This window comes from Choloepus didactylus, chromosome 25, assembly GCF_015220235.1.
Source record: "Choloepus didactylus isolate mChoDid1 chromosome 25, mChoDid1.pri, whole genome shotgun sequence".
NCBI classification, from domain to species: domain Eukaryota; kingdom Metazoa; phylum Chordata; class Mammalia; order Pilosa; family Megalonychidae; genus Choloepus; species Choloepus didactylus.
Genome location: NC_051331.1, coordinates 7,075,984 through 7,148,072, shown reverse-complemented (window position 1 = coordinate 7,148,072; position 72,089 = coordinate 7,075,984). Strand labels below are relative to the sequence as shown.

General features: G+C 40.0%; 3 protein-coding genes and 1 pseudogene across 3 annotated transcripts in view; 3 read left to right on the top strand and 1 right to left on the bottom strand.

Moving 5' to 3' along the window:
• LOC119520523 (zinc finger protein 555-like) overlaps nt 1-3,792 on the top strand; it is an 8,340-nt gene extending 4,548 nt beyond the window's left edge. The window contains exon 4 of the mRNA XM_037818440.1: nt 1-3,792. This exon is cut by the window's left edge and continues 1,350 nt beyond it. The gene's annotated coding sequence lies outside the window, so the exon portion shown is untranslated.
• A 12,918-nt stretch (nt 3,793-16,710) lies between these two features.
• Nucleotides 16,711-17,458, bottom strand: LOC119520528 (annotated as a pseudogene).
• A 2,317-nt stretch (nt 17,459-19,775) lies between these two features.
• Nucleotides 19,776-49,370, top strand: LOC119520352 (zinc finger protein 57-like). The gene is made up of 7 exons (XM_037818149.1): nt 19,776-19,783; nt 20,598-20,656; nt 26,688-26,886; nt 26,929-27,139; nt 45,011-45,137; nt 45,557-45,740; nt 46,124-49,370. The coding sequence occupies exons 1-7, from the start codon at nt 19,776-19,778 to the stop codon at nt 47,499-47,501; spliced, it is 2,166 nt and encodes a 721-aa protein (XP_037674077.1). The 3' UTR covers nt 47,502-49,370.
• A 17,189-nt stretch (nt 49,371-66,559) lies between these two features.
• Nucleotides 66,560-68,559, top strand: LOC119520526 (40S ribosomal protein S26-like). The gene is made up of 2 exons (XM_037818443.1): nt 66,560-67,783; nt 68,391-68,559. Exon 1 carries the CDS (start codon nt 67,188-67,190, stop codon nt 67,533-67,535), a length of 348 nt encoding a protein of 115 aa, XP_037674371.1. The 5' UTR covers nt 66,560-67,187; the 3' UTR covers nt 67,536-67,783; nt 68,391-68,559.
• The last annotated feature ends 3,530 nt before the right edge of the window (nt 68,560-72,089 follow it).

Below are 72,089 nucleotides of genomic sequence, written 5' to 3'. Positions count from 1 at the left end.
AAGAGGATGTCACCAGTTATATATATTCTACCATTTTCCTTGCTAAGAAGCCATTGGCATGTATTTGCAAATAGGTAAAGTTTATCAAAGAGTATATTCTTATGTGAATTATTTTCATCTGTTCTTTGCTCTTTGTCCTTGCTTCTGACTAGGATTTTGACAGCAGATTTTCAATTAGGGTGTGAGACCTGTAGTTTGAAAATAAAAATTGGAGATGGCTCTTCTGAATTGTGTTGTTTAACACACTATGAGTAACATTTGGTAGTATGTATTAAAGAATTCAGTTCCTTTATGTTTCCATTATTGAATTCACCACTGTTCTAACTTGCATAAGATTCAGAAGGCAGAAGTAAAAAAAACTGTTACAGATGTTTGGAGCTGTTATATAGGAGCAAGACAGCTATATAAGTACATTGTGGACACAAGCTTCCAGCTCATTTTCCTGACTTTTCTGCCCATCAAGAACCCTCTTTTCCCTGCCCATCAAGAACAGCCTCAAAACCAACACCAACTACTTGACTTCCATTTTCTCAGAGATGTAATCTTCCACAAAAATTTCCACTTGCTTCACATGAATGAGGTATTTGAAGTTTGTATTTTCCTGCATATACCCTAATGTGTCCAGCAGGCCACTGATTCCAACTGTCATGGTTGGGAAAATTAGTTTCGGACACCCCTCTACTTAGATTGTATTTGTATGAGGTCTAATTTATATGGAAAGCACCATGTTCTTTTAATACTGCTAATGACTGTGTTCTTAACCTTAAAAAGAAAAGAGATGCTCTGACTGCTCTGACCCAGTCCTTTTATTTGCAAATAACCACCATTGTCATATCAGGCAGATTGTTGGCAGTTCCCACCACTCAGTAGAATGCAATCTCTCTGTTTATGTTCAGTTGTTATTTTGACCATGTGTTTTTTTAAAAGCAATGCCCATTTTTTTGTAAAATAAAAGCTTCTGTATGTGTTTCTCAGAAATATCATATCTATTAGTGGTGTTTTCAATAAGTTCAAAACTAACAAATGTTCTTGTCTTTAATTTTCATTTGCTGAGGATACGTAAAAATGTCCCATTGTGGTTATGGATTGTCAGTTCAACTTTGTAATTTTGCAAATATAAGGATTACTCTCTGAGTCATTACCAAGCACTTAATTGTTCTGACTTTTTTCTTTCAGGTAAATTTTATATAGTTAGAATTTTTGTTTAAAATTGCTTCTTCATCCTTGATAGGAAAAACTTACATCATGGTTTTGTCAGTGCCCTCTAGACAAAGATGGCCCCGCTCACACATGTAGTCAAACAGAACTGGGTATTTGAATAGTTGGAATCAGGATGAACTAAGTCATAAAGGACTGTGTGATGTATTTGTAGAGGATGGCGATAATGCCTATTACAAAAATTGTGCTTGTGTTAGGCCATTTGGTTGAGGATTCAGGAAGACAAAAGTTGGCTCTGTATTGGATACCCTGAGGAGGCGAGTGTGATTCTATGATTGATTATCATATTCTTTCTAATTTACAAGGCAGAAAGAATGCTGTGCAGCCAAAAATAATTAGGACCAGTCATATTAGCAAGAATGGGAGAAGTTTGTTTATTTTTGTCATTTGGACCGTGTCTTGCTTTAGCATTTTTATTGTAGAGAGAGGATCATAGAGGGCTCCTGTTTTTGTCTTGATGTATCATGATCACTGAGTAGCTTTAGGTGATGATGGTGTGAGAATTGTTTCTCCTGAACAAAGATGAGTTGAACTAGTGGGGAGTGCCAGGCCACCTCGCAGTTATCTGATGCTACCGTTGCTTTTGTCACTTATTATCTAAACAACAAAATGTTTGGATACTCTTTTCTATAGTGTAACTCAGTTAAAATATATGTAATCATTTACTCCTTAGTAAACCCAGGAGAATAAATATTTTTAATATCTCCTTTTTTGTTAGTGCAAACTTTTATATTTACGTAATCTGCCAGAGAGCACAAACCTATCAAGGGAAAATAAAGGATCACTATTCAAGCTTTTCTAGCTCAAATATCATATTCTTTAGGTTCTGGATATAGAAGCATCAAACGAATAAGTTCTTGCAGTCCTGTTTATGTTTGGGTGGGAAAAAGAGGCAATATTAACAAATGGTAATGCTTTTCATTTTAAGAAGCAAATGACGGCTTTGAAGGAAAGTAAACTGACAAGTGGGCTAATAGGGAATGCTGGGTATGCGTTGAATCTTTTTGCAGAGTAGCAGCATCAGTGAATGAAGATGTCATCACAAGTTCATTTATACTTCCACTGTCTTGTATGTCTCATATAAATACTTCTGGAACTGCACAGGCATGTTTGTAAACAGTGTATGGTGATGTAGAGCATGTAGCATTTATGGAGCTAACAGTAGTGATAACCCCATCAAACTGAAGGCATAGTCATGGTGGAGCTTCAGTTTTGCCATGGTTAAAAGTTTTAGGGCATGATAATGTGATCATGAGTTTGGGCATGGGTAGCTGGCAGTTAATACTTCCCATTGCTTTGGACCCCGGGGTGTGGGTGTTTAACATCCTTACGGAAAAATTTTAAATCGCCTTTTTGCAGTTTAAATTGTCAGTATGATTTTGCAGCCATACAAACTGAGTTAGAGAATTTCTTTACCTCAGAAAAGCATAGAGTTCCTGACACCTTGAGAATGGTTATGATCACCTGCATTCCTATGAGCAGAGTGACATATATGCAATTCTACACTAATTTGTCACTTGAAGTCCTGCAAGGGGTTATGGATGTTTTGAGAGCACATACTGGGAAATGATTAAGGAGAGCTACAGAAGATATTTTGAAAAACACCCCAATTGAGTTAAAAAGGAGGTACATTTCACATCTGCAAATAGAAAAAAAGTTAATGACTTTTATAAAAAGGAAGCAATGGATACAGTTTGTTTTAATGATCCACAAATCTCCAAAAAAGCTTTTTTAAAAATTCACAGGTATCATTTCCATAGGCTTAGACTCCCAGCACGAGATACAGAAGAGCAATAAAACAAAGTTTTGCCTTTCATTAAAGAGCAAATGAAATCCAATCTGTGTCCATTTTTTCAAGGCTAATGTATTTTTATGGCACTGTACACCCTCTTTTGGAAGAATACAATAAATAAGCAAATCAAACTCAAAACTGATGGGAAATTTTGCTATAGTGAAGAAATGGGGAGGACTATATGTGGGTGTGTGTGACAGCTCTGAGAACAAAGGAGAACAGTAAAATAACCATTTCATAGCAGAGTGACAACATGGTAAAGTTAGTGGATCAGGGTATTGGGGGAGGGGGGTCAGGGAATGCTGGAGTTCTGTGTACGGGGTATGTATTGTTTTGCAACTTTTCCTATAACTTTGAATTTATTTCAAAATAAAATTAAAAACAAACAGACAACAACAAAAAATAACCATTTCACATAATGTAGGAAACTTGATACCTAATTTGATTAACAGGCATACTCAGATACTTCAGGCTCGGTTTCAGACACTGCAATAAAGTGAGTGACACAAATGTGTTTTGTTTCCCAGTGCATGTAAAAGTTATGTCTGTGCTATACTGTAGTCTATTAAGTTGCAGCGGCAGTGTCTAAAAAAACAATGTACATACCTTAATTTAAAAATATTGCTTAAAAAATGCTAACCATCATCTGAGTCTTTAGCAAGTCATAATCTTTCTGGTGGAGGGTCTTGCCTCAATTTTGATGGCTGCTGACTGGTACAGGGTTGTGGTTGTTGAAAGTTGGATGGCTGTGGCAATTTCTGCAAATAAAACAATCAAGTTTGCTTTCTTTTGTGAAATATTACTTTGTAGCATGTGATGCTATTTAATAGTATTTTGCCTACAGTAGAACTACTTTCAGAATTAGAGTTCAATCTTCTCAAACCCTGCTGCTGCTTTATCAACTAAGTCTATGTAATATTCTGAATCCTTTGTTGTGGTTTCAGGAGTATTTACAGCATCTTCACCAGGAGAAGATTCCTTCTCAAGAAACCACTTTCTTTGTTCATCCATAAAAATTAACACCTTATCCATTAAAGTTTTATCATGAGATTGCATAATTCAGTCATATTTTCAGGCTCCACTTCTAATTCTAGTTCTTTTACTATTTCCACATCTGCAGTTACTCCATCCACTGAAATCTTAAACCCCTCAAAGTCATCCATGAGGGTTGGTATCAACTTCTTCCAGACTCCTATTAATGTTGATATTTGACCTCCTCCCATGAGTCATTAATGTTCTTAATGGCATCTAGAATGGTGAATCCTTTCTAAAAGGTTTTCAATTTATTTTGCCCGGATCCATGGAATCTGAGCAGAGGAATCACTTTTATCAATCACAGCTGTAGCCTTACAAAATGTATTTCTCAATAACACTTGAAAGTTGAAATTACTCCTTGAGTTATGGACTGCAGAATGGATGTTGTGTTAGCAGGCTTGAAAACAACATTCATCTCGCACATCTCCCTCAGAGCTTTTGGGTGGCCAGATGCATTGTCAATGAGTAGTAATATTTGGGAAGGATTCTGAGCAGCAGGTCTCAACAGTGGGCTTAAAGTATTCAGTAAAACATGTTGTATCAACTTCTTCCAAGTTGATACTGCATCCAGGCTTTGTTCCATTTGTAGAGCATAAGCAGGTAGACAGCATAATTTTTAGGGGTCCTAGGATTTTCAGAGTGGTAAATGAGCATTGGCTTCAACTGTTAGTCACCAGCTACACTAGACACTAACAAGAGATTCAACCTGTCGTTTGAAGCTTTGAAGCCAGGCACTGACTTCTCTCTAGCGATGAACATCCTAGATGGCATCTTTTCTCCAGTATAAGGCTGTTTGATCTACAATGAAAATCTATTATTTAGTGTAGCCACCTTCTTCAAGTATCTTAGCTAGATTTTCTGGATAACTTGTATCTTCTACATCAGCACTTGATGTAGCAGCACGTCTCTTGCTGCTTCACTTTGCACTTTTGTGTTAAGGAGATGGCTTCATTCCTTAAACCTCATGGAAAAAGCCTCTGCTATCTTCAGGCTTCTTCTGCAGCTTCATCTTAGAGCCTTTATAGAATTGAGAGTTGGGGCCTTGCTGTGGATTAGGCTTTGACTTAAGGGAATACCGTGCTGGTTTGATACTCTATCCAGGCCACTAAAACTTGTTCAATATCAGTGGTAAGGCTATTTCATCTTCTCATCATTCATGTTTTTCACAGGAGTAGCATTTTAATTTCCTTTAAAAACTTTTCCTTTACACTCACAACTTGGCTGACTGCAAGAGGCCTAGCTTTTGGCCTGTGTTAGCTGGTGACATGCTTTCCTCACTAAGCTTCGTCATTTCTAGCTTTTGACTTAAAGTGAGATATGTGACTCTTCTTTTCACTTGGGCACTTAGAGGCTGTTGTAGAGTTATTAACTGACCTAACTTCAGTATTGTGTCTTGGAATATGGAAGCCTGAGGAGACAGAAGAGAATAGCTGGTAGATGGAGTAGTCAGAACCCCCACATTTATCAATTAAGTTCACTGTTTTATATAGGTGTGGTTTGTGGTACCCCAAAACAATTACAACAGTGACATCAAAGATCACAGATCACCCACCATAACATAGCAGTAATGAAAATGTTTGAAATAGAAAAATGTGACAGACATGATGTGGATCCATGCTATTGGGAAAATAGATTTGCTAATGCAGGGTTGATACAAACCTTCAGTTTGTGAAAACCACAATATCTGCCGAGTGCAGTAAAGTGCAATAAAACGAGTTAAAATGAGGTGTGCTGTTTTGATCGGAAACCTTTCAGTTCATGCAAATACATTCAAGGATGTGAAAATGCACGCTGGAGCAAAACCCTGTGAATGTCAATGTGGAAAAAACCCTCAGTTCAAAGACATGGAAGGACTCACAGTGGAGTCACTATTACGGGAAAGCCTTCCCTTGCTTTAGAAGACTTTTGAGAATGCACACTGGAGAGAAGACCAATGAATGTACTCCCAGTTCATATTGGAGTCATGAGGACTCACTGGAGAGAGGTCTATATATGTAAGTGTTGTTGGAAACTGTTTCGTTGGCACACGTCCCTTCAAGTTCATGTTAAAACTCACACAGAAGAAAATGTATAAATGAGGAAAACGGAAGCAAACTTCCAGTTGGCCTGCATTTAGTAAAGAAAAAGCCTATCAGTGTATACAATGTGGAAAAACTCTTCAAGTGGTTCTTATACTTACAAAGACATTTGAGGATGCACAGTGGATAGAAACGCTATCAGCATGGAAAATGTTGTAAAGCCTTCATCCATTGCCCAACCTTGCATGGATAGAGGATCGTGGTAGTTGATGCATATTTTCCCCCAAAATTCACATCGTGGCAGAAACAGTTGTTCTGTCAATAAGAGTACAGTGAAAACTTGAGCTTTTCTCATACCCGTTACACACTCATATACACACACATATGTACATGTATATATTCCACTGTTTTGTCTTATTGAGAAAAGCAACATTGTTTTTCACCAGAAGAACCTTACGCCATTGCTCATCCTATTGTGATCGCCATGCATTTCCAAATGGGCAAAGTTTAGCAGAGTACATTCTGTGAATTGTGATTTTGAAAATCTTTTCCCCTTTGCCTTTTGTCCTTGATTCTGTCTAGGATTTGTACATCAGAGTTTGAATGAAGTGAGATTTGTGGTATGAAAAAGCCTGTAATTGGAGATGGCTCTCAGTGATGTTATTGTGCCAAGAGTAATGTTCCAAGGGACATTTTCCAAAATTCAATTCCTTTGTTTCCATGCTGAGTTACACCGTTAATGTGCATAAGTTTTATGGGCAGAAGTAAAAAGGCTGTTACTGAAGTTTTGGATCAGCTTTAGAGTGAGCTACAAGAGATGCATAGGCACTTTGTTGATTCCAGCTCCCTGCTCTTCTTCCTGGTTCTTGACTGCCTGTCAAGAGCATCCCTAACCCAACACCAACTGCTTGACTTCCATTTTCTCAGAGTAGTTATCTTCCAAGACACCTCCAGATGCTCCACATCAATAATACATAAACTTGGATTTTCCTGCATACACTAAGTGTCCACTGGGCCACTGATTGACAGTCATGGTTGGGAATATTCTCTGAGTCTCTGCCCACCGCCCCCAGCTTGGATTGTGTTTGTTTGAAGTCTAATGTGTATAGACATTATCATGCTCTGTTAATACTGCTAGTGGGTGTGTGTTCCTGATTCCACCATGACAGCTACAGTGGCATAGCTGGGAAAAAAAAAAGTTGGGAATTCATTCCTCATCTGCTTTGGGGGGTGACTGCTCTGCTCAGTCCCTCCGTGTGGGCATAACCACCTTTGTCATATCAGGCAGACTGTGTGCAGTTCCAGTCACTAGAATGTAATTCCTCAATATGTGTTCAATCATGTTTAATCACACGTGATTAAAAACAATGTACTTGGTGAAACAAGAGCTTCTGTAGATGCTTTTTAGCAATATCCTCTTAATGGTGTTTTCACAAAAGTTCAATACTAATAAGTGTTCTTGTCTTGATTTTTAATTTACTGAGAATATGCTAAAATATCCTATTACCATTAAGGATCGTTGGAATGTGTGAATTTAAGCATTATACATGCTGAGTCAACATAACCAGATACAGACTGGTTCTGACTTTTCTTTCAGGTAAGTTAATTTTTATACAGTTAGTTTTTGTCTTAAAAATAACATCTTATTCATTCTTTTTTAAGCAGTTTTAAGTTGAGATATCTTCGCATATCATACAACCCATCCAAGGTGTACTGTCAGTGGCCTTTAGAATATTCACAGTGCTGTGCATTCATCACCACAATTAATTCCAGAACGTTTTCATTACTCCAAAAAGAAAAACTCCATACCCCTTAGCAGTCACCTCTCAATCCCTCTATCCCCCAGCCCTACATAGCCACCAATCCTATTCTGTCTCTATAGATTTATTTATATTTAAATAATACTATGATATTACTATGGTCCATACATTGCATTAGGTGTATATTTCCCACATACCACTCTCAACACCTTAAATAGTGATGTACGTTTGTTATGGTTCATGAAAAAACTTTCTTATATTTGTACTATTCACCACAGACGTCATCCACTACAGGCTTCACTATGTTATACAGTCCTACATTTTATCTTCTAGCTTTCCTTCTGGGAGCATACGTAACCTAAAACTAACCCACATTCACATACACAATTCAATGCTGTTAACTATACTCACAGTAATGTGCTACCATCACCTCTAATTTCCAATCAACTTAAATAGAATTTCAACACAGATTAAGCTCAGCTCCCCATTCTATCCTCTAGTAACCTATATTCTAGAGTCTAGGCCCATGGATTTACATAATATAATTAGTTCATATTAGTGAGATCATATGGTGTTTGTCTTTTTGTATCTGACTTATTTCACAAACATAATGTCCTCAAGGTTCATGTTCTTGCATGCTTCAGGACTTCATTCCTCCTTATTGCTGGAAATATTCCATCGTATGATTATGCCACATCTTGCTTATCTTCTTTTCATGGACACTTGGGTTGCTTCCACCTTTTGGCAATTATGAATCATTCTGCAATGAACATCGGTTTGCAAATGTCTGTTTGCATCCCTGCTTTCAGATCTTCTGGGTATATACTGAGTAGTGGTATTGCCAGGTCATAGGGAAACACTATACTTACCTTTCGGAGGAATCGCCAAAATGTCTTCTGGACCATTTTCCATTCCCACTGGCAGTGAATGAGTTTCTTCTTTCTCCACATCCTCTCCAAAACTTGTAGTTTCCAATCTGTTTAATAGTGGCCAGTCTAGTAGGTGTGAAATATGTCTCATTGTGGTTTTGATTTGCATTTCCCTAATAGCTAGGGAAAATGAGCATCTTTTCATGTGCTTTTTAGCCATTAGTATTTCCTCTTTGGAAAAATGTCTGTTCATGTCCTTTGCCCATTTTTAATTGGGTTGTTTGTCTTTTTATTGTTGAGTTGTAGGATTTCTTTATATATTCTGGATGTCAAACCCTTGTCAGATATGTGGTTTCCAGATATTTTCCCCATTGAGTCAGCTGCCATTTCACCCTTTTGTACAAAGTCCTTTGAAGCAGAGAAGTATTCAATTTTGAGGAGGTCCCATTTTTGAGAAGGTCTGTTTTTTCTTTTCATTGCTTGTGCTTCAGATATAAAGTCTAGGACACCACCTCCTATCACTAGATCTTGAAGATGCTTCCCTATATTTTCTTCTAGGAGTTCTATGCTACTGGCTCTTGTATTTAGGTCTTTGTTTCATTTGAGTTAATTTTTGTATAGGGAGTGAGATGGGGTCCTCTTTCATTCTTTTGGACATGGATATCTTCCCCCTACACACCCGCCATTTATTGAAGACGGTTCTGTCCAAGATGAGTGGATGTGACAGCCTTGTCAATAATCAATTGACCATAGACCTGAGGGTCTATTTCCGAACTTTTAATTTGATTCCACTGATCAATATGTCTATGCCAGTACCATGCTGTTTTGACCACTGTGGCTTCATAAGATGCTTTGAAGTCAGGAAGCATGATTTCTCCCACTCCATTCTTCTTTTTCAAGATGTTTTTGGCTAATCAAGACCCCTTTCCCTTCCAAATAAATTTGATAATTAGCAATTCCACTTCAGCAAAGTAAGCTATTGGAATTTTGATTGGTATTGCATTTGAATCTGTATATTAATTTAGGCTTATTTGACATCTTAATGACATTTTGCATTCCAATCTATAAACATGGGATGTCTTTCCATTTGTTAGGTCTTCTTTGATTTCAGCAATGTTTTGTAGTTTTCTGTTTATAGGTCCTTTACATCCTTTGTTAAATTTTATTCCTAGATATTTGATTCTTTTAGTTGCTTTTGAGAATGGAATTTTTTCTCAGTCATCTTGGATAGTTCATTACTAGTGTATAGAAACACTACTGATTTTTTTAATTCATATTTATTGAGATATATTCACATACCATGCAGTCATACAAAACAAAGCGTACATTCAATTGTTTACAGTATCATTATAGAGTTGTGCATTCATCACCAAAATTAATTTTTGACATTTTCATTACCACACACACAAAAATAATAAGAATAAAAATTAAAGTGAAAAAGAACAACTAAAGTAAAAAAGAACACTGGGTGCCTTTTTTTTTCTTCCTGCATTTTTCTACTCATCCATCCATAAACTAGACAAAGGGGAGTGTGGTCTATATGGCTTTCCCAGTCACATTGTTACCCCTCATAAGCTACATTTTTATACAATCGTCTTCAAGATTCATGGGTTCTGGGTTGTAGTTTGATAGTTTCAGGTATTTACTGCTAGCTATTCCAATTCATTAGAACCTAAAAAGGGTTATCTATATTGTGCTTAAGAGTGCCCACCAGAGTGACCTCTCGGCTCCTTTTGGAATCTCTCAGCCACTGAAGTTTATTTCATTTCCTTTCATATCCCCCTTTTGGTCAAGATGTTCTCCATCCCACAATGCTAGATCTAGATTCCTCTCTGGGAGTCATATTCTACATTGCTAGGGAGATTTACTCCCATGGGTGTCAGATTCCAGTAGGGGGGAGGACAGAGATTTCACCTGCCAAGTTGGCTTAGCTAGAGAGAGAGGCCACATCTGAGCAACAAAGAGGCATTTGGGAGGAGGCTCTTAGGCACAATTATAGGGAGGCCTAGCCTCTCCTTTTCAGCAACAGTCTTCCCAAGGGCAAATCCTGTGGTAGAGGGCTCAACCCATCAAAGCACCAGTCCCCCTTGTCTGTGAGCACATCAGCAACCATCAAGGTGGGGAAGCCCAACACCCCTGCATTCTCCACCAGCTCCTCAAGGGGGCTCTGCATATTTTTTTCATTGTTTTTTTTTTTTTTAATTTAACTCCTTTTTTAAAAAAATCAACTATATCAAAAAAATAAAAAAAAAAATACGATAAAAGAACATTTCAAACAAACCATAACAAGAGAGTCCAACATGTTCCTACTCTACCCCAAGAAAATAATCAAATATAGCAACATTTTTGTGAACTTGTTGCTACCATACCCATCAGAAATTAACAAACCATAGTCATTCCTGGGCATTCCCAGAATGTTAAACTTACCCACGAGAGCTTATCTGTTCTTACTGGGTTATCATTCCCCCTTCATTAATAGCTCTCTATTGCTAGTTCCCCTACATTTTACTTTATAAACCATTTATTTTAGAGTGTGTTGTTTAACCTCCAGGTGTTTGTGAATTTTCTAAGTCTCTGATGGTTATTGACTTCTAATTGTATTCCACTGTGGTCAGAGAATATGCTTTGAATAATTTCAATTTTTTAAAATTTATTGAGGCTTGTTTTATGTCCCAGCATATGGTGTATTCTGGAGAAAGTTCCATGATCACTAGAGAAGAATGTGTATCCTGGTGATTTGGGATGTAGTGCTCTATATATGTCTGTTAAATCCAATTCATTTATCAGATTGTTTAGGTTTTCAGTTTCCTTATTGGTCTTCTGTCTGGTTGATCTATCTATAGGAGAGAGTGATGTGTTGAAGTCTCCCACAATTATTGTGGAAACATCAATTGCTTCCTTTAGTTTTGCCAGGGTTTGTCTCATGTATTTTGTGGTACCATGATTGGGTGCATAAACATTTATGATTGTTATTTCTTCTTGTTGAATTGCCCCTTTTATTAGTATGTAGTGGCCTTCTTTGTCTCTCAAAACATCCCTGCATTTAAAGTCTATTTTATCTGAGATTAATATTGCTACTCCTGCTTTCTTTTGGCTGTAGCTTGCATGAAATATTTTTTCCATTCTTTTACTTCCAATTTCTTTGTGTCCCTGTGTCTAAGATGAGTCTCTTGTATGTAACATATTGATGGTTCATTTTTTTATCCATTTTTTTATCCATTCTGCCAATCTATATCTTTTCATTGGGGAGTTTAATCCATTTACATTCAATGTTGTTACTGTGGAGGCATTTCTTGAATTAGCCAGTCTATCCTTTGATTTATGTTTGTCAGATATGTTTTTTCCCCTCTCTCTCTTATTGTCCTTTAATGAACCAATATTGAATCTCTTTAGTACTGAACCTTTCTCCATCTCTCTCTCTCCTTTCTTTGTTTCTCTGTCGGTAGGGCTCCCTTTAGTATCTGAAGTAGGGCAGGTCTTTATTAGCAAAATCTCTCAGCATTTGTTTGTCTGTGAAAAATTTAAGCTCTCCCTCAAATTTGAAAGAGAGTTTTGCTGGATAAAGTATTCTTGATTGGAAATTTTTCTCTCTCAGAATTTTAAATATGTCATGCCACTGCCTTCTCGCCTCCATGGTGGCCGCTGAGTAGTCACAACTTAGTCTTATGTTGTTTCCTTTGTATGTAATGAATTGCTTTTCTCTTGCTGTTTTCAGAACTTGCTCCTCTTCAGTATTTGAGAGTCTGATCAGAATTTGTCTTGGAGTGGGTTTATTTGGATTTATTCTATTTGGAGTTTGCTGGGCATTTATGCTTTGTGTATTTATATTGTGTAGAAGGTTGGGGAAGTTTTCCCCAACAATTTCTTTGAATACACAGTCTAGACCTTTACCCTTCTCTTCCCCTTCTGGGACACCAATGAGTCTTTTTTTAATTATTATTTTGAAATAAATTCAAACTCACAGGAACAGTTGCAAAAACAATGCAAACCCCATACATAGAAGACCAACATACCCCGACCCCCCCTCCTCCGGTACCCCAATCCACCAACTTTAACTTCCTGTCACACCAGCATTTCTTTCTTTCCCTTCCTCCCTCCCTCCCTCCCTCCCTATCATCCATCATCTGTTGCTCTGTCTTCTGAACATATGAGAGGAAGCTGCACACATCCTTGAACAAATGATATAATTCACATATACATTTCCCATGAACAAGAACATTCTTTGATGTAATCACATGAAGCGCAGCTAAGAAGTTCAAGAAATTCAACATTGTTACAAAGCTTACATTCTATGTTTCCTTTTTTTTTTTCTTATGTCCTAACTGTGTCCCTTTGAGCCTCCTCTCCTCCATCCTCAGATCCCATCCAGGATCATCCTTGGCATTTAATTGTCATTATCTATTTAGACTGTCTTTTTTTTTTTTTTTTTTTTCAATTGTGGAAACATATATACAGCCTAAATCTTCCCATTCTAACCCCTCCCAAGCATTCCATTAGTGGGATTAATCACATTCAGAATGTGCAATGCCATCACCTTCCCACCATCCATTACTAGAAATTTCCCTTCACCCCAAACAGAAACCCTACACTCATTTCTTAGCTCCCCGTTGCCCCTTCCCCCACTTTTCATAACCCATACTCTACTTTTCATCTCTATGATCATATTCTCTGATACTTTCTTTGTGTTTACTGTGGGACTTAACATCCTAAATCTATAACAATCTTGTTTTTCTTTGATACCAATTTAACTTCAGTAGGACATGTAAACTATGTTCCTATACTCCTCCATTCCCCAACCTTTATGTAGTTCTTGTCAGAAATTACCTATTTTACATTGAGTCCAAAACCACTGATTTATCATTACAGTTTATGTATTTTAGATCCTGTAGGAAGTAAATAGTGGAATTACAAATCAAGAATACAGTAGTATTCGTATTTATATTTACTATGTGCTCTTTACTGGAAATCTTTACTTCTTCATGTGGTTTCAGTTAATTGTTTAGTGTCCCTTCCTTTCAGCCTGTTCAACTCCCTTTAGTGTTTCTTATAGGACTGATCTCCTGGTGATGAAGTCACTCAGATTTTTATTATCTGGGAATGTTTTCATCTCCCCCTCATTTTTAACCTCCAGGTGTTTGTGAATTTTCTGAGTCACTGATGGATATGGACTTCTATTTGTATTCCATTGTAGTCAGAGAATGTGCTTTGAATAAATTCAATTTTTTTAAAATTTATTGAGGCTTGTTTTATGTCCCAGCTTATGGTCTATTCTGGAGAAAATTCTGTGATCACTAGAGAAGAATGTGTGTCCTGGTGATTTGAGATGTAATGTTCTATGTATATCTTGTTAAATTTCTCTATATCTCACTCTCCTTTCTTTCCTTCTCTGTTGGTAGGTCTCCCTTTAGTATCTGAAGTAGGGCAGGTCTTTTATTAGCAAAATCTCTCAGCATATATTTGTCTGTGAAAAATTTAAGCTCTCCCTCAAATTTGAAGGAGAGTTTTGCTGGACAAAGTATTCTTGGTTGGAAATTTTTCTCTCTCAAGATTTTAAATATGTCATGCTACTGCCTTCTCACCTCCATGGTGGCCGCTGAGTAGTCACTACTTAGTCTTATGTTGTTTCCTTTGTATGTGGTGAATTGTTTCTCTTTTGCTGCTTTCAGAACTTGCTCCTTCTCTTCCATATTTGTCAGTCTGATCAGAATATGTCTTGGAGTGGGTTTATTTGGATTTATTCTATTTAGAGTTCACTAGGCATTTAAGCTTTATGTATTTCTATTGTGTAGAAGGTTTGGGAAGTTTTCCCCAACAATTTCTTTGAATACTCTTTCTAGACCTTTACCCTTCTCTTCCCCTTCTGGGAGACCAGTGAGTCTTAAATTTGGACATTTTATTTTATCTATCATATCCCTGAGATCCATTTTGATTTTTTCAATTTTTTTCCCCATTCTTTCTTTTGTTCTTTCATTTTCCATTCTGTGGTCCTCAAGGACACTGAGTCATTGTTCAACTTCCTCTAATCTTGTACTATAGTATCCAGAATCTTTTTAATTTGGCCAACAGTTTCTTTTATTTCCATAAGATCATCTGTGTTTTTATTTACTCTTGCAATTTCTTCTTTTTGCTTTTCTAGGGTCTTCTTCATGTCGTTTATATCCTGTGCCATGCTCTCATTGTTTTTCTTTAGTTCTTTGATTAATTGCGCCAAGTACTGTGTCTCTTCTGATCTTTTGATTTGGATGTTTGGGTTTGGGTTCTCCATATTGTCTGGTTTCATCATATGCTTCAAATTTTTCTGTTGTTTTTGGCTTCTTGGCATTTGCTTTACTTGATAGGGTTCTTTCAGGATATGAAAAATCCCCGTCTCTAATGTGTCAGGTCTACAGCTTGGTGGCGTACACTTTCTTTAGCCAGCAGATGGTGTCCGTGTCACCTATTCCCCTCAAGTCAGTTCTCCCCAACTTTGTCTTTGTGGTGTATGGGGATCTGATTCTTGTGGGGTTCAATTGGTGCACCAACTTTGGGTGTGTTGTTGGTGCTGTCCGCCCTGAATGTGGGGCATGTGTCTGGGTGGTTAGGGAGGCAGGGCAGCTTTAATAATCAGACCTCCCATGTGTTCCCGGAGATTTAAGGCTGTTGCAAGAGTCTAAGCCTTCATTTCAGTCTCACCACAGATTATCTCTGCTGCTGACCCATAAGTCCTTGGTATTGGCATAGGGTCCCTGGGATTTCTGAGCAGGTCTCACTTCTCAGCTGTGCTCTTCCAGGACCTCTGCTGAGGGAAGGCTGTGCCAGGTCACATGTGCATGCCAGCCCACCAGGGAAGCCCTGGGCCACTGGAACGTGTAGGGGCGATCTCAGCCTGCTGTAAAGATGGTTGAATGGGGCATGTTAATTTCCCCCTTTTCGCACAGCTCCGCCTTCCCAGCTCCAGGACAATTAGCTGTGGGTGCACTAAAGGCCACTGTGCACGGCTGATATTGTGGCATGTGCAGTGCTGTGGGAGACACTCCCTGTCACACTGGGATTCTTGGCGCAGCTCTGGGCTATGGCTCCGGCCCCAGGCAGGAGCGTCCCCAGCCTGCCAGGAAGATGGCTGCAAGGGGCATGCTTTCTCCTTTGGCTCCCCTCTGTCCCCCTGGCCCTGAGACAATCAGCAGCGGGTGTGGGAAGGGCTGTCCTCTAGCCAGACACCAAGGCATTGGCACAGCCAGCTCTTTCTGCACTTAACTGCGTGGTTCTCGCTGCCATATCCACAGCAGCTTCTGGGTTTTTTTTTTTATTTTTTTTTAAATGCCAACCCATGGTTTCCCCACACCACAGCGCAGCCGTGGGACTTTCAGCTGGCTTACTCACTCGTTTCAGAATGCGGACTCCCGGTTTCGCCAAATGCACAGTCCCTGTGGATTTAGCAGACCTTGTCCGACTGATGCATCACTGGAACTGGTGTTCTGGGTCACTTTCTGGCTTTTATCTAGTATTTTTCATGGAAGTGTTTTTTTGCCCTGTCTCACCTAGCTGCCATCTTTGGTTCTGTGCTAACACATTTGTCTTTTTATCAGTGGTAATTATTATTATTATCATGCCCTTTTTAGGCACAAAAGGGGAAACAGTGCATCTAGATTTATGCACAGTTAAGAATCAACTGTAAATATTCAGACTGTTGCATTTAAAAATTACAGATTAAAAGTGACTCTCAAAAGAAAATCAATTTTTTTCAAAAATGAAATATAGTTTATAGAAAACTGGAGTGATGGTTAATTCAAATACAAAAATTCATATACAAAAAATCCTACTTTCTTATTCCAAACTATGAAGTTCACACAGTTGATTCTACCACACAACTTTCTATACTATAATTATACCACCAGAGTAAAATACTAATAAAACACTTCAATTAACAAACTGAGGTCCACTTCTTGACAACTGCATTAAAACTGCAGCATTTAAGGAGGGTTGAGAAATACCATTCCTAAGCATGGTTTCCTTCTTCCTGTTCTTGTGTCCCACAGTTATTACTGGGTCATCCGTTGCCCATTTGGAACATCACTGAAAGTTAGTTCTCCACTTAATTGTGTGCTGTCAGCTGTTAGCCCATTTGAAGAGAAACTGCAAGGTTCACTGTTGCAGGGATTTTCACCATAAGCACTATCATATGCTGCTTCATAACCCAAATCATATTTTTCTTCCTTAACAGCCATCTTCATTGCATCCTCTTGGGCAAGCTATAAGTCAAATGTATATTGCACCTCCTGAATGTCTGAGTTTCTTTCAGTGCCTTTCAGTTGATCCCAGGAGTCCTTCAGCTTAATGTAATAATGAACTTTGTCCTGGGCTCTAGGAAACTGAGCCCACCTTGCACTGGATGATGGCATAACACAGCAGAGAGTGTCTATATCTGGGATCTTATGGGGTTGAAGCCCAAATTCTAGGTTCTTAACATTTACTCCAAAAACTTCTTTACTAAAAATTTCATAAATACATTTTCCATTAAACACTGCTATCCGTGGCTGATATTTCTGTAATTTCTGCACCAGAATACATCCTCCTTCATGAAATTCTTTACTGGAAAGATCCTTGCTGCCTGGCATTGTCCTTTCCACCATGTTGGTAATCCAATACCATACTTCCCAGGTAAAGTGTGGTCATCCGTATGATTCAATTGGACCTCACTCAGCCCTGACATAAACAAACACTTCAGAAATGGTTTCCAGGTCCAGAGTGATGATGCCTTTTGTAAGCAGCCATCAGTCCTGGGTTTATGCCAATAATCACAATGTCCAGATGGAAGGTCCAAATATCCGCACCACCACCCCGCCCCATTCTGCGCAGTGCTTGCTTCTCTCCTTTAATATATGGAAGATCATTTTTTTAAGTCTTTATCTGGCATATACACAGTTTGATCTTCTTCATCAGTGTTTTCTGGATTTTTATCCACTTTCCTTGGATGGCCTATCATTGCCTATTTCTTTGTCTTGTAACCTTTTGTTATGCACTGTACGTTTTAATATTTAAAAATGTTAACTCTTAGAATTAGTCTCTGAGCTGTCTATTTCATGAGTTTGCATCCTCTAATGATATGACAGAGATTTTCTTGAGTACCAGGAGCTAACAAAATCAAACCAATGCAGAAAAGCTCTTCTCACTGTTTTTGCAAATTGCCTGTCCACTGGCCCGTGTTCTTCAGATTTCAGCCTTCCTATCAAGAAGGTCAAGTTAGGGGGAATGCAAAGCGCTAGAGGCCTCCTTGTCTTCTCTGAACCTGTGTCTTGACCTGGGCTGATGCTTGCTAACAGCCTTAGGAGTTTCCTCCCCTACTCCCCATGAGACAGACCTCCCTCTCTCACTTGCTCCAGCACAGGACTTACAGCAGGTATGCCTTTTTCCCTAGGTCCCTGGGCCAGTTTGAATGTATTGTGTCCCCCAAAACACCATTATCTTTGATGCAGTCTTGTGTGGGCAGACGTATTAGTGTTAATTAGATTGTAATTCTTTCGAGTTTTTCCATGGAGATGTGACCCACCCAACTGTAGATGATAACTCTGATTGGATGATTTCCATGGAGGTGTGGCCCCACCCATTCAGCGTGGGCCTTGACTAGTTTACTAGAGCACTATATAAGCTCAGACAGAAGGAGTGGGCTTGCTACAGCCAAGAGAGACACTTTGAAGAATGCACAGGAGCTGAGACAGACATTTTGAAGATGGCCATTGGAAGCTGATGCAGACATTTTGGAGAATGCCATTTTGAAATGCATCCTGGGAGCAAGCAGATGCCAGCCACGTGCCTTCTCAGCTAACAGAGGTTTTCCAGACACCATTGGCCATCCTCCAGTGAAGGTACCTGATTGCTGATGTGTTACTTTGGACCTTTATGGCCTTAAGACTGTAACTGTGTAACCAAATAACCCCACTTTTATAAAAGCCAATCCATTTCTGGTGTTTTGCATTCTGGCAGCATTCGCAAACAGGAACGGTCCCCCAACTCAATTGTTTCTTAATCTTGTTTTCACTGTCCCAAGCTGCTTTTGCCTGGAGGGTAAATTCTTGGAGCATGGGCAAGCCAAAGAGGAGTTTCTTAGGATAGTCTTTCCCAGTCAGAAGCCAGCCAGGAGCCTGTAAAGGGAATGCTGCTTGACTCTGCACTGTCTTGGGGAGTGGGTGAGGAAGAGACCACAAGGGTGTCAGGAGCTTCTCCTATGGCTCTTTGAAGCTCTTTGGAACTTGCCCCCAAAATGCAGTCCATTCACTTTTCAGTCATTTTGAGAAAGGATGTTATCTTTAAGACTCATCTTCTGCTTTTGCCTGTGGCAGGTTGGAATAGTGTCCTCCCTCAGAGCTGAGCTCTCAGCTGTCTGAAGTAGCTCAGCAAAAGCACTGATCTGTGATTGGAATACACACCCTCAGATTTGGGGGAATTAGATCTTCATAGCCTACCCTGCACTGACAAGCTATACCAGGAGATGAAGTTTTGGATGTAACTGCTTTCTGTTGCCAGGCTGGGGGATGGGTGATGGTAGCCACTGCATGGAAACTGAAATTCACCAGTATTTACCACAATTTACCAGCCTCTTCCTCCTGCTTTTCTCTGCACAGTGTTCTACTAGACCCCAAGTTTCAAAATAGTTGATCCAGAAAGCTCCTGCCAGTTTAATAGTTGTTCTGGTGGAGGGACTGATTCCTGAAGTTTCCTACTCCACCATTCTCACACAATCCTCTCCCTCATAGTGCTTTTAAAGGTTCATTGATGTGGTGTTGACAGTTTTTGCTAGTCGTTCAAAGATTCTGTGGGAAAACAGTACTCTGGAACATCTTACACCACAATCTTGATTGATTGGATGACCCCTAATTTTAAAGGGAATAAGATTCTACAGTGTTAGAGGCCAATTTGTAGCATTTAATTGTCAGAGAACAAGACTTTGGGGATATTATAAGACCTGGATTCTGCACTGGCTTTGCTACCTGGAGACTCAAACCATCAAGGTGCCCTTCCATTCAGAGTGGTGCTAATGAAGGTCAAGAAAGAGAAGAAATCCTGCTCCCAGACCATTTCAGAGTCTGTGCAATAAGACACTTCTGTCATGTCGAGGTTTGTTCCTCGGGCCCAGGATGCATGGTGGAAGTGTACAGTACTTATTAACTGGCAGAATACCTATTCTGGCATCTTAACACGTTTATTGAGACACATTTTGTCAGGAAGATGCCAAGTGGATGATTCTAGAACTATTCAACAAATGAACATAATAGATTGAAAGTAAACATGGAATTTATTCAAGAAGGACTTTGACAGATTGTTGCTACCATCAAAGACCTAAGAGAAGAAGGGGCATTTTCTCCCACCTTCCTCTTCAGCTGGTATGTTTGGTTGTTGTACAAGCTATGGAGAGTGAGATTAGAATATGGCAAACTTAGTGTGGGTTGTTAATCATGGCTGTATTCCAAATGTGTTGTCTTCACTGGTATAGTTGAACAAGGCTATTGGCATCTAGTAGGCAGCTCTTCCTTCAGCAAATCCTGTTTGCTCATCTGTTAGTAGAGATGATCAGAAGAAACTGATCCTCATTTGGGAGACACTACGTGTACTTTGATTGTCTTGTCTTAGAGTTAGGTCAACAATATTTACCTTTGACTACAGATACATGCATGTCAGATTGTGGGATATAAATGTTGTGAAAGCTTAAGGGCTAATAAGTTAGTGAGTTTCTCGAGTTTCAGAGGTCTGAGAACAAGAAGAGATATTCCGTGTGATATATACTGCTCACTAAAAGAAAAAGGAACCAAAGTTGGTGAGAATGTTTAGATTATGGAGGCTGCATGTACCTCACCCATGTATTGTATGTCTCGATGCCAGTAATCATTTGCTCCAGGCCACTTCAATTTGACTGTTTCTTACACCAATTTAGCTGTCAGCAAGATGCTTTTGTGGTGAAGGGCAAGTTCTGGGACTACGAGCCAGATACAAGTATCCTGGTTCAGTACTTCAGTCTGCCAACTGATAGACTGAGCACAGCCTGGCTCTACACAGCACCAGGAAGGGTTGGGGTAGCGTCCTGCAAGAGGGCCACGAGCGCTTTCTAACATTTTTAAGTTCAATTTTCTTGATTCAGAGCTTGCCCCAGTACTGCAACCCTTTAACTATTTAACTCTTCCTGCTTACTAGTTGTTCAAATTCTTTGGGGCAATACACGGGAAGCAGCGTAGCCTGCCTCCTGGTTGACCAGAAGTCTGCCTTTCTTCTTTGAGCCTATGTGAATATCCTGTGTCTCATTAAACTAGGCATGATTTTTGCTAGAATCCATTTTTGTGATATTTCTGAAGTGATGATTTTCTAATGCCCTCATCTTTTCCATGTATTATGTTGCAGTCTATTATGAGAAGTTTTACTTATTCTTTCTCCCTACCTCCCTACCTCCTATTTCCTCCCCTTTCTCCCCTTCCTTCTTTCTCCCATTCAATCATTATTTGTTCATCATTTCCTGGATTGATTGAGGAACTGTTGCTTTCAGTATTGACTTTTTTTATTTAGAGCAGTTACGGTTTTACAGAAAAATATGCAGAAAGTAGTTTCCATATTCCCTCCTCTCACTCATTTTACATTTTCATGCTCAAATTTTTACACATGTCCACTGGAGCCCTTTCAAAATGTCTTCTGTGTACTGCTGGTATGTCGGTCATTTTTGGAATGTTTCTTACCTTCCAACACAAGATCATATTCCAGGTTCACCTCATAACTTCCTTGGCACAGCCCTGGAATGAGCCATTTCTCCAAAAATCCTTGGTTCCTTTTAGTGTATTCACATCTGTGATCAAGCTGTGCTTGTTGCTACAAAGTTGTCTTTGTTTCTAATCCTTCTCAGCAAACAGAACTTTGAAACTTATGTATATGTGTATAAGAAAAACACGCATCTATGCCTACATTTATCTATCTAGCAATAAATAAAAAACTGGGAGCTCATACTGAAACCTCCAACTGTAGGCTTCATTCTAGTCTTCCTGTTTTCCATATTTGGAACTTCCTTTTACAGCATTGAAAAATCTATGAGAATGAGATTAAGTTTAACTTTCACACAGGAGAGGTGTGCCTGGCAGGGTGGGGCAGTTAAGGAATTGGCCAAAGGTTAAAAAGACAAACTGTAGTCCACGGTCAGTCCCCCTGTTTATCCGCCCACTATCTACTATCCTTGCAAGGTGGAGACTCCTGGAAGAGGTTCCCAAAATAGCTTCATAACTTGTTACCAAACTAGGCCAGACTGGCTCTAAGGAGGCCTGGGCTTAACCATTATAGTCAAGGATGGAGATTGGTCCAACCCTTCCAAATGTTGCAAATTCACTCGGGAGACTTTTTTCAAATGTTCCCAGTTTGGGCGGGCTGCATGTTTCAAATTTGCACGGGCTAGTTAGGCTTGTGGAATAGAATGTAACCTCTGGAGTATCAGCCACTGGAGAAACAGGGGAGGGACTTGCGGTTAGGTGTAGGGAATAAATACTGCTGGGTCTATTGTTCTATGTGCCAACCCCCACATTTGGTTGGGCGCCCGTTTTTGCAAGATCATCAATAAATTCTTTTCTTCTCCACAATCGGGTGAGCATTTATTCCTTTAGGAATAGTGCTTATTTCTCACACTACCACTTTTTATCCACTGTATATTTACTTCTTGGCTCTGTACTAGACCCACAGAAAATATGTTCATCCTCTGTAATATGTACCATTTGGGAAAATTCTCCTATACGAGAGTTCAGTAAAGTGTATGAGAGCCATAATCCAAAGAATGAGAAGGGAAAAAATGAAAGTATTTTATGGTATGAACTGGTATAGAATTAGTTGTAAGTAGTATGTGATACATTCTCTCTATATATTGGAAATTGAAAGGATCTAGTAAAAAATAGAAAGCAGTAGAAACAATAAAGCCAATAGCAAAGATAAAATGGAATAAAAAATAGTCAATTAATTCAACAGCAGGCAGAGAAGTGGGAAAAGGGGTGGGGGGAGAAACATTAAACAACTGGGAAGATGTTCGATTTACATCAAAACATACCCAAAGCTCCATTAACTGTAAAAATCTAAAATTCTATGTTCAATAAAACCACAAATGGACCAACATTAAAGATAAAGACATAGGCATCTGACAACTAAAAGAATGAAAAAGAAATATCCTCCAAACCCCAATAATAAAGAGCTGGAATGACTATTTTGGAATCAGATAAAATAGATGTTTGGGTCCTGCCCAGTTATTGCAGAGCTTGAACAGGGGCCACAGTGAGACCAAAAAACACACCAGGCACAGAAGTGGACGTGGGTTTATTGGGACTCACAAACAGAAGTTTTCCAGTATAGCCAGCCAGACATTTAGCACTCTGCAAAGAGAACAGAAGTGCATGAGGCAATATATGATTTCAGAAGAAAGACATTCCATATAGTCTCAGGAATCAGGTCTCTAGTATAATAATTAAAGGGGCCTAAGACCTGATGTTTTACTAAGATTAGTGCTTAAGACTAAGATACAATCAGTGCTGCTTTTTTTTTTACATCCATAATTACATTCTCCCCTCTCTGGGGAGATTGTTTACTTTCTTGACCTTTGTCCTTGGCTAAAGCAGGTTTGTTAATGGGCTTTTAGGAGGGGGCCCAGGTATGGGGTCACCAAGTAGACTTCAGAAGAAGGAATATTATAATGGAAAAAGAACAACAATCCATGGTGATAAAGGGGTTAATTCATCAATAGATAGAACAGTCTGGAATCTGTATACAACTGACAACAGAACTGCAGAGTATGTGAAGCATAAACTGATTAACCAAACGGAGAAATAGAGCAACAATTATTGTTGAAGACTGCCACACATATGCCTGAGTAATTGATAGGACAAGTGGCAAAAAGTCAGTATTGTTCTAGAAGTCCTGCACAACACAATCAACCGACTTAACCTAATTGACACTTGTAGAACATTCTAATCATCCAGAGCAGAATATACGTTCTTTCCAGTTATACCTGGAACATTCCAAAGATTGACCATATTCTGAGCAATAAACTAAATGTAAACAAAATTGAAACAATTGAGATCACATATAGTTTGCTCTCTGAATACAATGGAATTAAACTAGAAATCAATAACAAAGAAAAAATATAATACTTTGAATTAAATAAGATATGTTTTAATATTCTGTAGGTCAAAGCCATCAAAAGGGTGTTTAGAAAACGTTTGAAATTAAATGACAATGAAAACTTAACATTAAAATTGGTGGGATTCGCCTAAAGCAGTGCTTATTACTAAGTGGGGTTTATCACAATAATGCAAATTTGGTTAAAAATGTGAAATTAATACATGTAAATCACTACGTGAAAATACTAAAGAAGAAAAACTGTATGATCATTTCAGTGGTTGGAGAAAAAGCATTTGACAAAACTGAACATCCATTCATTATAAAACCTCTCAGAAACTAGGTGTGCTGGTTTGAATCTATTATGTCCCCCACAAAAGTCATGTTCTTTAATGCAGTCTTGTAGGAGCAGACTTAACTAGTCTTTTGATTAGGGTGGAACCTTTTGACTGAGTCTTTCCATGGAGATGTGATTCACTCAACTGCGGATGAAACCTTTGATTGAATTATTTCCATGGAGACGTGGACCCTGCCCATTCACAGTTCACTGGGGTAATTAAGAGCACTCCGGAACCAACAAGGCACTGACACTTGGAGATGCAGACAGAAGGACGTTTGGAGATGTTAAGCTAAGAAGGAAGCCCAGAGTTTGCTCCAGAGAAGCTAAGGAGAGACCCCCAGATGCTTAGAGAGAAATGCCCTGGGAGAACAAGCAAGGATGCACAGGAGCTGAGAGAGAGAAGCTAAAAGAGACAGAAGCCCAGAGACATTTTGGAGAAAGCCATTTTGAAACCAGAACCCAGGAGCAAAGGACCAGCAGATGCCAGCCACGTGCCTTCCCAGCTGACAGAGGTGTTCTGGATGCCATTGGCCTTTCTTCAGTGAAGGTATCCTCTTGTTGATGCCTTAGTTTGGACACTTTTATGGCCTTAAAACTGTAAATTTGTAACCTAATAAATCCCTTTTATAAAAGCCAATGCATTTCTGGTATTTTGCATAATGGCAGCATCAGCAAACCGGAATCCCAGGTATAAAAGGGAACTTCTTCAACCTGATAAAAGGGCATCCAGAGAAACCCTAGATCTAATTTCACAATTAAGGTAAACCCTTGAATGCTCTCCCTGAGAGATCTGGCATAAGGCTCCATCCTCTTCTATTTCCAATTAACATTGTTCTGGAGCTACTATCTAATGTCATGAGGTAAGAAAGAAAAAAAGGCATAAAGATTTGAACGGAATAAACCAAAACCATCTTTCTTCAGGGAACAGATCATAATGTGTTTATAAACTCCCAAGGAATTTACAAAAAAGCTACTAGAAATCAATGAGTTAAGCAATATTGTAAAATATGTGATCAATACTCAAAAACCTTCTGTTTTGGTTTGCTAGAGCTGCCAAAATGCAATATACCAGAAATAGACTGGCTTTTAACAATAGGGATTTCTTAGCTTACAAATTGCAATTATACAGCTGTGAAAATGTCCAAATTAAGGCATCAACAGGAGAATACCCTCTCTGAAGAAAGGCTGTTGGCATCTGGGACACCACTGACACGCGGGAAGTCACATGGCTGACATCTGCTGGTCCTGAGCTCCCTGGTTTTGTTGCTTTCAGCTTCTGGCTTCAGGGGCTTTTTCTCTCTCTTTGTTTCTGTTGGTTTCATCTCTCTTATCTTCTCATAAAGGACTCCGGTAAAAGAATTGAGACCCACCTTGAATGGGCTGGGTCACATCTCAACTGACATAACCTAACCAAAAGTTCCCACCCATGATAGGTTTGCCCCCACAGGAATGGATTTAAAAGAACATGGGCTTTTTTGGGTTACATGACAACCAGCACACCTTCTTTCAAAGAAAAAGCAACAGGCAATTGGTGATTCACATTGCAAAAGGATACCATTTAAAATAGCATCAAAGCATGAGAAAGGGATAAATAAAACCCCAGATGAGAAGACACCCCTTTGTAAAATGGGAACTTGATGTCAGCTACCAGAACATTTCCTCATCTGATCCTATATGTGTGTCCCCTTTCCACCACGGCAGAGCTCCCTCCTATTTTTTGAGTGGGATGCTGCCCAGTTCACGAATCACTCCAAAAACCTGTGTGATCCTAAATTTAAATTTGTTGAAAACTTTTTTCTTTTCTTATCTGTGTACATTGAGAACATCAGTGATGGTAAGAGAAAGACACCTTTGACTGATCTGCTGGAGAAAGGGTTTATGAGTTATTTGGTTAGGTCAGAACCTTAAACTGACTCTAAGTGAGAGATTCATCACAGGGGCAAATTAAGGCCCCAAAAGAGGGAGCGTTTGCCTGCCTGAGGAGGGCAGTACGCTGTGGGGCCATATCTCAGCAGGGAGTGTGTCTAAGATTCTGGTTTCCTTGTGAACCCCGGGTGATGCAGGCTGCTTCTCTGAGCTGATCAAATGCTTGTCTTTCTTCCCTTTTGATTCCTTTATAGAATATTGCTGCCATACAACTCCAGTTCCTTTTTCATGTATTTAATAATGGTCTTTCCTTGTCTGAGTGTGTAAAGAAAATATGAGGAGATGCAGAGAGATGATCCTGCAGCCTTATCCGGAACAGCTGAGCCCTGGAGGACATCAGGCCCTCGTGGGCCACTGTGGCCGGGCCTGGGCGCCCTGCGGCTCTGTGACCGGGGGATGGCTCCATTGGAATCTGAGTCTGGAATTCCCTGCGCCCACCTGAGACCCCGTGTCTGTGGCCCCGAGAAAGAAGTAGGAAGGTTCCCCTGAGCTGCTAGAAGATGCCAGCGTCTTCACCGGTAGGCGTGGAGGCAGTTCTGCTAAATGCAATCGGCCCGGGGTGCAAGCAAGGCTCCAGGACTGGGAGGTGCGGGAGAAGCCGGGAGGCCTCAACGCCTGCCTGTCACTCAGTCCTCAAGGGGTGGGGCCAGAGGCGCCGTCCAATCAGGGGCGCCGGGGGCGGGGCGCCGCGCCGCCGATCCCCGAGGGCGCTTCGGCAACTCCCGGGCGCGCTCGGCGTTGGTCCCCGTCCCCCGACCCCGCGGGCCGCCCCGGCCGCTCTGCCCAGCCGCGTCGCGCTGTCCCCTGCACGGGCCGCCGAGCGGCGATGGTGAGTGCGCGGGGCCGGGGGTCCCGGGCCTGGGGTGGGGAGCGCGGGAACCGGCTGTGGGCGCGCGAGCCCGGGTCCCCTCCGCGCCCCAGGCCGGGGTCTCGGGCCCCGCTCGGCCTGCAGCCCCCGCCGCCCGCAGGGTGGGGCCGGGACCCCCCGCGTCTCCCGGGGCCCTGGGGTGAGCACCGGAGGCTCAGGGACCCCTCGGAGAGTGGGGTCCGCGATCGGGAGGGGCTCCCAGGGCCCGCGGAGGGTGAGCTCGGCGGGGTGGTGGGCGGGGGTCCCCAGCCCCCCTTCTCCCCAGGCTCTCCCCGAGACTCCCAGCTGCAGGGGGAGCCGGGCCTCAGCCTTGTTCCCGCGCTACCGTGCAGGCAGCTGCAGTGTTTGCACCGCCTGTCAGTTTTCCAGGGTGCAGTAGATGGCTCCTCTCAAAGGATTTACTGTTCTTCCTGACGATTTTTGCGTGAGCGGAAAGCAGACAATAACCACTTGCCACCCCCTTGGTGTAAAATCCTGGGGCCACTCCTTCCTGCACCTTCCCCGGGCACGGGCGTCTTTAGGGGAGCCGTGTGGGGTTGGGGCCCCGCTTTGGGCGCAGCACTGCTGGCGCTGCCCTTTCAGCCCACGCCCCGGTCTTTTCCTGGTCCTGTTTCCAGGACGCCCAGCGCTGCCATCCTTCTTGGAGACTCTAGTGAATTCCAGCCCCGGGGGCATCTCTCCACCAGGTGACAGCCTGGGGGTGGGGGTGGGAATCTGGGGGCGCCGCCGGCTGCTCTGGGCTCGGCTATACCCTTTGTCTAAAAACATAACCCGTTGATGCCCTCTGGGGGTTTTCTTGCCCAAACCCAGTTTTCCTTCCTTAGAGACTCGTTGTTGGTTTCCTCCTCTGATCTATAGGAAGCTGGTATTGGGGGGTGGGTGGTGGGTGGGATGGAAATAGTTTCCATTCCACTGGGTTCTCACACTAGTGGAGGGAGGAAGAAGTAACCGAAAAGGCAAGGAAAAAAAAACCAAGCAGTGAGGCGGTGTAAAATCCTGCAAAGCCAAATGCACTTCAGACCCAGGGCGGGGGCGCCGTCGGTGTAGACCAGGAGGGGTGTCAGGGAGCGGGTCTCTGGGCATGTGGGGGAAGGCCTCCCGCGGGGGGATGGATGGAGAGGACAGAGTGGGACATGTTCAGCGCCCCCACACCCGTGGCTTGTCACCGGGGCAGGATTTATTCACTGAATGAGCCTCAGTTTTTCAGAAAATGCCAAATATATTTAACTAGTAGCGGTTGAAAGCAAGGCAAAATATTTCCAGAGATGCCGAAGAGAGGTGAATTCCAGAAAAAGAGATATCCCGGTATCATATTGCACCTGTTAAAAATTCTTTACCTTTTTCTTTCCACGCAGTTTCTCAGGTATGCGCTTTTCTCTTGGGTGAAAAGATATGGAATTCCAGGGAAGCTGTGGGGGAAAGGAATCTCAGGGAAAAAAAAGAAAAGCCTTCTATTATGCCTTACAGAAAAAAAAGAAAACAATTCCACCCCCCACCCCCTAAAATAAGTGTGGTGAATAAATTGGGGAATTTCAAAAGATTTCTGAAAATATTACTTCTTTTTCATTGCAGAGCGGTGAATTTGCATATGGGTAATTCTGTTTACTGTTATCTGGACTTTGGAGATTAATTACTATGTGATGAGATTTGCAATGCCTAGAGTTGTTCAGTTGCTGGTTTGCAAAAACAATGTATTGCCCTGAAATAATAATTGACAGCTTTAAATGCTGGAAGGAATAGATACTGTGTTGTTTTTCTTGTTGAACAATAAAAAGTGCCTTGCAGTTTTCTCCCCTCCTTTATGCATAAACAGTGGGTTGATTGATTTTGCTAGATCCTTCAAATGCCGGGTTTGTCTCATTTAAAACTCAGTGGTGACCAGAGCGGTGACAAACCTTGACTGGGGAGCAGAGACCCGAGGCCCCACTCCAAGCTGAGGCCAATCTTGAGGCTGCAAAGGGAGATAAATAAAGACCAGGGGCTTCTCCCTGGGAAGGCCCCCTCTGCAGGGGTCCCAGCCTGCCCCTCCCACCCCCCAGCCTTCCTTCTGAAAGAAGCTGGAGATGATACGCAGATGGGATTGGAATGATATCCTTTTTGAGGTTGTCCTTGTAGTTTCCTTGTGGCTGTTTCTAGACGAGAAGGGTTGCATTTTGCTCCCAGTAATGGTACACACTTAGAGAAAGCTTCCTTTGGGTTTGTGAATTTAAGAGTTCTTTGGGATCAGGATCTTCAATCGATCCCAGCTGAAAAGTTTCCTCACTGCAGGATTGGAGCCTGGAGGAGGGGGTGTTTCCACACTGCCAGGGGAGAGGAGGGTGGGGAGCTCCCCGAATTAAGTCCTGGGGCTGCTCTGGTCCCCCACGTTCCATCCCCAGGAGTCCCACTCCAGGGTTGTCATCTCAGGGGTGAGAGTCTGGATCCTACACTGGGGCGTGTGTTTCACCTGCAGAAGGTGGGTTTGCTTCGTCACCTCTGGGTGAAGCAGGTGGCTTATCTGAGCTGATTCAAATGTACTCTTTTTTCCTTTCTGAAATATTGCTGAAATATGTAACTGTTGCTTCCCTAAGGGTAATTATATTGCCCTTGTGAGAAACAAGCACTATTCCTAAAAAGCAATAAACGCTCACCCGATGGTGGAGAAGAAAAGAATTTATTCACAATTTTGCAAGAACGGGCACCCAACCAAAATGTGGGGGGGTTGGCACGCAGAACAATAGACCCAGCAGTATTTATTCCCTACACCTTAGCACAAGTCCCTCCCCTGTTTCTCCATTGGCTGGATACTTCAGAGGTTACATTCTATTGGACAAGCCTAACTAGCCCTGGCAAATTTGAAACATGCAGCCCACCCAAATTGGAAACATTTGCAAAAAAAAGACTCCTGTACAAACTTGGAACATTCAAAACAAGTCTCCACCTCTCTTTCCTTTGTTCTTGAACTGCACAGCCAGTCTGAGCTAGTTTGGTAACAACTTATGAAGCTGTTTAAGGAACATCTACCCCCTCCCCACCAGTCTCCACCTTGCAAAGACAGTGGGCAGATAAACAGGAGGACCGGCCACCGATTATAGTTTGGCTTCTTGACCCTCTGCCATTCCCCTGAGCTGCCCCCACCCTGTGTGAAAGCTAAACTTAATCTAATTCTCACAACCTGAGTGTGTGAGACTTTTATTTTCTTGGTGAAGATCTAGGTGGACTGAAACATAAGATGTGAGGAACACAAGAGCATTCTGTAATCAGGGAAATTTTTGTTCCTTTTTGTTGAGAGAACTTCAAGATATGAATTCGGTTTATTTAAGTTCTCAGGTCCATTTTTCATTTTTCTAGATCCGTTTGTGTACTTGTGCATGCCCAAGAAAATTTGTTACTTAAAAGGCTGTACTATTTGGAAGACCCTTGAATTTCCATTTTTAACTACGAGATGAAAATCCTTGAATATCCTAATACATTTAACAGAATATGCCCACAACCCTGATGCTTCAAATATGCTAGCCATTTATGAATATATTCTGATGTCTCAGAAAGACAGGAAATACAAACTGTGATGCCACTTGTCATTTTAGTTACAAAAATATAGGAAAAATCTTTCTTTTATGCTTTGCATTTTCATAAATGTTAGACATAGTTTCGGTAACCATTCTAATTTTTGTTGTTATTGTTGTTGAATTTTATTTTGAAATAAATTCAAACTTACAGGAACAGTTGCAAAAACAATACCAACCCCATACACAGAACTCCAGCATACCCTGAGCCCCCTCCTCTGATACCCCAGATCCACCAACTTTAACATCCTGTCACTCTACCATATCTTTCTTTCCCTCCCTCCCTATCTGTCATCCATCATCCATCATCTATTGCTCTGTCTTCTGAACCTGTGAGAGTAAGCTGCACACATCCTTGAACAAACCATATAATTCACATATACAATTCCCATGAACAACATTCTTTTATGCAATCACGTTAAGCACAGCTAAAAAGTTTAAGAAATTCAACATTGATACAAAGCTTACATTCTATATTTCATTTTTTTCTTATGTCCCAACTGTGTCCCTTTGAGCCTCCTCTCCTCCATCCTCAGATCCCATCCAGGATCATCCTTGGCATTTAATTGTCCTTATCTATTTAGACTGTCTTTTTTTTTTTTTTTTCAATTGTGGAAACATACACAGCCTAAATCTTCCCCTTCCAGCCCCTCCCTAGCATTCCATTAGTGGGATTAATCACATTTAGAATGTTGTAATGCTATCACCTTCCCACCATCATTACTAGACACTTCCCCTCACCCCAAACAGAAACCCTACACTCGTTTCTTATTAACTCCCCACTGCCCTTTCTCACACTTCTCATAACCCATACTCTACTTTTCATCTCTATGACCATATTCTCTGATACTTTCTTTGTGTTTACCATGGGGCTTAAATTTAACATCTTAAATCTATAACAATCTTGTTTTCTTTGATACCAACTTAACTTCAATAGGACACGTAAACTATGTTCCTGTACTCCTCCATTCCCCCACCATTATGTAGTTCTTGTCAAAAATTACATATTTTACACTGAGTCCAAAACCACTGCTTTATCATTACACTTTGTCTTTTACATCCTGTAGGAGGTAAATAGTGGAGTTACAAATCAAAAATACAGTAGTATTCGTATTTATATTTACCATGTGATCTTTACTGGAAATCTTTATTTCTTCATGTGGTTTCAGTCAGTTGTTTAGTGTCCCTTCCTTTCAGCCTGCACAATTTCCTTTAGCATTTCTTATAGGACTGATATACTGGTGATGAAGTCCATCAGCTTTTGATTATCTGGGAATGTTTTCATCTCCCCCTCATTTTTAACCTCCAGGTGTTTCTGAATTTTCTGAGTCACTGATGGTATTGACTTCTATTTGTATTCCATTGTGGTCGGAGAATATGCTTTGAATAAATTCATTTTTTTTTTAATTTATTGAGGCTTGTTTTATGTCCCAGCATATGGTCTATTCTGGAGAAAGTTCCGTGATCACTAGAGAAGAATGTGTATCCTTGTGATTTGGGATGTGATGTTCTATATATGTATGTTAAATCCAATTCATTTATCAGATTGTTTAGGTTTTCAGTTTCCTTATTAGTCTTCTGTCTGGTTGATCTATCTATAGGAGAGAGTGATGTGTTGAAGTCTCCCACAATTATTGTGGAAACATCCATTGCTTCCTTTAGTTTTGCCAGGGTTTGTCATGTGTTTTGTGGTACCATGATTGGGTGCATAAACATTTATGATTGCTATTTCTTCTTGTGGAATTGCCCCTTTAATTAGTATGTATTGGCCTTCTACTTCAGTATTTGAGAGTCTGATCAGAATATGTCTTGGAATGTGTTTATTTGGATTTATTCTATTTGGAGTTCACTGGGCATTTATGCTTTGTGTATTTATATTGTGTAAAAGTTTTCCCCAACAATTTATTTGAATACTCGTTCTAGACCTTTACCCTTCTCTTCCCCTTCTGGACACCAATGAGTCTTAAATTTGGATGTTTTATTTTATCTATCATATCCCTAAGATCCATTTCAATTTTTTCAATTTTTTCCCCATTCTTTCTTTTGTTCGTTCATTTTCTGTTCTGTGTTTCTTGAGGTTGCTGAGTCATTCAACTTCCTCTAGTCTTGTATTATGAGTATCCAGACTCTTTTTAATTTGGTCAGCAGTTTCTTTTATGCCCATAAGATCATCTGTTTTTTAATTTACTCTTGCAATTTCTTCTTTATGCTCTTCTAGAGTCTTCTTCATGTCCTTTATATACTGTGCCATGCTCTCGTCATTTGTCTTTAGTTCTTTGATTAATTGCTCCAAGTACTATGTCTCCTCTGATCTTTTGATTTGGGTATTTGGGTTTGGGTTCTCCATATCGGCTGATTTTATCATATGCTTCAAATTTTTCTGTTGTTTTTGGCCTCTTGGCATTTGCTTTACTTGACAGGGTTCTTTTAGGCTATGTATGCTAATTCAAACACTTCTCTCTCATTTGTCAGACCTACAGCTTGGTGGCGTACACTTTCTCTAACCAGCAGATGGCGTCCGCAAGTCACCTATTCCCCTCAAGTTAGTTCTCCCCAACTTTGTCTTTGTGGTGTGTGGGGGTCTGATTCTTGTGGGGTCCAATTGGTGCACCAAGTTTGGGTGTGTTGTTGGTGCTGACCACCCTGAATGTGGGGCATGTTTCTGAGCAGTTAGGAAGGCAGGGCAGCTTTAATAATCAAACCTCCTGGGTGTTCCTGGAGTTTTAAGGCTGTTGCAAGAGTCTAAACCTTCAGTTTGGTCTCACCACAGATTGTCTCTGCTGCTGACCCACAAGTCCTTGGTATTCACGTAGGGTCCCTGGGATTTCCGAGCAGGCCCCCCTTCTCAGCCATGCTCTTCCAGGACCTCTGCTGAGGGAAGGCTGTGCCACGTCACAAGTGCGCACCGGCCCTCAAGGGAAGTTCTGGGCTGCAGGGCCGTGCAGGGGCGATCCCAGCCTGCTATAAGGATGGCTGAATGGGGCGTGTTAATTTCCCCCTTTCGCACAGCTCCACCTTCCCAGTTCTGGGACAATTAGCTGTGGGTGCACTAAAGGCTATTGTCCATGCCCAATATTGTGGTGTGTGCTTGTGTTGCTGGAGACATTTTTTGTCACACTGGGTCCCTTGGCGTGGCTCTGGGCTGTGTCTCCGGCACCGGGCAGGAGCGGTCCCAGCCCGCTGGGAAGATGGCTGCAAGGGGTGCGGTTTTTTTCCCCTTTTGGCTAACCTCTATCTTCCTCACTCCGAGACAATTAGCAGCGGGTTTTCAAAAGGCTATCTTCCATGCCAGATATTGAGGCGTTCACACAGCCAGTTCCTGCCATGCTTCACTGTATGGTTCTCACTGCCGTATCTGCAGCCGCTTTTGGATTTTTTTAAAAAAGAACTAGTCCTCCTCCAAACACCACCCCACGGTTTCCCCACACCGCAGCGTGGCCCCGGACATTCAGCAGGCTCACTCACTCGTTTCAGAACACAGACTCCAGGTTTCCCCAAGTGCACGGTCCCTGTGGCTTAGCAGACCTTGTCCGGCTGGTGCATCGCTGGAACTGGTGTTCTGGATCACTTTCTGGGTTTTATCCAGTATTTTTCACAAAGGTGTTTTTTTGCCCTGTCTCACCTGGCTGCCATCTTAGGTTCTCCCAACCATTCTAATTTAGAATTAGTTTAATTAAATATTTAATTTTCAAAAAGCAAATGTGTAAGATACTTAATGTTAATTTAAATAAGTAATGCATGCAATGACTAAAAAATATCCAGAAGACAAGCAAGTCTAACTGAAGAAGATTTACTGCTGGCAAGTCCCAGTCTACTTCTGTGCCCCTGCTCCAGCCACCCCCACTTAACCAGATTTAAAAATTTCTTGTGCATCCAGGCAGTGTTTCTTTATATAAAAATAAGCCATTATGAAGCAATATTGTTCCCCATCTTTATTACAAAAATGTAACATGGTGTTCACATTGCAACGCACTTTGCTTATTCTATTGATAAATCCTAAAGAACTTTTCACATAAATACCTGATGCCTTTCGGTTTTATGAAAGTGCATATGATGATGCTTTTATGTAACTAATTCTTTCTGTGTAGACACTTGGTGCATTTCCAAATTTCTGCTTCCAAAACTATGAATTAAAATAAGATTGTCACTTTATAAAAAATCATGTTCTTTTCCTAACTCACTCAACGTTTAACATTTTTATTGTGAGATTTATTCTCAAAAGAATTTAATAAATATCTTATGGTAAGTTTTATTAGTAGTAACAATTTAAACCTCCTTGGGATCATCATGAAGAGTAATAAACAGGTCTTGACACCTTTTAGAATCTTCCGATCTGCCGTTTCCTGAACTTGCATCTATATCACCAGCTGATGCCCACTGTCCTGATTTTCTTGTTTCTCTTCATAACTTTACCCTTTCATTATTTTCTGTTAAGCAGTTTTAGGAAACTCTGTTGAACTTTCAATAAATGAATATTAGTGGGATTACTCCCAAATGGGTTTTCTGTGGTTTCCCTACTTCAGTGTGTTTCTCACATGCTGGTCTATGAGGCTCAATTTAACCCTCATATCAATGCTTATGTTTGTGTGTTATGAAATTCATTTTTATTTTTTTACTGCTCCTGTCACTCTTGTTTCAGTCTCCTGAGTTTAATTGCATAATAAACCTCCACACATTGTGGATCATGGCCAAGTTCAGATTTACTAGGAAGTGGCAATGGAGCGTATCAGTTCACCTTCCCACCACCTGTTTGTAATTATGCATTAATTCCATATGAACATCAGTACTTGGGACTATGTGATTCACTTATTTTTGCCCTTCTCATTGGCATGAAATTGGATCTACTTGAGTTTTTTTTTTAATTCAATGTTTTTGAGATATATTCACATTCCATGCAGTTATACAAAGTGTACATTCAGCTGTTCACAGTACCATTATATAGTTGTGCGTTCAACCCCAAAATTAATCTTTGAAAATTTTCATTACCACACAGACAAAAATAATAAGAATAAAAATTAAAGTGAAAAAAGAACAATTAAAGTAGAAAGAACACTGGTGCTTTTTTTTTTTTTTTGCCCCTATTTTTCTAGTCATCCATCCATAAACTAGACAAAGGGGAGTGTGGTCCATATGGGTTTCCCGATCACATTGTCACTCCTCATAAATTTCATTTTTATACAATCATCTTCAAGATTCAGGGGTTCTGGGTTGTAGTTTGATAGTTTCAGGTATTTACTTCTAGCTACCCCAATTCTTTAGAACCTAAAAAGGGTTGTCTAAATTGTGTGTAAGAGTGCCCACCAGAGTGACCTCTCGGCTCCTTCTGGAATCTCTCTGCCACTGAAGCTTATTTCATTTCCTTTCACATCCCCCCTTTTGGTCAAGAAGATGTTCTCCGTCCCAGGATGCCAGGTCTACATTCCTCCCCGGGAGTCATATTCCACGTTGCCAGGGAGATTCACTCCCCTGGGTGTCTGATCCCACGTAGCGGGGAGGGCAGTGATTTCACCTTTCAAGTTGGCTTAGCCAGAGAGAGAGGGCCACATCTGAGCAACAAAGAGGCATTCGGGAGGAGGCTTTAGGCACAATTATAGGCAGGCCTAGCCTCTCCTTTGCAGCAACAATCTTGCCAAGGGCATCTACTTGAGATTTTATTTTGCTGTTTGCTCTTTGGTCATTGCCTGTGAGGGTGATCTTTAGTCCTATGTGTGTACCAGACAGGGTTCTCCTGATTCAGTGGGGCTCACCCATATTATTGGGGGGAATCCCCTTTACTTAAAGGCAGCTGATTATAGATGCTAATCACATCTACAAAATACCTTCACAGCAACATCAGGAATAGTATTTGACCAAACAAGTGGGCACCACATCCCAGGCAAGTTGGCATTGGAAAATTAGCCATCACATGGTGTTTCACCTTTTGTTAGACACATTTTTTCATTTTCCCATTTTTTATTCATTTCTCCGTTCATTTTTTTTAACCCACCACCTCAGTTCTACATTTGTTACCATGCTGCCATCCATCACTCTTATCAATTGAACCATCCATCTTATTTTTGATGCATTTCGAAGTAAGTTGTAGACATTAGTCCACGTCACCCCTCAACACTTCAGGTGCATATCATTAACTAGAGTTTAAGATTTGTTTACTGTTCTTTTTCTTATTTTTTTCAAAACAATGTTATTCACACACCATGCAATCCATCCATAGTGTATAATCAGTGGCTCAGTATAATCACAGCTGTGTATTCCTCGCCACAATCAATTTTGGAAAATTTTCATAGCTCTGAAAAGAAAAACCCCATGCTCCTTGTCCCCTCTAATATTGAAACTTAGCATCAGTGTGGTACCTTTTGTTACAATTGATGGAGGAACATTAAGATATTGCTATTAACTATAGTCCATAGTTTGCATTAGGTGCATTTTCACCCATATCCCACACTATTATCAACACCTTGTAGTTGTGACATACATTTGTTCTAATACAGGAAGAACATTCTTGAATTTGTACTATTAATCACCATCATCCATAACAGGGCTCACTGTGTTATACAGTCCCTTGTTTCATCCTCTAGCTTTCCTTCTAGTGATATACACAACCTTAAACTTCCCCTTTCAACCACAATCACACCCTCGATTCATCACTGTTATCTACACACTTCATAATGTGCCACCATCACCTCTATCCATTTCCAAACATTTACAATCAATCTTACTGAAAAATTCTCTATAAATTAAGCATCGGTTCCCCTTTTCTATCCTAATTCTATCTTCTCATAACCTGTATTCTAGACATTAACTCCCAGAGTTTGCTCATTATATTTGGTATGTGTTAGTGAGATCATACTATGTTTGTCTCTTTGTGTCTAGCTTATTTCACTCAACATAATGTCCTCCAGGTGCTTGCATGTTGTCACATGCTTCATGATTTCATTCCTTCTTATTGCTGAATAGCATTCCATCGTATGTATTTGTTTATCCATTCATCAGTGATTGACACTTGGGTTGCTTCCATCTTTTGACTATGGTGAATAATAATACTGTTCGGTTTTCTGATGCTGCCGTTATACAAAATACCAGAAATGGATTGGCTTTTATAAAGGGGGTTTATTTGGTTACAAAGTTACAGTCTTAAGGCCATAAAGTGTCCAAGTAAGGCATCAACAATAGGGTACCTTCACTGGATAAAGGCCATTGGCATCCGGAAAACCTCTGTTAACTGGGAAGGCACATGGCTGGTGTCTGCTTGCTCCCAGGTTGTGTTTTAAAAATAGGGTTCTCCAAAATATCAGCTTTCAATGGCCATCTTCAAAATGTCTCTCAGCTGCAGCTCTGAGGTCCTTCTGTTTGTGAGCCCCTTTTTAAGACTCCAGTGAACTAATCAAGGCCCACGCTGAATGGGCGGGGCCACACCTCCATAGAAATATTCAATCAGAGGTCACACCCTAACCAAAGGTGTCACTCATAGTTGGATGGGTCACATCTCCATGGAAACAACCTAATCCCAGTATCCCGTGAGATTGGATCAAAAGATCATGACTTTTTCTTGGGGGACATAATATATCTAAACTGGCACAAACACTATGAACATTGGTGTGCAAATATCTGTTCACAATGTCCCTGCTTTCAGTTCTTGAGTATATACCTAGTAGTGGGATTGCCTGGTCACGTGGCAGCTCTAGACTTAGCTGCCAAACTGTCTTCCACAGCAGCTGCACCATTTTACATTCCCACCAGCAGTGAGTAACTATTCCTGTTTCTCCACATCCTCTCCAACACTTGTATTTTCTGTTTGTTTAATAGTAACCTTTCTAGTAGGTGTGAAATAATACCTCTTTGTGGTTTTGATATGCATTTCCCTAATAGTTGGTGAAGTTGAGGTCTTTTTATGTGCTTTTTAGCCATTTGTGTTTTTTCTTTGGAAAAGTGTCTATTCAAGTCTTTGATCCATTTTGAATTAATTTTTGTATAAGGTATGAGATAGAGATCCTTATTCATTCTTTTTGATATGGATATCCAGTTCTCCCTGCACCATTTGTTGAAGAGACTCTTCTGTCCCAGTTGAGTAGACTTGGCAGCCTTGGCAAGAATTGGTTCGCCCCAGATGTGAGAATCTTTTCTGAACTCTCAGTTTGACTCCATTGCTAAATACATCTATCTTTATGCCAGTACTATGTGCTGTTTTGAGCTCTGTAGCTTTGTTATGTGCTTTAAAGTCAGGAAGTGGAATCCTCCAGCTCCATTCTTCTTTTCAAGGTGTTTTTGGCTATTCAAGGCCCCTCACCCTTCCAAATAAATTTGATAATTAGCTCTTCCATTTCTGCAAAGTGGGCTGTTGGAATTTTGGTTGGGATTGCATTCAGTCTGTGAATTAATTTGGGTAGAACTGCCAATGATATTGAGTCTTCTAATCCATGAACATGAAATGTCTGTCCATCTGCTTAGGTTTTCTTTGATTTATTTTAGCAATGTTTTGTAGTTTTCTGAATATAGGTCCTTACTATCCTAGGTTAACTTTATTCCTAGATATTTGATTATTGTAGTTGCTATTGTAAATGGAATTTTTTTCTTGATTTCCTCCTCAGATTACTCTTTACAAGTGTTTAGAAACACTACTGATTTTTGCATGTTGATCTTATATCCCACCACTTTGCTGAACTCATGTGTTAGCTCTAGTAGCTTTGTTGTTAAATTTTCAGTATTCTCTAAATACAGGATCATGTCATCTGCAAATAGTGAACGTTTTACTTCTTCCTTTCTGATTTGGATGCCTCTTATTTCATTTTCTTGCCTAATTGCTCTAACTAGAGCTTCTAACACAATGTTGAATAACAGTGGTGGCAGTGGGCGTCCCTGTCTTCTTCCCAATCTTACAGGGAAAGCTTTCAGTTTCTTGCCATTGAGTGTGAAGTTAGCTGTGGGTTTTTCATATATGCCCTTTTTCATGTTGAGGAAGTTTCCTTCTATTCCTAACTGTCAGTGTATTTTTATCAAGAAAGCATGCTGAATTTTGTCAAAATGCCTTTTCTGCATCAGTTGAGATGGTCATGTGTTTTTTCCCCTTTGATTTGTTAATGTGTGTTACATACTAATTTTCTTGTATTGAACCACCCTTGCATACCTGGAATAAAACCCCATGATCATGGTGTGCAATTCTTTTAATGCGCTGTTGGATTTGACTTGCAAGTATTTTGTTGAGGATTTTTGCATCTATATTCGTTAGAGAGATTGGGCTGTCATTTTCTTGTAGTGTCTTTATCTGGCTTCGGTATTAGGGTGATGTTGGCTTCACAGAATGAATTAGGTACTGTTTCCTCCTCCTCCATTTTTTGCAAGAGTTTGAGCAGAGTTGGTATTAGTTCTTGGAATGCTTGGTAAAATTTGCCATCTGGTCCTGGGCTTTTCTCTGTTGGGATGTTTTTATTGACTGATTCAGTCTCTACTTGTGATTGGTTTGTTGAGGTCTATTTCTTGAGTCAGTGTAGGTTTTTCATGTGTTTCTAGAAAATTGTCCATTTCATTTAATGTTTCTAAATTGTTAGCATAGAGTTGTTCATAGTATCCTCTTTTTTATTTCTATTGGGTCCGTGGTAATGATCCGCCCTCTCATTTCTGATTTTATTTATTTGCATCTTCTCTCTTTTTTTGTCAGTCTAGCTAAGGGTTTGCCATCTTTGTTGGTCTCAAATAACCAAGTTTGGTTTTGTTGATTCTATATTTTTCTCAATTTCATTTATTTCTGCTCTAACTTTATTTCTTTTCTTCTGCTTGCTTTGTGATTAGTTTGCTGTTTTCTCTCTAGTTCTTCCAAATGTTCAATGGTCTTCGATTTTAGCTCTTTCTTCCTTTTTAATGTCGGCATTTAGGGCTGCACATTTCCCTCTTAGCACTGCATTCACTGCATCCCATAACTTTTGATATGTTGTGATCTCGTTTTTGTTATTTTTGAGATAGTTACTGATTTCTCTTGCAATTTCTTCTTTGGTGCACTGATTGTTTAAGAATGTGTTGTTTATCCTCCATATATTTGTGAATTTTCAAGTTCTCTGTCTTTGATTTCCAGCCCCATTCCATTATGATCAGAGAAAGTGCTTTGTATAATTTCAGTCTTTTAAAATTTATTGAGACCTGTTTTGTGACCCAACACAGGTTTATCCTGGACAATGGTCCATGAGCACTTGAGAAGAATGTATATCCTGCTGTCTTGGGGGGCAGTGTTGTATATATGTCTGTTAGGTCTAGTACATTTATCATATTATTTAATTTCTCTGTTTCCTTGTTGATCTTCTGTTTCTAAAGTCCTTTCTGTTGATGAGAGTGGTGTGTGAACTCTCCAACTATTATTGTAGAGACATCTATTATTCCCTTTAGCTTTGCCAGTGCTTGCCTCTTGTACTTTGCGGCACTTTAGTTAGGGGCATAGATATTTATGTTTATTTCTTCTTGGTGAGTTGCCCCTTTTTTTAATATATAATGGCCTTCTTTGTCTCACAACATTTTTTGCATTTAATGTCTATTTTTTTTCTGATATTAATATAGCTACCCCAACTCTTTTGTGGTTATTGTTTGCATGGAACATCATTTTACAGCCTTTCACTTTCAACCTATTTGTATCTTTGGATCTAAAATGAGTCTCTTTTAAACAGCATATGGATGGGTCATGTTTTTTTTTATCCTTTCTGCCAGTCTGTGTCTTTTGACTGGAGATTTTAATCCATTAACAGTCAGTGTTTTAATTGTAAAGTCACTACTTTTACTTCAACCATTTTATTCTTTGTCTTTTGTCTTATTTTTTTCTCTTTTTATCATTCTAGTTACCCTTACTGATATTTTCTTTTCTACACTCTCCTCCAAGCCTCTCTCTTCTGTCTTTTCTTTTCAGCTTGCATAACTCTCTTTAGTATTTCTTAAGGGCAGATCTCTTGCTAATGAACTCTCTCAGCTTCTGTTTATCTGTCAATATTTTAAACTCCCCCTTGTTTTTGAAGACAGCTTTGTTGGATGACAAATTCTTGACTGGCAGTTTTCCTCTTTCACTATCTTAAATATATCGTACCATTACCTTTTGCCTCCATAGTTCCTGCTGAGAAATTGGGCCTTTGTCTTACTGGGCATCCCTTGTATGTGGTGAATTGATTTTCTCTTGCTGCTTTCAGAATTCTCTTTGTTTTTGACATTTGACATTCTGATTAGCATTTGTCTTGGAGTGGGTCTCTTTGAATTTATTCTGCTTGAAATATATTGCATTTCTTTGATATGCATATTTATGTCTTTAATAAGAATTGGGCAATTTTCTGCTATTGTTTCATTAAGTATTCCTTATTATGGTTTGCTAGAGTTGCTGTTATGCAAAATACCAGAAATGGATTGGCTTCTATAAAGGGGATTTATTATGTTATAAATTTACAATTCTAAGGCCATAAAAGTGTTCAAACTAAGACATCAACATGAGGATACCTTCACTAAGGAAAGGCTGATGGCGTCCAGATCACCTCTGTCAGCTGGGAAGGCATGTGGCTGGCATCTGCTGGTCCTTTGCTCCCGGGTTCTGGTTTCAAATTGCTTTCTCCAAAATGTCTCTGGGCTTCCAACTCTCTTAGCTTCTCTCTCATCCACTGTGCATTCTTGCTTGTTCTCCCAGGGCATTTCTCTCTACACATCTGGGGGTCCTCTGTTAGCTTCTCCAGGGCAAACTCTGGGCTTCATCTCTTAGCTTAACATCTCCAAACGTCCTTCTGTCTGCATCTCCCAACATCCTTCTGTCTGCATCTCCCAGTGTCTCCAAGCATCTGTGTCAGCTCTTAGCTTCTTCCCACAGGCAAACTCTGGATTATATATCTTCACTTATCTCTAAAACATCTCTCAGCTTCTCTGAGATCTCTTACAGGACTCCAGTGATCTAACTAACCCCTACCCAGAATGGGCAGGGTCACATCTCCACCGAAATAATTTAAGCAAAGGTCTCACCCACAGTTGGGTGGGTCACGTCTCCATGGAAACAATCAGAAGGTTCCACCTAACAAGATTGGATTAAAAGTGCATGCTCTTCTGGGGTCCATAACGGTTTCAAACCAGCACATTCCTTCTGCTACTTTTCTCTTCTCCTGAGACACCAGTGACACATGTTTGTGTGTTTCATGTTGTCATTCATTTCTCTGAGACCCCATTCAAAGTTTTCCATTCTCTTCTCTACTCATTCTTTAGTCTGTTCAATTTCAGATGTTCTGTTTTCTAGGTCACTGATCCTTTCTTCTGCTATTCAAATCCGTGTGTGCCTCTAATGTATTTTTAATCTCATCTATTGTGACTTTCATTCCCATAAGATTTATTTTTCTTTGTTATTTTTCTTTGTGTACTTTCAAATTCTTCCTTATGCTCACCCAGTGTCTTCTTAATGTCCTTTATCTCTTTAGCCACTTTTTCCTACATAACCGTGAATTGAGTTAGGAGATTTGTTTGAACTTCTTTGATTAGTTGTTCCAAATTTTGTATCCCCTCTGACTTTTTAATTTGTTCCTTTGAGTAGGCCATATCTTCCTGCTTTGTAGTATGACATGTTCTTTTTGTTTGTTGTTTGATTTTGTGATACCTGGGCGGGCATCTGATTATCTTAATGGGTTTATTCTTAAAGTTGGTTTTTCTCTTGTCTAGGATTTTGTTGTTGATTGGGTTTGTGTTAAGGATCTTCTTTGACAGTCGGTTTGTCAGTATTTCCCAGCCAAAATAAGGCCAGTTACCCATTCAGGGAAATAGGCTGGATCCAAAGGGCCCTGGGAAAGAGGATCAAGAAAGACTCCCCAAATCTTTTTTTTTTTTTTTTTCCTTCAGCTTCCCAAGAATACACTTTCCTTGCCAGCCCAGCAGACGGTGGTTTGGCCAAACTTCCTTTTTGAAGTTTGCCCAAAAGTGTGCTTTCCTGACCTGCCCAGCAAATGCACTCTTCAGCAGCCTATTTCCCTCAGCCCTTGGACGGCAGGCTATTTTTAGCCCTTTTCTAGTTCTGCTTCTGACATTGAAACAGTGGCCTGGGCACCCGACTGGGACAGCCTAGAGCAGTGGGATCTAGCAGTCTAAATTCACCAGCCAATAATTGGATCCGTACTGGGCTGCGTTCCCCTCTGTACTTGGGTTGAGGACTATGGTGGTCTTCCCAGTCCACAGCAGCCCATCAGGCAGGGATTGAACTACCTGATGCTGCTTGCCTTGGGTGGGCAGTGGGCACCAGGAGCCACAGATGGAATTACAGTCTCTGTGGTTTCTCAGTCACTTTGTCCCACGCTTCCCTGGATGCTGCACAGAAGTCAGCTGGTCTCCAGAGTCCCAGAGCAATTTACTTGGACAGTTTCTGCCTTCCCACTCAGTGCTTTTGGGAGAGGAGCAAGCCCTACAGCTCCCTCCTTATTCTGCCAATTTCCCGGAAGCCCTGGTGCATTAATCTTTGCACTCATTCTTCAATATTATTACATATTGCAGATAATTTACCCCCAGTTTGTGGTTTATTGTTTCACTCACTTAAAATTTAATATAGTGGTGTTTGTCAGTCTCTTCCTTTATGGCTTATTCATATATGAGAAAATTTTATGTATTCTTACATCATCGAATCATTTGCCTGTAACTCTGGAGGTATTCTAGTTTTTCTTTCACATTTAAATCTATGGTAAATTTATAATTGTCTGTGGATTAGATGTGAATACAATATGAGTACCCCATTTAGATAACAGTTTGTCCCTGGCCCATGTATAAAAGTGTATGTCATTTCCACCAGTGCTCTGCCATACCTGTTATTTCATTCAACAGATTTCCATACACATGGGGGTTTGCTCAAGACTTTTCTTTGCCATTATTCTATTTATCTCCCTGCTAATACTATATGATTGGATTACTGTAGTTTAAGAATCTTTGATATATATGAGGTGAGGCAAGTCTTCACCTTGTTCTTGAGAAGACCGGCAATGTTTTGAGATTTGTTTTTCATATTAGTTTTGGAGACAGCATATTTTTTAAGTCCTAAAAAATATTTTGGGGGTATTTAATGGAATTTTGTAAGGACTATTTGTCTCTTTTGGGAGAAGTGATATCTTGGTGGCATTGAGTTCTTTTTAAGAACAGGTGCTATCTTTCACTTATTGCATTCTGCTTTGATACTATCTAATGACTTGTCTAAATTTTTCTATTAGGATCTTTTTTCTCTCCTTTATTTGACTTTACTACTTGGGTAAAATTAGTTTTTACCGTCGTACCAGTTAGTTTTACTGACAGTCTACACACCATCCACTTATCTATTTTAAGTGTGCAATTTTTTTACATTAACAGATGCGCAACCTTCACTATAATAAAAATGTAGAGATAAGTTCAATGTGTCGTTGGTGGTGTTCAGTTTCTGAAGAAGGGAGTGTGGCCAGGACCAGCTCTGACAGCCAAGTCATGAAGTGAATGTCTAGAGTTTACAGAATCTGATGCCAGCTTTCTATGAATTCAGTGTAGATCCCAGTGCTGTCATTCTTACCCGTCTTCCTACACACTTATGTGGGCTGTTTTAGGACTCAGTGAGCTTTGAGGATGTGGCTGTGGACTTCACCCTGGAGGAGTGGGCTTTGCTGGATTCTACTCAGAGGAGACTCTACAGAGATGTGATGCTGGAAACCTTCGGGAACCTCTCCTCAGTAGGTAAGGATGACATCATTCCTTCAGTTAGTCATTCAGAGAACAGGTATTGCTTGCTCTACACTGCTGCCATTTTGTATGTGGGAAGGGTGTATGGGTAAATAAGAGAGGTGTGGTCTCAGCCATCAGGGACCTAGAATCTGCTATTTCCATGACAATGAAAATCTATTCATTAAACTTTTTCCTGTCTTGAGTAAGACAATTAAAGCGCCTTTAGTCTCATCAGAGTGAATATAGTTTTCTTGGGTGCACATTGCGAGGGTTCTTTTCAAGATTGGGATAGTTTTACTGTGTTTATTAAATTGCCTGTTAATTGAATCCTAGTGCCTGTTTCTGATGACAATCTGAAACAGCAAAACCCTTAGACATCTTCTTTGGTCCCTGGTACCTTCCATATAATATTTTTTCTCTCATTTTTACAGATGAGGAGGCTCAATTACAAACCAATGGATCAGTTGCTCACGAGGCTATTTTTAAGCAAAAGACACGCAAGGAACAGATAATGGCAAAATTCACAAGCAATCATTCTAGTGCCTGTGCTGCACGAAAATATTTGGCAGACCATAACATTGAAAATCAGCACAAAACACTGGAGAGGCATCACCGGTAAGTAAGAGAAATGATTTCTCAAAAGAGAATATTAGTACATCATGAACTTTAAAAACAAATAAGTCACACCCAGCTTCAAATTTATTTTTTTCAGAGAATTTTACCTAAAATACTTTTTTTCATAAATGTGACATTCCTGTTCAGTGTTTGCAAACATAATTCAATTGGAAACAATATCAGGGAACCCCATATATGAGAAACACTTTTAATGATGACTAGGGTCATGCTATCTTCCAGAACATTCAGAATGCTTATTGGACTATCAGTCAGTTCACACAGGGTAGAACACCACTTTCACTGAAAATGGTGAAAATGTAGTTCTTATACTCAAGAATAAATATTAGTTCAATAATAAACTGTTATGTGCTTCTCATTTTTAGAAGTCATATAGGAGAGAGAGTCTGTGAAAATAATGAAAGTTATCAATGTGGAGAAACCTTGAATCAGATGCCAAATCTTCATCTGCACAAGAAAACCCCTTCTGGAGCAGGTCTCTATGAATGCAGTAAGTGTGGAAAAACCTTTGTATATCGTTCCTCTCTGAAGCGGCACATCAGGTCACTTCCTGGACACAAACCAGATGGCTCTCAGGAAAGTGGGCCAGCCTGCAGTCATCCCTCCTACCTAAGAAAATACACGAGAACTAACTGTGGAAAGAAAACCTACATATGTAAATTTTGTGGGAAAATCTTCCGTTATCACTATTGGTTCAGTGAACACATCAGGACTCACACTTCAGGTAAAACTTACGAATCCCAGCAATCTGGGAATGTCGTCAATGAGTTCTCAAGTTTTACTAGCCACGTGAGAACTTACAGTGGAGAGAAGACAGGTAAATGTAAGGAATGTGGGAAAGAGTTCGTTTATCTCGGATCCTTTAGAAAACACATGATAACACACTCTCAAGAGAATCGCTATGAATGTAAACAATGTGCTAAAACCTTCACTTCTTCTGCCTCCTTTCGAAGACATGACAGGGTTCACACGGGGGAGAAACCTTATCATTGTAAACAATGTGGTAAAAACTTCAGGTATTCCCAATCCTTTCAAAGACACGGAAAAATTCACACTGGAGAAAAGCCCTTTAAATGTCAGTATTGTGGGAAAGCCTTCAGTTCGCGTGACTCCTTTAAAGGACACGTCAGGATGCATGCTGGAGAGAGACCCTATGAGTGTAAAGAGTGTGGTAAAGCCTTCACTTGTGTCCGGTCAGTTCGAAAGCATGAATGGATTCACACTGGAGAAAAGCCCTATAAATGTAAGTATTGTGGGAAAGCCTACCGTTCACTTACAGGCTTTACAATACATGTGAGAATGCACACCGGAGAGAATCCCTATGAGTGTAAACAATGTGGCAAAGCCTTCCGATGTCATAGTTCATTAAAAGGACACTTAATGATTCACAATGGAGAGAAGCCCTTTGAATGTGGGTATTGTGGGAAAGGCTTCCGTTTGCTCAGATACTTTAAAGGACATGTGAGAATGCACACTGGAGAGAAACCCTATCAGTGTAAACAGTGTGGTAAAGGCTTTGCTTTTCCAGAATCCTTTGTACGACATAAAAGGATTCACACTGGAGAGATGCCCTATGAATGTAATTACTGTGGCAAAGTCTTCCGGTGGTCTGAGTCTTTTCAAGGACATATTAGAACACATACGGGAGAGAAGCAGTATAAATGTGAAATATGTGGGAAAGCTTTTGGCTGGTCCTCATCGTTTAGAAGCCACATGAGAAGGCATAGTGAGAAGAAACCCTAAAAATGACACAGTGTGGGGAAAACTTCAAGTGGACCTTATCTGCACAAAAACCTGAGGATTCACCCTGACTAGAAACCCTATCAATGTGAAAAACATGGAAAAGCCATCACTTGGTCCTCATCCTTACGAAACCATGTGGAAGATCACACTGGGAGGAGGCCCTATAAATAACCTGAGAATGCCTGATGCTACTCAACTCATGTGGAATATTCCCAAAACTTCATATATCATATTTCCCTTGCTAATAAGTGATTGATGTGTATTTGTAAATAGTTTATCAAAGAGTATATTCTTATGTGAACCATTTTGCATCTTTTCCTCTTTGGCCCTTGGTTTTTGCTTCTCACTGGGATTTGGACACTAAGTTTGAATTAAGAAGTCAGACCTGTGGTATGATCACAAAATCTAGAGTTAGAGACGGCTTTCCTGGATGTGCTGTGTCAACATAGGTAACGTTGGCAAGTAAATTTTCTAGAGTTCAGTTTTGTTATGGATGCATGACAGAATCCACCGTCCTAATTGTACAAGATTGGGATGCAGAAGTTAAAAGGCCATTACTGAAGTTTTGCAGGCACAGACAGGGAGATAAGACATGCATAGGCAAATTGGGACCAGTTTCCTGCACCTTTTCCTTGTTTCTTCCTGTTTCTTGACCGTCCCGTTCAAGAACATCCTCAAAACAGCACCAACTGCTTGACTCTGATTTTCGAGAGGTGTGGTCTTTCACAGATTGACTCCTTCACATGCTCTACATCAGTGATACATTCGAATATTGCATGTTCCCGCATGACCCAGTGTGTCCATTGGGCCACTGATTCCAAATGTCATGGTTGAGAATGTTCTCTAAGTTTCTGACACCCCTCTACTTAGTCTAATTTGTACAGCAAGGATCAGGATCTATTAATACTGCTAGTGGCTTTATGTTCTTAATTACAACATGCCAGCTATAGGGGTGCAGTCAAAAAGAGAAACCAGATGGGAATTCAGTCCCCAACTGCACGTGTGGTGACCGTGCTGACCCAGTCCTTCCATGGGAGGATAACACCCTTCCTCGTAGCAGGGAGATTCTGTGTGGTTCCTGTGCCTTAAGTAGAATGGAATTCTCCAGTATGTCTTCGATCATTATGTTTTATCATATGCGATTAAAATCGATGTCCATTTTAAAATATATTTAGTTTCTATTAAATTGTTATGGTAACATAAACATCATTTCTCCTTTTTTAACTTTTTAATGCAACTTTATTGAGATACATTCACACACCATACAGTTGATCCAAAGCATTCAGTCCATGGCTCACTGTGTCATCACATGGTTGTACAATCATCATCAAAACCAATTTTAGAACATTTTCTTTACTCCAAGAAAAGAAAAAAGAAAACCCCAAACCTCCTTTACCCTTTTTTCCCCCCAACACACACACAATGATTGACCCCTAGTATTGGTGTGGTACATTTGTTACTATTCATCAAAGAATATTAAGGTATTTCTATTAACTATAGTCCATACTTTGCAATAGATTCATTTCCCCCATACATCACATTTATTAACTTCCTATAAATAGTGTCATACATTTGTTTTAATTCATGAAAGAATTTTTTTTATATTTGTACAGTTAATCACAGTCATTGCCTACCACAGATTCATTGTGTTATACGTTCCTATGTTTTAACCTCCAGCTTTCCTTCTAGTGACGTACAGGACTCTAAACTTCCACTTGTCACCACGTTCAGCTGCCCTTCAGCACTGTTAATTATACTCACAATAATGTGCTACTGTCACCTCTATCCATTTCCAAATGTTTAAGTTCAACCTAGTTAAAAATTATGCACATGTCAAGCAGCCACTCCCCCATCTAGCCTCTTTCTATGTCCTGGTAACCTATATTCTAGATTTTATGTATATGTTTGCATATTATAATTCATATTAGTGAGATCATACAATATTTGTCCTTTTGTGTCTTACTTCCCTCAAAATAATGTCCTCAAGGTTCATCCATGTTGTTGCATACTTCAGGACTTCATTCCTTCTTTCTGCTGAATTATACCCCATCATCTGTATATACCACATGTTGTTTATCCATTCATTGGTTGATGGACACTTGGGTTTCCGTCTTTTGGCAATTACGAATAATGTGACTATGAACATTGGTGTGCAAGTGTCTGCATCTCTGCTTTCAGTTTTCCTGGGTATGTACCAGGTAGCAGGATTGCTGGATCATAAGGCAACTCTACACTTTGCTTTCTGAGGAACTGCCAAGTCATCCTCCACAGCAGTTTACCATTTTATGTTCTCACCAGCAATGATTGTGTTCCTATTTCACCACATCTTCCAACAGTTGTAGTTTAATATTTGTTTAATAGCAGCCATTGTGATAGGTGTGAAATATCTAATTGTGGTTTTGATTTGCATTTACCTAACAGCTAGTCAAGGTGAGCATTTTTTCATTTGCTTTTTAGCCATTTTTATTTCCATTTTATTTGGAAAAATGTCTATTCATATCTTTTGCCCATTGTTAAATTGGATTGTTTTTGTTGAGTTGTAGGATTTCTTTATATATTCTGAATATAAAACCCTATCAGATATGTTACCAAATAATTTCTCCCATTGAGTCTATTGCCTTTTCACCCTTTTGACTAAGTCCTTCAAAGCACAGAAGTATTCAATTTTGAGGGGGCTCCATTTATTTATTTTTTTATGTTGTTGTGCTTTGGATTTACTGTCCAAGAAACTGCTGCCTATCACTAGATCTCAAAGATGTTTCCCTACATTTTCTTCTAGGAGTTTTATGTTACTGGCTCTTATATTTAGGTGTTTGCTCCATTTTGAGTAGATTTTTTATAGGATATGAAAGAGGGGTTCCCTTTCATTCTTTTGGATAGGGATATCCAGTTCTCCCAACACCATTTATTGAAGACACTCTTCTATCCCAGTTGAGTGGACTTGGGAGCTTTGTCAAAAATCAATTGACCATAGATCTGAGGGCCTATTTCTTAACTCCCAGTTCAATTCCACTGATTAATATGTGTATCTTTATGCCAGTACCATACTGTTTTTACCATTGTGGCTTTATAATATGCTTTAAAGTGAGGTGTTGTGAGTCCTCCCACTTCATTCTTCTTTTTCAAAATGATTTTGGCTATTTGAGGTGCCATACCCTTGCAAATAAATTTGATAAATAGTTTTTCCATTTCTGCAAAGTAATCTGTTGGAATTTTGATTAGTATTGCATTGAATCTGTAGATAAATTTGGCCAGAATTGGATCATAATGACATTTAACTTCCAAATTACTGAACACCAAATATCTTTCCATTTATTTAGGTCTTGTTTGATTTCTTTTAACAATGATTTTTTTTCACATTTATAAAATTTAATATTTCTCAGTTTTAAAAAAAAGACTACTGTTGCATGCAAAGACATGGATGAAACAAAAAAAATTGAGTTTGGAAATGCCTTGAAAGAAAGTGACCATCACATGATAAAACATAAAAATTTAGAACAGCAAAAATGAACATATTGTAAAATTAATGATTAAATAAATAGACTGGTAGTTGCCTTCAGAAGGAGCAACATATGGATATACTCAGAAGAGGCAAGGAAATATATTGACATTATTTTTTAACCTCTTTTTTTAACTTATTAAGATTTATTCACACACCATACAATCATCCAAAATATACAATCAGTTGATCACATTACTATGATATACTCGTTCATTCATCACCCTGATCTATTTTTTTTTAACTTTTTCCTTGTACCAGAAAAAGTGGTAATAAGAATAAAAAAAAAAATAGTGAAAAAAGAATACCCAAATCTTCCCCTGCCCACCCTATTTTTCCTTTAGTATTTTGCCCCCATTTTCCTACTCATCCATCCATACACTGGATAAAGGGAGTACAGTCCTCAAGGTCTTCAAAATCACACTGTCACCCCTTGTAAGCTACATTGTCATAACAATAGTCTTCAAGAATCAGTGCCACTGGGTTGGAGTTTGGTAGTTTCAGGTATTTACTTCTATCCCAATACATTAAAACCTAAAAAGTGTTATCTATATAGTGTGTAAGAATGTCCACCAGAGTGACCTCTCAACTCCATTTGAATTCTCTCAGCCCCTGAAGCTTTATTTTGTTTCAGTTTGCATCCCCCTTTTGGTCAAGAATATAGCAATGTTTTGAATTTTTCTGTGTACAGGTCCTTTACATCCATGTTTACATTTATTCTTAAGTATTTGATTCTTTTATTTTGCTACTGTAAATGGAGTCTTTTTGTTGATTACTGTGCCAGTCTGAATGTATTATGTCCTCCAAAATGCCATTATCTTTGATGCAATTTTGTGTGGGCAGATGTATTAGTGTTGATTAGATTGTAATTCTTTGTTTCCATGGAGATGAGACCCACCCAACTGTAGGTGACAACTCTGATTAATTTCCAAGGAGGTGTGGCCCCGCCCATTCAGCGTGGGCCTTGATTAGTTTACTAGAGCACTGTATGAGCTCAGACAGAAGGAGCAAGCTTGCTACAGCCAAGAGGGATACTTTGAAGAATGCACAGGAGCTGAGAGAGGAACTGCAGCTTACAGAGCAACATTTTGGAGATGGCCTTTAAAAGCAGACTTTTGCTCCAGAGAAGCTGAGAGAGGACAAACGCCCCAAGAGCAACTGAAGAGGAGCTGCAGCCTAGAGAGGAACGTCCTGGGAGAAAGCCATTTTGAAACCAGAACTTGGAGCAGATGCCAGACACGTGCCTTCCCAGCTAACAGAGGCTTTCCAGACACCACTGGCATCCTGCAGTGAAGGTACCCAATTGTTGATGCATTACCTTGGGCACTTTATGGCCTTAAGACTGTAACTGTGTAACCAAATAAAACCTCTTTATAAAACCCAGTCCATTTCTGGTGTTTTGCAAAAGGGCAGCATTAGCAAACTGGAACAGTTTCCTTCTCGGATAGGTCATTACTAGTGTATGGAAACACTTGATGTTTGTGTGTTGATCTTGTATTCCACCAGTTTGCTGAACTTGTTTATTAGGTCTAGTAGCTTTGTCATTTTTTTCAGGGCTTTCTAAATACAGGATCGTGTCATCTGTAAATAGTGAAAGTTTTACTTCTTTTCCAATTTGGATGCCTTTTATTTCTTTTTCTTACTTACTTGCTCTAGCTAGCACTTCTAGCACAATGTTGAATATTAGTGGTGACAGTAGGCATCCTTTTCTTGCTCCCAGTCTTAGAGGAAAAGCTTTCAGTCTCTCATCATTGAATACAATGGTAGCTGTGGATTTTTCATGTATACCTATTATCAAGTTGAAAATTTTCCTTCAATTCCTACCTTTTGAAGTGTTTTATCAAGACGGGATGCTGAATTTTGTCAGATGCCTTTTCTGCATCAATTGAGATGATCATGTGGTTTTTCCCTTTCAATTTGTTAATGTGGTGTCTTACATTAATTCATTTTCTTGTGTCGAACCACCCTTGCCTACCTGGAATAAAATCTATGAGGGCATGGTACATAATCCTTTTACTGTGGTGTTGGATTCAATATTTTGTTAAGGATTTTTGCATCTATGTTCATTAGAGAGATTTGTTTGTAGTCTTCTTGTAGTCCTTATCAGCCATCTGGTCCTGGGGTTTTCTTTGTGGGGGTGTTTTTGATAACTGATTCAATCTCTTTATTGGTGATTGGTTTGTTGAGGTCTTCTATTTATTATCAAGTCAGCGTATGCAGTTTGTATATTGCTAGAAAATTGCCCATTTCATCTACATTTCTAATTTGGCAAACAGTTGTTCAATGTATACTGTTATGATCTTTTTTATGTCTTTGGGGTCTGTGTTGATGATCTCCCTCCTCATTTCTGATTTTATTTGTTTGTATCTTCTTTCTTTGTTTTTCTCTGTCTGGCTAAGGATTTGTCAATTTTGCTGATCTTCTCAAAGATCCAACTTTTAGGTTTGTTGATTTTATTGTTCTCTATTTATTTCTGCTCTAAACTTTGTTATTTCTTTCCTTCTGCTTGCTTTGGAATTAGTTTGCTGTTCTTTCTCTGGATCATTGGTTTTAGCTCTTTCTTCCTTTTTAATATAGGCATTTAGAGCTATGATTTCCCCCTCAGCACTGCCTTCACTACATCCCATTAGTTTTGATATGTTGCATTCTTGTTTTCATTTGTCTCAAGATATTTACTGATTTCTCTTGCAATTTCTTCTTTGACCTGCTGATTGTTTGACTGTGTTGTTTATCCTCCATATATTTGCAAAATTTCCAGTTCTCCAATTATTACTGATTTCCAGCTCCACTCCATTTTGATAAGAGAAAGCGCTTTGTATAATTTCAATCTTTCAAAATTTAAGACCTCATATTTTAAAAATTAAATTCAGTTTTACTGAAATATATTCACACACCATACAGTCATCCATGGTGTACAATCCACTGTTCACAGCACCATCATATAGTCATGCATTCATCACCCCAGTCTATTTATGAACATTTTCCTTACACCAGAAAGAATCAGAATAAGAATAAAAAATAAAAGTAAAAAAGAACACCCAAATCATCCCCCCTTCCCAACCTATTTTGCATTCAGTTTTTATCCCCATTTTTCTACTCATCAGTCCATACACTAGATAAAGGGTGTGCAATCCACAGGGTTTTCACAATCACACTGTCACCCCTTGTAAGCTACATTGTTATACAATCATCTTTGAGTCCAGATGACTGGGTTGGAGTTTGATAGTTTCAGGTATTTACTTCTATCTATCCCAATATATTAAAACCTAAGAGGTGTTATCTATATAGTGCATAAGAATGTCCACCAGAGTGATCTCTTGACTCCATTTGGAATCTCTCAGCCACTGAAACTTGATTTTGTTTCATTTCACATCCCCCTTTTAATCAAGAAGATATTCTCAATTCCACGATGCCGGGTCCAGATTCATCCTTGGGAGTCATATCCTGCATTGCCAGGGAGATTTACACCCCTGGGAGTCAGGTGCCACATAGTGGGGAGGGCAGTGAGTTCACTTGCTGAGGTGGCTTAGTTAGAGAGAGAGAGGCCACATCTGAGCAACAAATGTACTCAGGGGGAGACTCTTAGGCACAATTATATGCAAGCCTAGCCTCTCCTTTGCAGTGACAAGCTTCATAACGGCAAGTCCCGTGATAGAGGGCTCAGCACATCAAACCACCAGTCCTCAATGTCTGTGACAACATCAGCATCGGTCCAGATGAGGTAGTCCAACTCTTCCGCATTTGCCCCAGTTCCTCAGGGTGGCCCTGCAAATATATTTTTATTCTCTGCACAAATTACTTTGGGATGTGTTCTAGTTTGCTAATGCTGCCCTTTTGCAAAACACCAGAGATGGATTGGCTTTTATAAAAGGGGGTTTATTTGGTTGCACAGCTACAGTCTTAAGGCCATAAAGTGTCCAAGGTAACACATCAGTAATCAGGTACCTTCACTGGAGGATGGCCAATGGTGTCCGGAAAACCTCTGTTAGCTGGGAAGGCACATGGCTGGCGTCTGCTCCAAGTTCTTATTTCAAAATGGCTTTCTCCCAGGACATTCCTCCCTAGGCTTCAGCTACTCTCCAAAAGGTCACTCTCAGTTCAGTTGCTCTCAGGGCATTTGTCCTCTCTTAGCTTCTTTGGAGCAAAAGTCTGCTCTCAAAGGCCATCTCCAGAATGTGTCTGTAAACTGCAGCTCCTCTCTCAGCTCCTGTGCATTCTTCAAAGTGTCTCTCTTGGCTGTAGCAACCTCGCTCCTTCTGTCTGAGCTTATATAGTGCTCCAGTAAACTAATCAAGGCCCATGCTGAATGAGCGGTGCCACACCTCCATGGAAATTATCCAGTGAAAGATCTTGCCCATAGTTGAGTGATCACATCATGGAAACATCCAATCAAAAGTCCAACCCAATCAACACCAATACATTTCCTGCCCACACAAGACTGCAGCAAACATAACAGCGTTCTGGGGGACATAATACATCCAAACCAGCACAGGATGTGTCACTGTTTCACTCTAACCTATACAAACCTACCATATCTCATTTCCTATTCCAAGTTCCAAGTAATTGTGTTTGAACAAACCGACTATAGAGTTACACTGTTTAGAAAAGATAGATCCTGCACCAAATAGAAATCTCTTCCCTTGGTCTCACATGGAAGTTGAAGTTTCAAAACACGGTCAGTTTCCACCCTTTACCCTTTGGCCCAGTTTGCCCTAGTCTTAACCAGACCTGCTTCATTCGTATCACTAATTGAAGTGATGAAGGCCTCTTTTGTGCCCCAGCATGTGGTCTATCCCGGAGAATGATCCATGAGCACTTGAGAAGAATGTATATCTTGCTGTTTTGGGGTGCAGTGTTCTATATTTGTCTGTTAGATCTAGCTCATTTATCATGTTATTTAGCTTTTCCATTTCAATGTTCTATCTATTGAAAAGAGTGGTGTGAAGTCTCCAGGTATTATCGTGAGGACACATGTTATTCCCCTCAGTTTTGCCAGTGTTTCCCTCGTGTACTTTGGAGCACCTTGATTAGGTGCATATTTATGTTTGTTATTTCTTCTTGGTAGATTGTGACTTTTATTAATATATAGTGCCCTTCTTTGTCTCATAGCATTTTTGCATTTGAAGTCTATTTTGTCTGACATTGTAGGTACCTCAGCCCCCAGCTTTTTTCTTTTCTTTCTTTCTTTTTTTTCCTTGTTGTTATTGTTACTGCTTAAGTGGAATCTTTTTCCAGCCTTTCCCTTTCAACGCTTTTGTATCTTTGGGTCAAAAATCAGTCTTTTCTGTTGCTGCAAAGGAGAGGCTAGGCCTCCCTATAATTGTGCCTAAGAGCCCCCTCCCGAATGCCTCTTTGTTGCTCAGATGTGGCCCTCTCTCTCTGGCCAAGCCAACTTGAAAGGTGAAATCACTGCCCTCCCCCCTACGTGGGATCAGACACCCAGGGAAGTGAATCTCCCTGGCAACGTGGAATATGACTCCCGGGGAGGAATGTAGACCCGGCATCGTGGGACGGAGAACATCTTCTTGACCAAAAGGGGGATGTGAAAGGAAATGAAATAAGCTTCAGTGGCAGAGAGATTCCAAAAGGAGCCGAGAGGTCACTCTGGTGGGCACTCTTACGCACACTTTAGACAACCCTTTTTAGGTTCTAAAGAATTGGGGTAGCTGGTGGTGGATACCTGAAACTATCAAACTACAACCCAGAACCCATGAATCTCGAAGACAGTTGTATAAAAATGTAGCTTATGAGGGGTGACAATGGGATTGGGAAAGCCATAAGGACCACACTCCACTTTGTCTAGTTTATGGATAGATGAGTAGAAGAATAGGGGAAGGAAACAAACAAACAAACAGACAAAGGTACCCAGTGTTCTTTTTTACTTTAATTGCTCTTTTTCACTTTAATTATTATTCTTGTTATTTTTGTGTGTGTGCTAATGAAGGTGTCAGGGGTTGATTTAGGTGATGAATGTACAACTATGTAATGGTACTGTGAACAATCGAATGTACGATTTGTTTTGTATGACTGCGTGGTATGTGAATATATCTCAATAAAATGAAGATTTAAAAAAAAAAAAAGTCAGTGTGTAACTAACCATATTCTCTTTTCCCTGCCTCTGAGATTAGGAAGCGTGTCAAGACGGAGCCTCCACTCTGCCAATCTCTGTATTTTAATTAGTATATTTAGAACAATTTTGTTTACAGTAATTATTGATACATTAGGGCTAATTCTGCTATTTTATTTTATGTTCTTTTTATTGTTTCTATTCTTCATTTCTCTGTCCTTTTTCAAGTCTTCTGTGGATTACTTGAACAGTTTTTAGAAATTCATTTTGATTTCTCTGTAGTGTTTTTGCATGTATCTCTTTGTATAGTTTTATTCAGTGGTTGCTATAGGTATTACATTATACATAAGTTATACATGCATAACTTATCACAATCTACTGGTGGTGGTGTTTTATCACTTTGAATGAAGTATAGAAACTTTACCTCCCTTCACCTCCCTTTACCCTCCCACATTTATAATTGTCTTAAATATTTCCTCTACATACATTTACAACTACCTTAAACAGTGTTTTGCTTCCACCATTAAGTGTAATTTAGAAAAGAGAAGGGGAGTCTGTTGTATTTACCTGTATTTTTGCTATCCATGTTCTTTCTTCCTTTCTGATATTTCAAGATTCCTTTTTTTATTGACTTTTCTGTTTGAAAAGCTACTTTTTGTCAGCAGCCTGTACCCTTATCCAGTGGCTCTCAGAAAGAACCTGCTTCCAAGTTCATTTAGGTGATTGGCAGAATTCAGTTCCTTGTGGTTGTAGTACTGAGGGTACCATTTCTTTGCTGGCTGTCATGTGGCCCCTTCTTAGATGGCCCCTTTCATCTTCAAACCTGCCGTGGCACATCAAGTCTTCTTGTGCTTTGAATCACTCTGCCTTCCTCTCTTACATTCATCTTCTGCCAGTTGCAGAAGATTATCTGTTTTTAAGGGTCCATGTGATAGCACTGAACCAACCCAGGTAATATTGGATAATCCCTCTATCATAAGGTTAACTGGTTAGTAATTTTCATTACATCTGCAAAGTCCCTCTTGCCAAATAATGTAACATATTCAAGAGCTTATTTTATTATATTCACAGGTTCTGGGTGTTAGGGTGCGGAATCTTGGGGGATCCATTTTTAGAATTCTGTCTACCACAAGGAAGCAAAATAATATAGTGGTTTATGATGTTCTAGAGGCAGATTTCTGCATTTAAATCCCAGCCCTGCCATTTAATAGCCTATGACCTTGGGCAAGTTTCTCAACTTCTCTGTGCCTCAGTTTCTTCATCTGTAAAACACTGCTAATAGAGGTGCATATCTCATAGGATTATTGCAAGGTTCAAATTAAATGAGATAACATGCAGAGCTCATAGAACAATGCTGTATACTCAATAAACATTAGCTTTCATGTTGGTATAAAGCATCTTGGGAAGATGAGTAGATGGGAAGCTTGGAAAAATTATTCTCATCATATTTTTCCTCCAAGTTTTTATTATGAAAATTTTAAAAACATACATAAAAGTTGAAAGAATAGCACAGTGATTCTATAATTGCTAATTTGCTATCTATGTTTTATAAAATATACATCCATTTATCTCTTTCCATTCAATATTTATTTATGGAATTTTTATTGAAGCAAAATTTATGTACAGTGAAATTCACAAATGGGATCATATGTAGTACCCTTTTGCTTAAGGTTTCTTTTACCAATCATAATGTTCTGAGATTCATCTACATCATTGGTGTATCAGAAATTCATTTCTTTCTATTCCTTTGTATTCCATTTATCACTGAGTTGTATTCCATTATATACCATTTGTTAGCTATTTCCTGTTCATGAAAACCTGTGCTATTTCTAGTTTTTAACTATTATGAATAAAATTGCTATGAACATTTTTGAACAAGAAAAAAAAATCAGTCTTTTGTAAACAGCATACATATGGATCATATTTTTCATCCATTCTGCCACTGTGTTTTTTGATGGGGTATTTAATCCATTAACATTCAGTGTTATCACTGTAAAGGCAGTATTTCCTTCAACTATTTTAGCCTTTGGCTTTTATTTGTCTCATTTTTTTAAAATCTCTTTTTATCCTTTTAGTTACTCTTACTAATAATCTTCATTTCTATACTGCCCTCCAGGCCTCTCTCCTGTCTTTACAGCTGGCAGAACTTCCTTTAATATTGCTTGTAGGGCAGCTCTCTTGTTAAGGAACTGTCTCAGCTTCTGTTTATCTGAATATTTTAAACTCTCCCTCATTTTTGAAGGACATCTTTCCTGGATGGAGAATTCTTGGCCTGAAATTTTCCTCTTTCAGTGTCTTATATCATACCACTGTCTTCTTGCCTCCATGGTATGTGATGAGAAACCCATACTTAGTTTTATTTAGTTTCCGTTGTGGGTGGTGAATAACTTCTCTTGCTGCTTTCAAAATTTTCTCCTCTTTGGAATTGGACAGTCTGATCACTATGTGTCTTGGAGCTTGTCTAGTCAGATTTATTATGTTTGGAAAATGTTGGGCTTCTTGGATTTCCATATTTATGTCTTTTATGTGAGTTGGGGAATTTTCAGCCATTATTTCCTCAAATATTCTTCCTGAACATTTTCCCTTCTCCTTCTGGGAGACCTCTGATGCCTATGTTTGTGTGCTTCATGTTGTCAATCATTTCCCTGTCACCTTGCTCAAAATTTTCCATTTTTTTCTCCATTTGTTTTCTGTCTGTTCAAATTTGGTTGCTTTGTCTTCTAGCTTGCTGATCCTTTCTTCTGCCTCTTGAAATCTGCTGTTTGTGTCTCTAGTACATTTTTAATTTCCTCTAGTGTCTTTAATTTCCATAAGGTTTTTAATTTTTTTTGTATTGTTTCAAATTCTTCTTTATGCTCATCTATTGTCTTAATAACCTTTATATCCTTATCCATTTCATTGAATCTGTTTAGATTTGTTTGAATGTTTTTGACTAGTTGTTCCAAATTCTGTATCTCCTCCAACTTTTTAGTTTGTTTCTTTGATTGAGATATCCTGTGTTTTAGTATGCCTTGTGATTTTTTTTTGCTGCTATCTGCTCACTTGATTATCTTGTTGGGTCTATTCTGAAGGTCAGTTTCACTCTCTTGTCTATGATTTAGTTGTTGCTTGGGTTTGTATTAAAGCACCACTTTGACAGTTGGATAGTCAATATTTCCCAGCCCAAAGAGGGCCAGGTACTCCAAAAAGCCCTGTTTTCCCCCTGTGCTTTCTGGCCTGCCCACTGATGGTGCTCGTTGGTTACTTATCCTGACTGGTAGCATCTGACCAGGCAGGACTGAAACTGTTGGGACCCTGTTTTCTCTCCTCACTGGCCAGTATCTGGCTCAGTGTTGGGCTGTGTCCCCTTCTTCTCTTGGAACCGAGGACTACCACAGCCATCCCAATCTGCAGCCATCCCCAGGCAAGGATCCAGCTGCCTGCTGCTGCTTTCCTCAAGGCTGGGGTCTGGGCACCAGGAGCCATGGCTAGAACTACAGTCTTTGCCCATGTTTTCTCAGTCTCTTTGTCCCACAGTGACTTTGGCATTGAAATGTCCCCTCCTGCCCTCGGGTCCCCAAACAGTTGATTCACAGTTTCTGCCTGACCACTTGCTGCTTTGGGGACAGAAGTAGGTTCTGCTATTCCTTCCCTAATCCTCCATTTTGGATGCTCCTCCTTGAGGCTCTTTTGTGTTCCATATTCCTCAGTGACTGTGTCCTGCCATGGTTCTCTGTGGACTCGGGTCTCTGTGTCTGGATATATGTGGGGATCTGTCTCACTGCTTTGAGTGGTTTTACAGTCTACGTCCCTGGTGGGAGGTGGGAGGGATCTGGGCCACTGCCTTTGTGCCCTTCCCAAGCTGCGTGGGACCAAGTGAGGGGGAAGGAAAAGAACCAGCCATTCTGGGATGGAAGTTTCCTTCCTGATATTTTTATCTTTCTCCAATTCAGCAGTTGTGGGATCCTTCTCCAGTCTCTACTTTCCTCCAGAGTGCGAGCAAGAGAGATTTGTCCCTTTTTTTGCTGAATCTCTGAGGAAAGGTGTTCAGTAGACATCTTATGTTGCCATGTTGAAGACATCACTCCATTTTTTTCATAAAGCAAAGCTTTCTATAAGTAGGGTAGATACCCTATTAACAAGTGTTTTCAAAAATGTTGAATACTAATAAATGTTCTTGTCTTCATTTTCTGTTTATTGGAATACAGTAAAATATTCCATTGTGACTATGGATTGTTCACTCAGCTTTGTAATTTTTTTTCTTTCGTAATTGAGATTGTATTGGTTGTTCTGAAGATCACACAGACATTATGAACAATTTGTACACTATTCTTAACGTTTGTACCAAAAATCTAAAGAGCCACATAGCTGTAACTCTTTTCTAAAGTAGTCCAGTGACTTTCCAGCTTAAAATTTGGAGGCAAGTTTTCCCCAACAGTATATCAAGTACCCATGTCTTCAAATGTTGATGAGCTGTTACTTTGTAAGTTCCACTACTTCACAACTTAACATCATACACACTATGTACTCACGTTTCCAATCTTTAACAGCATATAACAAAGTTATTAGGAAAACTGAATGGCTACAGCCAAGGATGTTACAGAGTGTACACAGTTCTGACAGGGAGAGCCAAAATCAGGGAGTGGTTTTAAGGAACAATCCTACTAAAAACAAACAAACAAACAAACAAACAAAAAAAACACATGGGAATAGGAATAATTTAAAATGTTCAACACGTTAAATTCATGACTGTGATTCCAACTAACATTTAGTTTGTATTATAATATAGGTTATAAAAACTGGTGACCCCCCCCACCCTATGGAATGTTGACATCCAAAACAGTCAAGCCTCCCATAATTCAATATCTCACTATTTTCTGGTTGTACCAAAAGTAAACAATGAGCAAACAATTTACCCTCATGGAGATGAGGTAGGATTTCAATCTCCTTTAAAATATTTCCTTGAGAGTTTCTAAAAAGCTTGCATTTACAAAACAGTTGATGTACAATCCAGAGGAATATTTTTAAGATGGGAGAAACAGGGACCACTGGTGAGACACGGTATACGATATTAATCAGACTTGACTTCTTTTTCTCCATTAGAAGCTGGACTCTCCTCATTTTTAGTTTCTCCATTTTCTGCAGGTAAATCTTTAGTTTCTTGTTTAGCCAGTTTGGCTTCTTTTCCTTTGTTCCCCTTTTCCCTTTTGGTTACACATTTTGTTGGAAGAATTATCCTTTCCCACTGCCTTTTTTGGCTTCATTTACATTTTTGCAGGAGCAGGTATAGCTGACAGTCTCACCAACCCCTCTTGGGCTCCTTCTCTGCCCCCCTTAGCTGAGCCAACCTTACTCTTTGGCATCTTGATGGTAGAGTGAGCAAGACATGCCAAGAGCCTTCACGGGGCTGGTCACAAATACTCCCCTCCTGCCACCCAAGCTTAGCTTTGTAATTTTGTGAATTTGGACATTACATAGTCTAAGTCGATTGTCAAGCACCTATAGGTTCTGGCTTTTTTTTTTTTTTTTTTCAGATGAACTTTATTTTTGTATAGTTGGAATTTTTGTCTTTAAAAGATCTTCTTGTTCATTCTTAATAACAAAAATATAAATCGTGGCTTGGTCAGTTCCCTGTAGCCAAAGACCACCAGGAGGATCATGATTGTGGTCAAACAGAGCTGGGGATTGAATTGTCACAGTCAGGATGGATGCAAGTCACAAAGACTGGGTGTATCTGGAGAGAGTGTTCACAAGGACTTATAGGTGATTTGCTCGACAATTTGGGGAAACAAGGCACGCTCTCTGTTGGATGCTGTGAGGAGGTGAATGTCATTCTGCGATTGTTCATCACTTTAGAGCTCATCTGCAAGGCAGACAGGATGCTGTGCAGCTAAACAGAATTGGTAAGGAAGAACCAGGCACATTAGTGAGAAGGGGAAACGTTAGGTTATTTTTGTGGTTCAGGCTCTGTCCTGCTTTAGCAAATTCAGACCCGTGATGACACGGGTGCCTTTGTTTTTGTCATGAACCATCGTGGTCACTGAATAGCCTTGTCTGATGATGGAGATACGTGAAATGGTCTCTTCAACAGGATAAAACCTGACATAGTGGTGAGGGCCAGGCCGGGACCCAGTCATCTGGGGATAAAGTTGCCTTTCTCACTATCTTAAACAGTGAAATATTTGGACACAATTCTAAGTGTTTTCATAAAGTAACTCAAATTTACTCCCTCGGGTGCTAGGCTTTCTCTACTCAGAAGGCACACAACTCAGCCCCAAACTGATCAGTGTCCTCTATGCTCTGGATATGTAACATCAAACAGTTCCGTGCAGTCTGGTGCTTAGAGTTTTGTGGAAAAATAGAGAATATTACGAAATGGTAGCATTTTGGTTCATAAGGATAAAGGGCTTGGAAGGAAAGTAAACTCTGAGGTAAGATAACCGGGAATGCTGGATGTGTCTGTGATGGTTAGGTTCATGTGTCAACTTGGCCAAGTGATGGTGTCCAGCTGTCTGGTCAAGCAAGCACTGGCCTAACCATTACTGAAAGGACATTTGTGGCTGGTTAATAAACCAGAAGGCTGGTTTATGAAATCATCAGTCAATTGGCTGCAGCTGTGACTGATTACATTAAGGAAGGGCGTGTCTTCCATAATGAGGGAATGCAATTAGCTGGATTTAATCCAATCAGTTGAAGACTTGAGAGAGAAAGGATCTTTACTTCTTTAGCTAACCAACATCTCCTGAGGAGTTCATCGAACACCATCGGAGTTGCCAGTTGCTGCCTGCCCTACAGAATTTGGACTTGTGCATCCTGCCCTATGTAATTTGGACTCATGAATCCCCACAGTTGCATGAGACACTTTTATGAAATCTTATATTTACAGATACCTCTTGTTGGTTCTGTTTCCCTAGAGAACCCCAACTAAAACAGTATCATATGTGCCATTTCTTTGGAGTAGCATCAGTGAGTGAAGTTGTTATCATTAATTTGTTTATAGATCTGTTGCTGAGCTGGGCTCACTCCCAATATGCAGGAATGACTAGTCCCATGACACTGGGTTTTTGAAGAAAGCGTTTATTACCAGGCACCAGCTAGGAGACAGGAGCCATAAGCTCAGATCTGTCTCCCGAGCTGGTGAAGCAAGGGGTTTTTAAGACTAATTAGGGGTAGAGGTCTGCTGTAAAGCTAGGGTGGCACTCAGCAGGGGTGGATCTGCTGACGATTGGTTGCTTTTTCTGAGGAGTGAGCTGTGACATTGCCAGAACTAAGTTTGTTGGACATCTTGCCTTTTCTTAGGGTCCAGTGTTTCTTTTTTCTGTTGTGTCTGCTCACCCTGGTTCTGCTTACAGGGTGTCATTTGTTCCAGGGTTACTTTTGGGCAATATTTCTTTCACTGCACATGTGTCAGTGATTAGTTAGTTCCAACTGGCCTTAGCTATCTATAGGGGAGAAGAAAACAAGGGACTTATTCTTTTATTGAGAAGCTCCTTATCACTAAACATGAGGCTAGTGTTTAGGAAAGAAAAAGGCGTGAGTAAGCAAGGAAGGGCTTTTTAGAAAAGCATGGATGTTTTGGGGTGATTTCATATCCAATTAAAAACACTGTTTCAGGAACTCAGCTGTGTCTATAAATAGTGGGGTGTGTACTGGGACAGCCCAGCATTCCTGGAATTAACTGTAATGATTCCCCATCAAAACAAAGGCACAGGAATGGGGGAACTTCATTTTTGCAATGGTTACAAGTTTTAGGGATATGGGATCATGAGTTTGGACATGGGTATCTGTGCATTGATGTTTTCCATTGAAGTGAGTTACAAAGAGTAGGTGTTTGTTTGTCCTTATGAAAGGATTTTAAATTGACATGAATGGATTTGCTGCTAGTGCAGGTTGACAAAACTTATGCCCCCAGAAAAGCATGTGTTCCTATGAACAGAGCAGCATCTCGGCAAATCCACACTTACCCATCGATTGAAACCCTGGGAAGGCTGAGGTGTTCAGAGGGTAGTTATCCAAGGAACAACTGAGGAGAGCTGCAGATAGAAGGTATTTTAGGAAATTTCCCTAGTGAAAAAAAGCAGTATATATGACATCATCAAAGACGGAAAATTTCATGCCTTTTTCTAAATGGAATAGCTGTGAGGCTTTTTGTTTTAATGATCCATAAATCCCCCAAGAGCCCTTTTTTTTTTTAATCTTCATTTTATTGAGATATATTCACATACCACGCAGTCATACAAAACAAATTGTACTTTCGATTGTTTACAGTACCATTACATAGTTGTACATTCATCACCTAAATCAATCCCTGACACCTTCATTAGCACACACACGAAAATAATAAGAATAATAATTAAAGTGAAAAAGAGCAATTGAAGTAAAAAAGAACACTGGGTACCTTTGTCTGTTTGTTTCCTTCCCCTACTTTTCTACACATCCATCCATAAACTAGACAAAGTGGAGTGTGGTCCTTATGGCTTTCCCAATCCCATTGTCACCCCTCATAAGCTACATTTTTATACAACTGTCTTCGAGATTCATGGGTTCTGGGTTGTAGTTTGATAGTTTCAGGTATCCACCACCAGCTACCCCAATTCTTTAGAACCTAAAAAGGGTTGTCTAAAGTGTGCGTAAGAGTGCCCACCAGAGTGACCTCTCGGCTCCTTTTGGAATCTCTCTGCCACTGAAGCTTATTTCATTTCCTTTCACATCCCCCTTTTGGTCAAGAAGATGTTCTCTGTCCCACGATGCCGGGTCTACATTCCTCCCCGGGAGTCATATTCCACGTTACCAGGGAGATTCACTCCCCTGGGTGTCTGATCCCACGTAGGGGGGAGGGCAGTGATTTCACCTTTCAGTTGGCTTAGCCAGAGAGAGAGGGCCACATCTGAGCAACAAAGAGGCATTCGGGAGGAGGCTCTTAGGCACAATTATAGGGAGGCCTAGCCTCTCCCCCACAGCAACCGTCCTCCCAAGGGTAAAACCTGTGGTAGAGGGCTCAACCCATCAAACCACCAGTCCCCTATGTCTGTGGTCATGTTAGCAACCATGGAGGTGGGGTAGGCGAATACCCCTGCATTCTCCACAGGCTCCTCAAGGGGGCACTACATCTTTTTTTTCCTTGCAAAAGCCCATTTTAAAATTTCACAGATATTATTTCCATATGGTTAGACTTCAGCAGATTTAGGGAAGAGGAAAGGAAAAGTAACAGCTTTGTATTTTATTAAAGAGCAAATGAGATTGAAACTCTCTTCGGATGTAGAATAACACGTCTTTTCACCACCTTGGAATCATTAAGAGGATTTGAAGGATTGGTGAAGGACTTGTACCCCAGTAGACCTTTCACAGCAAGCAATCTTAATTTAGGGTTCACCCTGCAAGGCCACACTTGCTCTCATCTCACAAGCACACCTGGAGGAAGTGAGAAGACTCCCAGGATCTGTGCTTGAGTTTGCATGAGGTTCCTCGGTGAGATCTTGGGAAGGCTGCGGTTCTGAAACATGAGCACCCTGCTACACTCCCCCAGGGAGAGAACCACTCTCGCCTGCTTGGGGACCTCCTTACCTTCAGCATCAACATCGTATCTTTCAGGGGCTTGTCCTGAAACTCTAAAGTTCTTATCTCAAGCCCAGTCCTGGGACTTTTTGATGGGAAATAGCATCAGGAATCCACACTTGCCCTGCTCTGGAAAAGTTCTGTTTTGCAAGCCCGGTTGGCTATGAGATGAGAGGCAGAAGCAGTACTGCCCATGTCATGAGGCCACAAAAAGTGACCACAGCCACCCCTGCTGTCAAAGAATCATCAGCTCAGCATCCACAAGCAGAATCACATCTCATAGCTGCCAGTGACATCACAGAGAAGCCCTGCCTCAGGTGCTGTCAGCCCCTCTGCAAACAAACTATGTCCATGAACTTTTTGGAGTTGGAAATTCTTTAGGAAATCGATGGTTAATTTTTATTTTCAGGCTCTCCTCCTACTATTTCCTGGTCCTGGGGCTAAGAACTGGCTAGGTTTGATACAAGATGCCCCACAGCTCCCATCTTTCTTGGAGAAGCTAGAGATCTTGTCACCTAAAAAGGAAAAGGTAACTTAGCCTTTCTCGGGTATTCGTCCGAACGTCCGTTGGCTGTTTTCTTGTAAGATGACAAAAAAAAGAAGGAACAATGGTCGTGCCAAAAAGGGCCGCGGCCACGTGCAGCCTATTCGCTGCACGAACTGTACCCGCTGCGTGCCCAAGGATAAGGCCATCAAGAAATTCATCATTCGAAACATAGTGGAGGCTGCAGCCGTCAGGGACATTTCCGAAGCAAGCATCTTCGACGCCTATGTGCTTCCTAAGCTGTATGTGAAACTACATTACTGCGTGAGTTGTGCCATTCACAGCAAGGTAGTCAGAAACCGATCTCGTGAGGCCCGGAAGGACAGGAAACCCCCTCCCCGATTTAGACCTGCAGGTGCTGCCCCACGACCTCCACCAAAACCCGTGTAAGGAGCTGCGTTCATAAGGCTGAAGATAAACTAGTCTCTGGAAAAAAAATAAAATGGAAATTCAACTTTATAGCATGGTGCTGAGGACATTGCAAGGATGAAAACAAAGACTGGTCTCATGGAAGAGTGTGAGGCAATGAGAAAGTCCTGCTGTTTAATATAGAGTGGCCTGTTCATACAGTTGAAAAGATGACATTTAATCAGAAGCCTAAAGAAAGTGATTTGATAAATGGGGAAAGAGCTTTCCAGGTAAAGGAATAGCAAGGGCAAATGCCCTGAAGCAGAATGCCTGCCCTGGTACAGAAAAAGCAAAGCAGTCAGTGGTTCAATTGAAGTGTACTTAAGGGAGAGTGGTTCAGGTCTATCATCCTTTTATGAAATCCTTGGGACCTTGTTTGCTTGGGAATGGTTTTTGGATTTTACAACAGCAATACAGTATACATATTATTTAATATATAACATCTTCATTGGAATCTGGAGCAAGCAGTAAAATACAATAGTCATATTAAGTGTAAGAAATAAAGACTATAAATTTGTTGTCAGATGGGTTCCAAAAATCTTGGTTCAAGGCTTCTTGATTTTCCAATTGCTGATAAGGGAGTGTGGACCTTTGGAAAAGAAAAGTTACTTGGGACCTTGTAGGCCCTGGCAGACTCGACTTCACTTAAGAGTGTGATTGTAAAAAATGAGATACCACTTCACACACACTACAATGGCTATAATAGAAGATAGATAATAAGTGTTGATGATATTGAGAAATTAGAATCCTTTACACTGCTAGTGGGAATGTGAAATGGTACAGCCACTTTGAAAAATAGGCTGGCAGTCCTTAAAATGTTAAACATTCTCCTCCTAGGTATGTACCTAAAAGAATTGAAAACGTATATCCTCACATAGCAGCAATCATAATAGCCAAAAGATGGAAACCACCCAAATGTCCATCAACTGATGAATGGATCAACAATGTATATCCATACAATGGAATATTATTTGACAATAAAAGGAACAAGGTACTGATACATGCTGTAACATGAGTGAACCTTGAAAACATTATGCGAAATGAAAGAAGTCAGTCACAATAAACCACGTATGATTCCACTCATATGAAATGTCTAGAATAGGCAAAGCTATATATAGAGAAAGTAGATTAGTGGTTGCCTAAGTCTGGGGGGTTGGGGAAAGAGGAGTAACTGCTAAAGAGTACAGGGCTTCTCTTAGGGTTGATGGAAGTGTTCTAGAATTTACTGTGCTGATGATTGCACAGCTCTGTGAATATACTAAAAACCACTGAATTGTACAGTTTAAATGGGTTACTTGTATATAGTTCAATAAATCTGTCCCCCCAAAAAAAGTGTAATGGTAAAGCATTGAAGGGTTTCAAGCAGAGCAATGACATGATCTGACTTAGATCTAGTAAGTTGTGATAAATGTTAGCAATTCTTTTCTATTCTTTTTATTTTACCACAGCTACCTCTGAAATGCTAGGTGAGTGTTTCCCAAACTTCAGGCATTGTATACCACCTTTGGTCTTTCTGCCATATCTATATTGTCATCTTCTTTAAATTGACTCACTTTTTACATATTTTTTATAAAAAAGGAAAATCAGTATTCTAAATGGGAAACCAGTAACTCTTGCTACAAATAAAAGGTAATGTTTTAAAAATAACTACCTAGCTTTTAAATTAAAAAAAGGAAATGTTTATCCACTGAGGTTGATTGAATCATAACCCCCAGAAAGATGTAGCTCAAGTTCTGACCCCATGCTGTGGGTGTGAACTCATAAATGGAATCTTCAAAAATTCTCTTAAGATGAGGCCCAAATGAAGCAGTGTGGGCCTTAATCCAGAATGACTGGAGTCCTTATAAGCAGTGAAATTTGGACATGGAGGTAGTAGAAATCACAGGAGGAGACACAAAGGGACAGAGTGCTATTTGATGGAGGCAGAGATTGATTGAGAACAAGCCGCCACCAGAAAGCTGCAGACTTGGGAGAAGTCATGGCCTGCTGATTCTTTGATTTGCAACATATAGCCTCCAAATACATTTGTGAGACAGTAGATTCCTATTGTCTAAGTCAACCAGTTTGTGGTATCTGCTGTAGCAACCCGGGAAAACTAAGACATCTATGTATCAACAGGGTCATCCTGCCAACTTTCCTGGGGAACATCTTAGCTGCAAGCTCACGAGATCAGGGACAGTGTCTAGATGGTCAGTTATACAGCCTGACATACAGCAAGTGCTCAGCACTTGTGGATGAATAAATAATCTTGGCCTATGGAAAAGTCGGGAATGAATTAAATAATCTCCTTTATGTGAATAAGAAGTACAATCTCTGCTATTTGAGTAAAATGCAGAGTCATAAGCCACACCTCCAGAATGTATGATTCAAAGTGTTTGGGGTAGGCTCCAGGAATCAAGATTTTATTAAAACCCAAGTGATTCTGATGCAATTGGTCCACAGACCATACTTTGAAAAATTTTGAGGAATTGTACTGGAGAAAAAAAGAAGATACATGATTGGTTTGCTTTAGTTTGGGGGTATGAACATGGGAATTGGTGTCATTTCAGTCATGATTGTGACAGTGGATGGTGGAGTCTAAATTGGAAGAAATGGGAAGCAAAAAAGAACTGATTGGTCTTTGTTGCTCAGATGTGACCCTCTCTCTCTGGCTAAGCCAACTTGAAAGGTGAAATCACTGCCCTCCCCCCTACGTGGGATCAGACACCCAGGGGAGTGAATCTCCCTGGCAACGTGGAATATGACTCCCGGGGAGGAATGTAGACCCGGCATCGTGGGACGGAGAACATCTTCTTGACCAAGAGTGGGATGTGAAGGGAGATGAAATAAGCTTCAGTGGCAGAGAGATTCCGGGGGGAGCCGAGAGGTCACTCTGGTGGGCACTCTTATGCACAATGGACAACCCTTTTTGGGTTCTGGTGAATTGGGATGGCTGGTGGTGGATACCTGAAACTATCAAACTACTACCCAGAACCCATGAATCTTGAAGACGATTGTATAAAAATGTGGCTTATGAGAGGGGACAGTGGGATTGGGGGGGGGCATAGGGATCACACTCCCGTTTGTCTAGTTTGTGGATGGATGAGTGGAAAGGGGGAAGGAAACAAACAGACAAGGGCGCCCAGTGTTCTTTTTTACTTTAGTTGCTCCTTTTCACTTTAATTATTATTCTGGTTTTTTTTGTGTGTGTGGTAATGAGGGTGTTGGGGATGGATTTTGGTAATGAATGTACAGCTATGTAATAGTACTGTGAACAATCAAATGTACGATTTGTTTTATATGACTGTGTGGTATGTGAATATATCTCAATAAAATAAAAAAAAAAACTGGAAAAATCGTAAAGGTGGCTGAGGGACTGATGGTCTTGAGCAACGAGTGAAAGTTCGGAAGGCTTAGGGGAAGTGGCTGGCCCCCGCACCCCCCAATTAGTAATAATGCAAAATATGCGAAAGTACACATAGTGAAAATAACTGAATTCTCCTTCAGCTACCTGGAGACAAACACTTATGACCAGTTACCTGTATGAATGTATATACAAGCAAACATAAATTGAACACAAGTGGTAGCATACTGTATATACTGTTTTGCCTGCTTTTCTTTTTTTGCAAAATAGTTTTTAAAATATATAATGAAATATTTAAGACATACAGCAAATGCCTGTCTCTCTAATTCTTAGCTTAGGGAAGAAAGGGTTATCTATAGAGTTAAATCTCCCTGTGAACTCTTCACTGATTGCATCCCACTCTCTCCCCCCAAGAGGTAGCCACTGTCTTAAATTTAATGCTCATCATTCACATGTATTTCTTTATACTTCTATTACATATGTATGTATCCTTTCACACTTTACATCCAACTGGAGATGTCAAGTAGGCAGTTGGATACAAAGGTTTGGAGTTTAAGAGAAAGAGGAAAGAGGCCTAACCTGGAGATAAAACTTTGGGAATCATCACATTAGAGTTTTTTTGTTTTTGTTTTTGTTTTTTAATGCAATTTATATTGAGATATATTGAGATTCACACACCATATAATCCATCCAAAGTATACAGTGACTCACAGTGTCATCATATAGTTGTGTATTCTTTGCCACAATCAATTTTTAGAACCTTTTCATTATTCCAAAATAAAGAAAAAAATAAAAATAAAAAAGAACACCCAAACCATTCCATACCCTTTACTCCCCCATCGTATATATTTATCTTTATTTCATTACTTATCTGCCCATACATTAAATAAAGGAAGTGTTGGTCACAAGGTTTTCACAATCACACAGCCACACGATAAAAGCAATACAGTTATACAGTTATCATCAAGAATCAATTCTACTGGATTACAGTTCAACAGATTCGGGTGTTTCCTTCTAGCTGCTCTAATGCACCAGAATCTAAAAAGGAATATTTATATAATGCATGGGAGTGACCTCCGGAATGAACTCTTTGCTCTATTTGGGGTCTCTGGGGCACTGAGACTTTATTTTGTTTCATTTCTTTTCACCCTTTTGGTCGGGGGGGCATTTTCAGTCCCACGAAGCCGGGAGCA

Excerpts from the sequence above, each read along its gene's own strand:
- LOC119520526 (XM_037818443.1), top strand. The coding sequence starts at position 67,188 with ATGACAAAAAAAAGAAGGAACAATGGTCGTGCCAAAAAGGGCCGCGGC.
- LOC119520352 (XM_037818149.1), top strand. Across the intron at positions 20,657-26,687 it reads GGACTACGAGCCAGATACAA|TCCTCAAGGGGTGGGGCCAG; the intron begins GTATCCTGGTTC and ends CCTGTCACTCAG. Across the intron at positions 26,887-26,928 it reads CGGGCCGCCGAGCGGCGATG|CGCGGGAACCGGCTGTGGGC; the intron begins GTGAGTGCGCGG and ends TGGGGTGGGGAG.